Genomic DNA, 72,089 nt, shown 5'->3' on the forward strand with positions numbered 1-72,089 from the left:
ACAAAGGCCAGGCATGCACAGAGTTCGGTCATGCAGAAAGGCCTGACCTTTGGAGAAGAGCTCCTAGGAACGGGCTGTCGCCTCAAGATGACCTGGTGTCAAACTGATCCCAACATCACCAAGAATCCAAATGAAAACATCCCCAAGAACAAAAGAGTTGGAAAGTGTGGAATAAACCCTACTGGGTGTATATCCATACCGGCTTTTGGGAAGCCAGGCCAAGAGATCACAATTCCAAGGATACTCCTACTCTACATCGCCAAATGTGTCCACTGCAATCATGAACCTACATTCGGTTGGATGGAAAGATTGGCCAGCAACAAAGGAGAGGATGGGACCTGATAATTAATGTTAGCACCTTTTGCCCGGCGATGTGTGATCTGCGTGGGCACCTCTCTTGGAACAGACAACATCCACTTCCACCCCAGAGCGAAAACCCCATGGGTATGGAGAAAGGGTGTCATTCTGAGGCGAGTCTGTTACGATGAGGCCCACTGAGCGCTGGAAAAAGGCCAGCCCAATCTCGGAACATGCCCTAAAGAACGGCATGGCTCTATTGATGCAGGATGCACAGGCATGAAGGGTTCCCAACCTCTGGGAGTTGCAACCCTCAGCCCAGAGGCAGAGGTCAACCTACCGCTGGACGTGCAGGACGTGCTGGAGGAATCCATGCTTGGAGGTCCGAGAAGCGAGAAGAAGCGAGCAGCCGGCCGGCAGAATGCTGGCCCAATGTGCTCTCCCTGGAGACAGGGCTCTTGTAGAGGCTGAGGTGGCCACGCCCTGATGTATGGAAATCAGCGGAGCTGCTGGAAATTCCCCACGCCCCAAAACTCAAGGGCACACCTCAAGTACGTGGAGTGCCTGCCCATAGGTTTGTCCATCACCTGCACGGCTGGGCCGTCCCTGGCACCCAAGGGGTCATCTAGGCCAAGGACCCCACGCACCGCACTTCACGCAAGGGCGGAGATCTAACAGTCATTTAGAATTCCGCTCCAGTTTGAGGACCTGGGAGGAAGGAGGACCACCTAAGGCCCTTTCAAGTGGCAGCCCAGCTCCGAGTCTCCCAGGCCTTTGGAGTGCAGGCCATATGGTCTTCACGGCAAACCACGTAAGACTGAGCCTCTGGTTCAGAACTTGCCGCATTCCAGACCGTCTCTGCCCGGCTCTGTCGGATTCATGCATTTCCACAGGCCAACTTGTTCTTTTCCCCGTTTTCCAGATGGGGCGCTAATTGTTTCACCCCTGTCTGCATTCCACACATTCCTCTGCTCTGCTGTACATTCCTTCCAGTGGTGTGGTATTCTCAAGGTTCTTTAACCCTTCTTTGGGCTTGGGTTGCTTTGGGGGGCTTTGGGTGGCTTTGGATTAGACTGCTTTCCTTTGAACCGTTCGAAGACAGCTTCATTTTGGGGGGCAAGACGATTCCTCAGGCTTTCCTTCTCCCTGGGCAATGGGTGCCAAAATACTTTTCCCCATTGTAAACACACGTGCTCGTGTTTCCGATGGGAATAGGAGTATGGATCTAGGAGGACGCCCGGTAAATAAATTAGCCAAAGACCCTGCGCATTCCCTGAGAGAGCACCCCAAGTTGCATTTTCCACGCCGGATAAAACCTCGGTCCTGGATTCATGCTGAGTTTCCAGAAGTCGCAGAAACGTTCCCGATTTTCTTGACCATCCTCCCAAAGAACAACCCTGGAGAGAGAATTATCAATTGATGAGGAGGTAGAGGACATTAATGATAAGAGCCAGAGAGTGAGAAAGCTATACAGATGTGGAGGAGATGCAGGAGGTGAGCAGCAAGGCTCGCCTTGTGGAGGAGGGATTTCTTGGGTGGAAGGTACGGATGGAGAAAGGTGTTCAGGCGAATGGAAGACAGAAGGTGGGAAGGAAGGCAGAGAGGCCAACCAAGGGGTTGAAGCATGGCTCTCTTCACACACCACGTCTGACTTTTCAGGAGGCTACATCGACATCGAGACTCCGGACACCCAGTGATGTCTGCATTTTGAGAAAAGCATTGCATCGTGGCAGAGGTTCCTGCAGCAGTTGGTGCACCCTGACAGGGCACCCCAGGTCAAGGACCACCAGGATTCCCAAGGACCTATGGGGGAGAGCTCAGGGATGTGTCAGCAGGGATGCAGATCCCTGGTGCCCTCGGGGCCCTGCTGGGCTGCTTCAACCATGGAGAAGGTCCCCGATTCAAGGGCTGTCTCTGCTGAAAGGGGGTGCCAAGACATCTATACAATTGGAAGCCCATTGCAATGGGGAACGTGGAGGCACCAAGGATGCTTACCAAAGGGGACGTGAAGTCCACCTCCTGGGGCCCAATTCCCCCCACTTCCCTGGGCCACGCTGGCCAAGAAATGGATGGAAGACCCTAGTGTGAAGGCACATCGGAGTCTTGGGACAAACACGCCTTCCGCCTACCAGTGCTGTCGAGTGTACTTTTGGGTTTATGCATGATGTCTCTGGCAGTGTGGCCTTTCAGACAATCACATCAGCCTCTCTCGCCTACGTCCAGGCCATATCAGCTCAAAGCCTTGGCATATGAGTGGCAAGAACACAAAGACAAATAGAACCATGCAAACCACCACCAAACACTGACTGTGCTTCTTGGGGGTAGAGAAGGAAACCTTCTCGGCGGTGCCCACACCACCGCACCCGTTCGGAAGGCAGCCGTGCCGGGACTCCTCGCAAAATGGCTCACCAGCTCGACACACCATGATTATGCTGCCTTGTGCTGTGGCTGGGCCACAGTGAGTCCCGGGGGACCTACCTGCACAAAAAGGACCCCGGGACAATATGTGTTCCGGCCCTAGTTTTGGTGGACAACAATGGAAGAAAGGGCCGCGGGTTCATACCACGCCAAGGGAAACGTCTGTGAGGGCCAGCAGACGTGATGATCCCAGCACATCGTTGCATCCACGAAATCCATAGCTTCCTGAGTTATGCCACGCTCTATGCCACCAGGAGCCTCTCCTCCCGAAAGGCCCACTAGCAACCTGTGACCTGCTCTCAGCCACTTGCCTCAGTGTGGGCTCTCCTGGTCTAGACCTGACAAAGCACACAGAAGCAGAGGAATCCCCCCTGGATTGGTCTCCCTTCTGTCCGGCTGGCACCCAGGAATGTCCTTGATGATTCGCATGCAACTGACGGCCCCATGGCGGGTCCCCTTGCGAAGCTCTTACCACACAGCCCCCAAAGCAAAGGCCGTCGAAGACCACTTCCTGTGTTCCTGGATGCTGCGTCTCCCAGGCATTTGCTTCCGCATACACGCAAAGCCAACTTCTCTTCAGGTTAGTTTCCAAGGTCCCGGATATTTAGGATACATCGCGACAAAGAGACATCCAGCAGATGCACTCTAAAAACCACCTCAACTGGGCAAGCGTGCATCAGGACGCACCTCAGCACATGCAGCGATCACAACTTCAACACCAACCACAAGTCTGCATATTACACTGTCGAGGCCATAGACTACAATGTCAAGGTCCCATTCATAAGGACATGCGTGGCCAAAGAGGAGAAGAAATTGATACCATAAGGCTGAGTTGGGAGGGAACCAAGGAGTAATAGAAAGTGAGACCCGCAGGGTCCCAGCAGAGAAATGAAGAGAAAGACTGAGAGAGAGATAGAGAGAGAGAGAGAAAGAGAGTCAGAGAGAGAGAGAGAGACAGAGAGAGAGAGAGAGACAGAGAGAGAGAAATGGAGTAGGGATTATGTGTGGGGAAACTCCAAGGGAGCTTGAAACCCTTGAAAGAGAGATATAAGCTGCACATGCTTCCCTCCGTCCTGGCATCAAGATTCCTTGACATCCCTGGGTTATACAAAGGCCAGGCATGCACAGAGTTCGGTCATGCAGAAAGGCCTGACCTTTGGAGAAGAGCTCCTAGGAACGGGCTGTCGCCTCAAGATGACCTGGTGTCAAACTGATCCCAACATCACCAAGAATCCAAATGAAAACATCCCCAAGAACAAAAGAGTTGGAAAGTGTGGAATAAACCCTACTGGGTGTATATCCATACCGGCTTTTGGGAAGCCAGGCCAAGAGATCACAATTCCAAGGATACTCCTACTCTACATCGCCAAATGTGTCCACTGCAATCATGAACCTACATTCGGTTGGATGGAAAGATTGGCCAGCAACAAAGGAGAGGATGGGACCTGATAATTAATGTTAGCACCTTTTGCCCGGCGATGTGTGATCTGCGTGGGCACCTCTCTTGGAACAGACAACATCCACTTCCACCCCAGAGCGAAAATCCCATGGGTATGGAGAAAGGGTGTCATTCTGAGGCGAGTCTGTTACGATGAGGCCCACTGAGCGCTGGAAAAAGGCCAGCCCAATCTCGGAACATGCCCTAAAGAACGGCATGGCTCTATTGATGCAGGATGCACAGGCATGAAGGGCTCCCAACCTCTGGGAGTTGCAACCCTCAGCCCAGAGGCAGAGGTCAACCTAACGCTGGACGTGCAGGACGTGCTGGAGGAATCCATGCTTGGAGGTCCGAGAAGCGAGAAGAAGCGAGCAGCCGGCCGGCAGAATGCTGGCCCACTGTGCTCTCCCTGGAGACAGGGCTCTTGTAGAGGCTGAGGTGGCCACGCCCTGATGTATGGAAATCAGCGGAGCTGCTGGAAATTCCCCACGCCCCAAAACTCAAGGGCACACCTCAAGTACGTGGAGTGCCTGCCCATAGGTTTGTCCATCACCTGCACGGCTGGGCCGTCCCTGGCACCCAAGGGGTCATCTAGGCCAAGGACCCCACGCACCGCACTTCACGCAAGGGCGGAGATCTAACAGTCATTTAGAATTCCGCTCCAGTTTGAGGACCTGGGAGGAAGGAGGACCACCTAAGGCCCTTTCAAGTGGCAGCCCAGCTCCGAGTCTCCCAGGCCTTTGGAGTGCAGGCCATATGGTCTTCACGGCAAACCACGTAAGACTGAGCCTCTGGTTCAGAACTTGCCGCATTCCAGACCGTCTCTGCCCGGCTCTGTCGGATTCATGCATTTCCACAGGCCAACTTGTTCTTTTCCCCGTTTTCCAGATGGGGCGCTAATTGTTTCACCCCTGTCTGCATTCCACACATTCCTCTGCTCTGCTGTACATTCCTTCCAGGGGTGTGGTATTCTCAAGGTTCTTTAACCCTTCTTTGGGCTTGGGTTGCTTTGGGGGGCTTTGGGTGGCTTTGGATTAGACTGCTTTCCTTTGAACCGTTCGAAGACAGCTTCATTTTGGGGGGCAAGACGATTCCTCAGGCTTTCCTTCTCCCTGGGCAATGGGTGCCAAAATACTTTTCCCCATTGTAAACACACGTGCTCGTGTTTCCGATGGGAATAGGAGTATGGATCTAGGAGGACGCCCGGTAAATAAATTAGCCAAAGACCCTGCGCATTCCCTGAGAGAGCACCCCAAGTTGCATTTTCCATGCTGGATAAAACCTCGGTCCTGGATTCATGCTGAGTTTCCAGAAGTCGCAGAAACGTTCCCGATTTTCTTGACCATCCTCCCAAAGAACAACCCTGGAGAGAGAATTATCAATTGATGAGGAGGTAGAGGACATTAATGATAAGAGCCAGAGAGTGAGAAAGCTATACAGATGTGGAGGAGATGCAGGAGGTGAGCAGCAAGGCTCGCCTTGTGGAGGAGGGATTTCTTGGGTGGAAGGTACGGATGGAGAAAGGTGTTCAGGCGAATGGAAGACAGAAGGTGGGAAGGAAGGCAGAGAGGCCAACCAAGGGGTTGAAGCATGGCTCTCTTCACACACCACGTCTGACTTTTCAGGAGGCTACATCGACATCGAGACTCCGGACACCCAGTGATGTCTGCATTTTGAGAAAAGCATTGCATCGTGGCAGAGGTTCCTGCAGCAGTTGGTGCACCCTGACAGGGCACCCCAGGTCAAGGACCACCAGGATTCCCAAGGACCTATGGGGGAGAGCTCAGGGATGTGTCAGCAGGGATGCAGATCCCTGGTGCCCTCGGGGCCCTGCTGGGCTGCTTCAACCATGGAGAAGGTCCCCGATTCAAGGGCTGTCTCTGCTGAAAGGGGGTGCCAAGACATCTATACAATTGGAAGCCCATTGCAATGGGGAACGTGGAGGCACCAAGGATGCTTACCAAAGGGGACGTGAAGTCCACCTCCTGGGGCCCAATTCCCCCCACTTCCCTGGGCCACGCTGGCCAAGAAATGGATGGAAGACCCTAGTGTGAAGGCACATCGGAGTCTTGGGACAAACACGCCTTCCGCCTACCAGTGCTGTCGAGTGTACTTTTGGGTTTATGCATGATGTCTCTGGCAGTGTGGCCTTTCAGACAATCACATCAGCCTCTCTCGCCTACGTCCAGGGCATATCAGCTCAAAGCCTTGGCATATGAGTGGCAAGAACACAAAGACAAATAGAACCATGCAAACCACCACCAAACACTGACTGCGCTTCTGGGGGGTAGAGAAGGAAAGCTTCTCGGCGGTGCCCACACCACCGCACCCGTTCGGAAGGCAGCCGTGCCGGGACTCCTCGCAAAATGGCTCACCAGCTCGACACACCATGATTATGCTGCCTTGTGCTGTGGCTGGGCCACAGTGAGTCCCGGGGGACCTACCTGCACAAAAAGGACCCCGGGACAATATGTGTTCCGGCCCTAGTTTTGGTGGACAACAATGGAAGAAAGGGCCGCGGGTTCATACCACGCCAAGGGAAACGTCTGTGAGGGCCAGCAGACGTGATGATCCCAGCACATCGTTGCATCCGCGAAATCCATAGCTTCCTGAGTTATGCCACGCTCTATGCCACCAGGAGCCTCTCCTCCCGAAAGGCCCACTAGCAACCTGTGACCTGCTCTCAGCCACTTGCCTCAGTGTGGGCTCTCCTGGTCTAGACCTGACAAAGCACACAGAAGCAGAGGAATCCCCCCTGGATTGGTCTCCCTTCTGTCCGGCTGGCACCCAGGAATGTCCTTGGTGATTCGCATGCAACTGACGGCCCCATGGCGGGTCCCCTTGCGAAGCTCTTACCACACAGCCCCCAAAGCAAAGGCCGTCGAAGACCACTTCCTGTGTTCCTGGATGCTGCGTCTCCCAGGCATTTGCTTCCGCATACACGCAAAGCCAACTTCTCTTCAGGTTAGTTTCCAAGGTCCCGGATATTTAGGATACATCGCGACAAAGAGACATCCAGCAGATGCACTCTAAAAACCACCTCAACTGGGCAAGCGTGCATCAGGACGCACCTCAGCACATGCAGCGATCACAACTTCAACACCAACCACAAGTCTGCATATTACACTGTCGAGGCCATAGACTACAATGTCAAGGTCCCATTCATAAGGACATGCGTGGCCAAAGAGGAGAAGAAATTGATACCATAAGGCTGAGTTGGGAGGGAACCAAGGAGTAATAGAAAGTGAGACCCGCAGGGTCCCAGCAGAGAAATGAAGAGAAAGACTGAGAGAGAGAGAGAGATAGAGAGAGAGAGAGAAAGAGAGTCAGAGAGAGAGAGAGAGACAGAGAGAGAGAGAGAGACAGAGAGAGAGAAATGGAGTAGGGATTATGTGTGGGGAAACTCCAAGGGAGCTTGAAACCCTTGAAAGAGAGATATAAGCTGCACATGCTTCCCTCCGTCCTGGCATCAAGATTCCTTGACATCCCTGGGTTATACAAAGGCCAGGCATGCACAGAGTTCGGTCATGCAGAAAGGCCTGACCTTGGGAGAAGAGCTCCTAGGAACGGGCTGTCGCCTCAAGATGACCTGGTGTCAAACTGATCCCAACATCACCAAGAATCCAAATGAAAACATCCCCAAGAACAAAAGAGTTGGAAAGTGTGGAATAAACCCTACTGGGTGTATATCCATACCGGCTTTTGGGAAGCCAGGCCAAGAGATCACAATTCCAAGGATACTCCTACTCTACATCGCTAAATGTGTCCACTGCAATCATGAACCTACATTCGGTTGGATGGAAAGATTGGCCAGCAACAAAGGAGAGGATGGGACCTGATAATTAATGTTAGCACCTTTTGCCCGGCGATGTGTGATCTGCGTGGGCACCTCTCTTGGAACAGACAACATCCACTTCCACCCCAGAGCGAAAATCCCATGGGTATGGAGAAAGGGTGTCATTCTGAGGCGAGTCTGTTACGATGAGGCCCACTGAGCGCTGGAAAAAGGCCAGCCCAATCTCGGAACATGCCCTAAAGAACGGCATGGCTCTATTGATGCAGGATGCACAGGCGGGAAGGGTTCCCAACCTCTGGGAGTTGCAACCCTCAGCCCAGAGGCAGAGGTCAACCTACCGCTGGACGTGCAGGACGTGCTGGAGGAATCCATGCTTGGAGGTCCAAGAAGCGAGAAGAAGCGAGCAGCCGGCCGGCAGAATGCTGGCCCACTGTGCTCTCCCTGGAGACAGGGCTCTTGTAGAGGCTGAGGTGGCCACGCCCTGATGTATGGAAATCAGCGGAGCTGCTGGAAATTCCCCACGCCCCAAAACTCAAGGGCACACCTCAAGTACGTGGAGTGCCTGCCCATAGGTTTGTCCATCACCTGCACGGCTGGGCCGTCCCTGGCACCCAAGGGGTCATCTAGGCCAAGGACCCCACGCACCGCACTTCACGCAAGGGCGGAGATCTAACAGTCATTTAGAATTCCGCTCCAGTTTGAGGACCTGGGAGGAAGGAGGACCACCTAAGGCCCTTTCAAGTGGCAGCCCAGCTCCGAGTCTCCCAGGCCTTTGGAGTGCAGGCCATATGGTCTTCACGGCAAACCACGTAAGACTGAGCCTCTGGTTCAGAACTTGCCGCATTCCAGACCGTCTCTGCCCGGCTCTGTCGGATTCATGCATTTCCACAGGCCAACTTGTTCTTTTCCCCGTTTTCCAGATGGGGCGCTAATTGTTTCACCCCTGTCTGCATTCCACACATTCCTCTGCTCTGCTGTACATTCCTTCCAGGGGTGTGGTATTCTCAAGGTTCTTTAACCCTTCTTTGGGCTTGGGTTGCTTTGGGGGGCTTTGGGTGGCTTTGGATTAGACTGCTTTCCTTTGAACCGTTCGAAGACAGCTTCATTTTGGGGGGCAAGACGATTCCTCAGGCTTTCCTTCTCCCTGGGCAATGGGTGCCAAAATACTTTTCCCCATTGTAAACACACGTGCTCGTGTTTCCGATGGGAATAGGAGTATGGATCTAGGAGGACGCCCGGTAAATAAATTAGCCAAAGACCCTGCGCATTCCCTGAGAGAGCACCCCAAGTTGCATTTTCCACGCCGGATAAAACCTCGGTCCTGGATTCATGCTGAGTTTCCAGAAGTCGCAGAAACGTTCCCGATTTTCTTGACCATCCTCCCAAAGAACAACCCTGGAGAGAGAATTATCAATTGATGAGGAGGTAGAGGACATTAATGATAAGAGCCAGAGAGTGAGAAAGCTATACAGATGTGGAGGAGATGCAGGAGGTGAGCAGCAAGGCTCGCCTTGTGGAGGAGGGATTTCTTGGGTGGAAGGTACGGATGGAGAAAGGTGTTCAGGCGAATGGAAGACAGAAGGTGGGAAGGAAGGCAGAGAGGCCAACCAAGGGGTTGAAGCATGGCTCTCTTCACACACCACGTCTGACTTTTCAGGAGGCTACATCGACATCGAGACTCCGGACACCCAGTGATGTCTGCATTTTGAGAAAAGCATTGCATCGTGGCAGAGGTTCCTGCAGCAGTTGGTGCACCCTGACAGGGCACCCCAGGTCAAGGACCACCAGGATTCCCAAGGACCTATGGGGGAGAGCTCAGGGATGTGTCAGCAGGGATGCAGATCCCTGGTGCCCTCGGGGCCCTGCTGGGCTGCTTCAACCATGGAGAAGGTCCCCGATTCAAGGGCTGTCTCTGCTGAAAGGGGGTGCCAAGACATCTATACAATTGGAAGCCCATTGCAATGGGGAACGTGGAGGCACCAAGGATGCTTACCAAAGGGGACGTGAAGTCCACCTCCTGGGGCCCAATTCCCCCCACTTCCCTGGGCCACGCTGGCCAAGAAATGGATGGAAGACCCTAGTGTGAAGGCACATCGGAGTCTTGGGACAAACACGCCTTCCGCCTACCAGTGCTGTCGAGTGTACTTTTGGGTTTATGCATGATGTCTCTGGCAGTGTGGCCTTTCAGACAATCACATCAGCCTCTCTCGCCTACGTCCAGGGCATATCAGCTCAAAGCCTTGGCATATGAGTGGCAAGAACACAAAGACAAATAGAACCATGCAAACCACCACCAAACACTGACTGCGCTTCTGGGGGGTAGAGAAGGAAAGCTTCTCGGCGGTGCCCACACCACCGCACCCGTTCGGAAGGCAGCCGTGCCGGGACTCCTCGCAAAATGGCTCACCAGCTCGACACACCATGATTATGCTGCCTTGTGCTGTGGCTGGGCCACAGTGAGTCCCGGGGGACCTACCTGCACAAAAAGGACCCCGGGACAATATGTGTTCCGGCCCTAGTTTTGGTGGACAACAATGGAAGAAAGGGCCGCGGGTTCATACCACGCCAAGGGAAACGTCTGTGAGGGCCAGCAGACGTGATGATCCCAGCACATCGTTGCATCCGCGAAATCCATAGCTTCCTGAGTTATGCCACGCTCTATGCCACCAGGAGCCTCTCCTCCCGAAAGGCCCACTAGCAACCTGTGACCTGCTCTCAGCCACTTGCCTCAGTGTGGGCTCTCCTGGTCTAGACCTGACAAAGCACACAGAAGCAGAGGAATCCCCCCTGGATTGGTCTCCCTTCTGTCCGGCTGGCACCCAGGAATGTCCTTGGTGATTCGCATGCAACTGACGGCCCCATGGCGGGTCCCCTTGCGAAGCTCTTACCACACAGCCCCCAAAGCAAAGGCCGTCCAAGACCACTTCCTGTGTTCCTGGATGCTGCGTCTCCCAGGCATTTGCTTCCGCATACACGCAAAGCCAACTTCTCTTCAGGTTAGTTTCCAAGGTCCCGGATATTTAGGATACATCGCGACAAAGAGACATCCAGCAGATGCACTCTAAAAACCACCTAAACTGGGCAAGCGTGCATCAGGACGCACCTCAGCACATGCAGCGATCACAACTTCAACACCAACCACAAGTCTGCATATTACACTGTCGAGGCCATAGACTACAATGTCAAGGTCCCATTCATAAGGACATGCGTGGCCAAAGAGGAGAAGAAATTGATACCATAAGGCTGAGTTGGGAGGGAACCAAGGAGTAATAGAAAGTGAGACCCGCAGGGTCCCAGCAGAGAAATGAAGAGAAAGACTGAGAGAGAGAGAGAGATAGAGAGAGAGAGAGAAAGAGAGTCAGAGAGAGAGAGAGAGACAGAGAGAGAGAGAGAGACAGAGAGAGAGAAATGGAGTAGGGATTATGTGTGGGGAAACTCCAAGGAAGCTTGAAACCCTTGAAAGAGAGATATAAGCTGCACATGCTTCCCTCCGTCCTGGCATCAAGATTCCTTGACATCCCTGGGTTATACAAAGGCCAGGCATGCACAGAGTTCGGTCATGCAGAAAGGCCTGACCTTGGGAGAAGAGCTCCTAGGAACGGGCTGTCGCCTCAAGATGACCTGGTGTCAAACTGATCCCAACATCACCAAGAATCCAAATGAAAACATCCCCAAGAACAAAAGAGTTGGAAAGTGTGGAATAAACCCTACTGGGTGTATATCCATACCGGCTTTTGGGAAGCCAGGCCAAGAGATCACAATTCCAAGGATACTCCTACTCTACATCGCCAAATGTGTCCACTGCAATCATGAACCTACATTCGGTTGGATGGAAAGATTGGCCAGCAACAAAGGAGAGGATGGGACCTGATAATTAATGTTAGCACCTTTTGCCCGGCGATGTGTGATCTGCGTGGGCACCTCTCTTGGAACAGACAACATCCACTTCCACCCCAGAGCGAAAATCCCATGGGTATGGAGAAAGGGTGTCATTCTGAGGCGAGTCTGTTACGATGAGGCCCACTGAGCGCTGGAAAACGGCCAGCCCAATCTCGGAACATGCCCTAAAGAACGGCATGGCTCTATTGATGCAGGATGCACAGGCGGGAAGGGTTCCCAACCTCTGGGAGTTGCAACCCTCAGCCCAGAGGCAGAGGTCAACCTACCGCTGGACGTGCAGGACGTGCTGGAGGAATCCATGCTTGGAGGTCCAAGAAGCGAGAAGAAGCGAGCAGCCGGCCGGCAGAATGCTGGCCCACTGTGCTCTCCCTGGAGACAGGGCTCTTGTAGAGGCTGAGGTGGCCACGCCCTGATGTATGGAAATCAGCGGAGCTGCTGGAAATTCCCCACGCCCCAAAACTCAAGGGCACACCTCAAGTACGTGGAGTGCCTGCCCATAGGTTTGTCCATCACCTGCACGGCTGGGCCGTCCCTGGCACCCAAGGGGTCATCTAGGCCAAGGACCCCACGCACCGCACTTCACGCAAGGGCGGAGATCTAACAGTCATTTAGAATTCCGCTCCAGTTTGAGGACCTGGGAGGAAGGAGGACCACCTAAGGCCCTTTCAAATGGCAGCCCAGCTCCGAGTCTCCCAGGCCTTTGGAGTGCAGGCCATATGGTCTTCACGGCAAACCACGTAAGACTGAGCCTCTGGTTCAGAACTTGCCGCATTCCAGACCGTCTCTGCCCGGCTCTGTCGGATTCATGCATTTCCACAGGCCAACTTGTTCTTTTCCCCGTTTTCCAGATGGGGCGCTAATTGTTTCACCCCTGTCTGCATTCCACACATTCCTCTGCTCTGCTGTACATTCCTTCCAGTGGTGTGGTATTCTCAAGGTTCTTTAACCCTTCTTTGGGCTTGGGTTGCTTTGGGGGGCTTTGGGTGGCTTTGGATTAGACTGCTTTCCTTTGAACCGTTCGAAGACAGCTTCATTTTGGGGGGCAAGACGATTCCTCAGGCTTTCCTTCTCCCTGGGCAATGGGTGCCAAAATACTTTTCCCCATTGTAAACACACGTGCTCGTGTTTCCGATGGGAATAGGAGTATGGATCTAGGAGGACGCCCGGTAAATAAATTAGCCAAAGACCCTGCGCATTCCCTGAGAGAGCACCCCAAGTTGCATTTTCCACGCCGGATAAAACCTCGGTCCTGGATTCATGCTGAGTTTCCAGAAGTCGCAGAAACGTTCCCGATTTTCTTGACCATCCTCCCAAAGAACAACCCTGGAGAGAGAATTATCAATTGATGAGGAGGTAGAGGACATTAATGATAAGAGCCAGAGAGTGAGAAAGCTATACAGATGTGGAGGAGATGCAGGAGGTGAGCAGCAAGGCTCGCCTTGTGGAGGAGGGATTTCTTGGGTGGAAGGTACGGATGGAGAAAGGTGTTCAGGCGAATGGAAGACAGAAGGTGGGAAGGAAGGCAGAGAGGCCAACCAAGGGGTTGAAGCATGGCTCTCTTCACACACCACGTCTGACTTTTCAGGAGGCTACATCGACATCGAGACTCCGGACACCCAGTGATGTCTGCATTTTGAGAAAAGCATTGCATCGTGGCAGAGGTTCCTGCAGCAGTTGGTGCACCCTGACAGGGCACCCCAGGTCAAGGACCACCAGGATTCCCAAGGACCTATGGGGGAGAGCTCAGGGATGTGTCAGCAGGGATGCAGATCCCTGGTGCCCTCGGGGCCCTGCTGGGCTGCTTCAACCATGGAGAAGGTCCCCGATTCAAGGGCTGTCTCTGCTGAAAGGGGGTGCCAAGACATCTATACAATTGGAAGCCCATTGCAATGGGGAACGTGGAGGCACCAAGGATGCTTACCAAAGGGGACGTGAAGTCCACCTCCTGGGGCCCAATTCCCCCCACTTCCCTGGGCCACGCTGGCCAAGAAATGGATGGAAGACCCTAGTGTGAAGGCACATCGGAGTCTTGGGACAAACACGCCTTCCGCCTACCAGTGCTGTCGAGTGTACTTTTGGGTTTATGCATGATGTCTCTGGCAGTGTGGCCTTTCAGACAATCACATCAGCCTCTCTCGCCTACGTCCAGGCCATATCAGCTCAAAGCCTTGGCATATGAGTGGCAAGAACACAAAGACAAATAGAACCATGCAAACCACCACCAAACACTGACTGTGCTTCTTGGGGGTAGAGAAGGAAAGCTTCTCGGCGGTGCCCACACCACCGCACCCGTTCGGAAGGCAGCCGTGCCGGGACTCCTCGCAAAATGGCTCACCAGCTCGACACACCATGATTATGCTGCCTTGTGCTGTGGCTGGGCCACAGTGAGTCCCGGGGGACCTACCTGCACAAAAAGGACCCCGGGACAATATGTGTTCCGGCCCTAGTTTTGGTGGACAACAATGGAAGAAAGGGCCGCGGGTTCATACCACGCCAAGGGAAACGTCTGTGAGGGCCAGCAGACGTGATGATCCCAGCACATCGTTGCATCCGCGAAATCCATAGCTTCCTGAGTTATGCCACGCTCTATGCCACCAGGAGCCTCTCCTCCCGAAAGGCCCACTAGCAACCTGTGACCTGCTCTCAGCCTCATGCCTCAGTGTGGGCTCTCCTGCTCTAGACCTGACAAAGAACACAGAAGCAGAGGAATCCCCCCTGGATTGGTCTCCCTTCTGTCCGGCTGGCACCCAGGAATGTCCTTGGTGATTCGCATGCAACTGACGGCCCCATGGCGGGTCCCCTTGCGAAGCTCTTACCACACAGCCCCCAAAGCAAAGGCCGTCGAAGACCACTTCCTGTGTTCCTGGATGCTGTGTCTCCCAGGCATTTGCTTCCACATACACGCAAAGCCACCTTCTCTTCAGGTTAGTTTCCAAGGTCCCGGATATTTAGGATACATCGCGACAAAGAGACATCCAGCAGATGCACTCTAAAAACCACCTAAACTGGGCAAGCGTGCATCAGGACGCACCTCAGCACATGCAGCGATCACAACTTCAACACCAACCACAAGTCTGCATATTACACTGTCGAGGCCATAGACTACAATGTCAAGGTCCCATTCATAAGGACATGCGTGGCCAAAGAGGAGAAGAAATTGATACCATAAGGCTGAGTTGGGAGGGAACCAAGGAGTAATAGAAAGTGAGACCCGCAGGGTCCCAGCAGAGAAATGAAGAGAAAGACTGAGAGAGAGAGAGAGATAGAGAGAGAGAGAGAAAGAGAGTCAGAGAGAGAGAGAGAGACAGAGAGAGAGAGAGAGACAGAGAGAGAGAAATGGAGTAGGGATTATGTGTGGGGAAACTCCAAGGGAGCTTGAAACCCTTGAAAGAGAGATATAAGCTGCACATGCTTACCTCCGTCCTGGCATCAAGATTCCTTGACATCCCTGGGTTATACAAAGGCCAGGCATGCACAGAGTTCGGTCATGCAGAAAGGCCTGACCTTTGGAGAAGAGCTCCTAGGAACGGGCTGTCGCCTCAAGATGACCTGGTGTCAAACTGATCCCAACATCACCAAGAATCCAAATGAAAACATCCCCAAGAACAAAAGAGTTGGAAAGTGTGGAATAAACCCTACTGGGTGTATATCCATACCGGCTTTTGGGAAGCCAGGCCAAGAGATCACAATTCCAAGGATACTCCTACTCTACATCGCCAAATGTGTCCACTGCAATCATGAACCTACATTCGGTTGGATGGAAAGATTGGCCAGCAACAAAGGAGAGGATGGGACCTGATAATTAATGTTAGCACCTTTTGCCCGGCGATGTGTGATCTGCGTGGGCACCTCTCTTGGAAGAGACAACATCCACTTCCACCCCAGAGCGAAAATCCCATGGGTATGGAGAAAGGGTGTCATTCTGAGGCGAGTCTGTTACGATGAGGCCCACTGAGCGCTGGAAAAAGGCCAGCCCAATCTCGGAACATGCCCTAAAGAACGGCATGGCTCTATTGATGCAGGATGCACAGGCATGAAGGGTCCCAACCTCTGGGAGTTGCAACCCTCAGCCCAGAGGCAGAGGTCAACCTACCGCTGGACGTGCAGGACGTGCTGGAGGAATCCATGCTTGGAGGTCCGAGAAGCGAGAAGAAGCGAGCAGCTGGCCGGCAGAATGCTGGCCCACTGTGCTCTCCCTGGAGACAGGGCTCTTGTAGAGGCTGAGGTGGCCACGCCCTGATGTATGGAAATCAGCGGAGCTGCTGGAAATTCCCCACGCCCCAAAACTCAAGGGCACACCTCAAGTACGTGGAGTGCCTGCCCATAGGTTTGTCCATCACCTGCACGGCTGGGCCGTCCCTGGCACCCAAGGGGTCATCTAGGCCAAGGACCCCACGCACGGCACTTCACGCAAGGGCGGAGATCTAACAGTCATTTAGAATTCCGCTCCAGTTTGAGGACCTGGGAGGAAGGAGGACCACCTAAGGCCCTTTCAAGTGGCAGCCCAGCTCCGAGTCTCCCAGGCCTTTGGAGTGCAGGCCATATGGTCTTCACGGCAAACCACGTAAGACTGAGCCTCTGGTTCAGAACTTGCCGCATTCCAGACCGTCTCTGCCCGGCTCTGTCGGATTCATGCATTTCCACAGGCCAACTTGTTCTTTTCCCCGTTTTCCAGATGGGGCGCTAATTGTTTCACCCCTGTCTGCATTCCACACATTCCTCTGCTCTGCTGTACATTCCTTCCAGGGGTGTGGTATTCTCAAGGTTCTTTAACCCTTCTTTGGGCTTGGGTTGCTTTGGGGGGCTTTGGGTGGCTTTGGATTAGACTGCTTTCCTTTGAACCGTTCGAAGACAGCTTCATTTTGGGGGGCAAGACGATTCCTCAGGCTTTCCTTCTCCCTGGGCAATGGGTGCCAAAATACTTTTCCCCATTGTAAACACACGTGCTCGTGTTTCCGATGGGAATAGGAGTATGGATCTAGGAGGACGCCCGGTAAATAAATTAGCCAAAGACCCTGCGCATTCCCTGAGAGAGCACCCCAAGTTGCATTTTCCATGCCGGATAAAACCTCGGTCCTGGATTCATGCTGAGTTTCCAGAAGTCGCAGAAACGTTCCCGATTTTCTTGACCATCCTCCCAAAGAACAACCCTGGAGAGAGAATTATCAATTGATGAGGAGGTAGAGGACATTAATGATAAGAGCCAGAGAGTGAGAAAGCTATACAGATGTGGAGGAGATGCAGGAGGTGAGCAGCAAGGCTCGCCTTGTGGAGGAGGGATTTCTTGGGTGGAAGGTACGGATGGAGAAAGGTGTTCAGGCGAATGGAAGACAGAAGGTGGGAAGGAAGGCAGAGAGGCCAACCAAGGGGTTGAAGCATGGCTCTCTTCACACACCACGTCTGACTTTTCAGGAGGCTACATCGACATCGAGACTCCGGACACCCAGTGATGTCTGCATTTTGAGAAAAGCATTGCATCGTGGCAGAGGTTCCTGCAGCAGTTGGTGCACCCTGACAGGGCACCCCAGGTCAAGGACCACCAGGATTCCCAAGGACCTATGGGGGAGAGCTCAGGGATGTGTCAGCAGGGATGCAGATCCCTGGTGCCCTCGGGGCCCTGCTGGGCTGCTTCAACCATGGAGAAGGTCCCCGATTCAAGGGCTGTCTCTGCTGAAAGGGGGTGCCAAGACATCTATACAATTGGAAGCCCATTGCAATGGGGAACGTGGAGGCACCAAGGATGCTTACCAAAGGGGACGTGAAGTCCACCTCCTGGGGCCCAATTCCCCCCACTTCCCTGGGCCAAGCTGGCCAAGAAATGGATGGAAGACCCTAGTGTGAAGGCACATCGGAGTCTTGGGACAAACACGCCTTCCGCCTACCAGTGCTGTCGAGTGTACTTTTGGGTTTATGCATGATGTCTCTGGCAGTGTGGCCTTTCAGACAATCACATCAGCCTCTCTCGCCTACGTCCAGGGCATATCAGCTCAAAGCCTTGGCATATGAGTGGCAAGAACACAAAGACAAATAGAACCATGCAAACCACCACCAAACACTGACTGCGCTTCTGGGGGGTAGAGAAGGAAAGCTTCTCGGCGGTGCCCACACCACCGCACCCGTTCGGAAGGCAGCCGTGCCGGGACTCCTCGCAAAATGGCTCACCAGCTCGACACACCATGATTATGCTGCCTTGTGCTGTGGCTGGGCCACAGTGAGTCCCGGGGGACCTACCTGCACAAAAAGGACCCCGGGACAATATGTGTTCCGGCCCTAGTTTTGGTGGACAACAATGGAAGAAAGGGCCGCGGGTTCATACCACGCCAAGGGAAACGTCTGTGAGGGCCAGCAGACGTGATGATCCCAGCACATCGTTGCATCCGCGAAATCCATAGCTTCCTGAGTTATGCCACGCTCTATGCCACCAGGAGCCTCTCCTCCCGAAAGGCCCACTAGCAACCTGTGACCTGCTCTCAGCCACTTGCCTCAGTGTGGGCTCTCCTGGTCTAGACCTGACAAAGCACACAGAAGCAGAGGAATCCCCCCTGGATTGGTCTCCCTTCTGTCCGGCTGGCACCCAGGAATGTCCTTGGTGATTCGCATGCAACTGACGGCCCCATGGCGGGTCCCCTTGCGAAGCTCTTACCACACAGCCCCCAAAGCAAAGGCCGTCCAAGACCACTTCCTGTGTTCCTGGATGCTGCGTCTCCCAGGCATTTGCTTCCGCATACACGCAAAGCCAACTTCTCTTCAGGTTAGTTTCCAAGGTCCCGGATATTTAGGATATATCGCGACAAAGAGACATCCAGCAGATGCACTCTAAAAACCACCTAAACTGGGCAAGAGTGCATCAGGACGCACCTCAGCACATGCAGCGATCACAACTTCAACACCAACCACAAGTCTGCATATTACACTGTCGAGGCCATAGACTACAATGTCAAGGTCCCATTCATAAGGACATGCGTGGCCAAAGAGGAGAAGAAATTGATACCATAAGGCTGAGTTGGGAGGGAACCAAGGAGTAATAGAAAGTGAGACCCGCAGGGTCCCAGCAGAGAAATGAAGAGAAAGACTGAGAGAGAGATAGAGAGAGAGAGAGAAAGAGAGTCAGAGAGAGAGAGAGAGACAGAGAGAGAGAGAGAGACAGAGAGAGAGAAATGGAGTAGGGATTATGTGTGGGGAAACTCCAAGGGAGCTTGAAACCCTTGAAAGAGAGATATAAGCTGCACATGCTTACCTCCGTCCTGGCATCAAGATTCCTTGACATCCCTGGGTTATACAAAGGCCAGGCATGCACAGAGTTCGGTCATGCAGAAAGGCCTGACCTTGGGAGAAGAGCTCCTAGGAACGGGCTGTCGCCTCAAGATGACCTGGTGTCAAACTGATCCCAACATCACCAAGAATCCAAATGAAAACATCCCCAAGAACAAAAGAGTTGGAAAGTGTGGAATAAACCCTACTGGGTGTATATCCATACCGGCTGTTGGGAAGCCAGGCCAAGAGATCACAATTCCAAGGATACTCCTACTCTACATCGCCAAATGTGTCCACTGCAATCATGAACCTACATTCGGTTGGATGGAAAGATTGGCCAGCAACAAAGGAGAGGATGGGACTTGATAATTAATGTTAGCACCTTTTGCCCGGCGATGTGTGATCTGCGTGGGCACCTCTCTTGGAACAGACAACATCCACTTCCACCCCAGAGCGAAAATCCCATGGGTATGGAGAAAGGGTGTCATTCTGAGGCGAGTCTGTTACGATGAGGCCCACTGAGCGCTGGAAAAAGGCCAGCCCAATCTCGGAACATGCCCTAAAGAACGGCATGGCTCTATTGATGCAGGATGCACAGGCGGGAAGGGTTCCCAACCTCTGGGAGTTGCAACCCTCAGCCCAGAGGCAGAGGTCAACCTACCGCTGGACGTGCAGGACGTGCTGGAGGAATCCATGCTTGGAGGTCCAAGAAGCGAGAAGAAGCGAGCAGCCGGCCGGCAGAATGCTGGCCCACTGTGCTCTCCCTGGAGACAGGGCTCTTGTAGAGGCTGAGGTGGCCACGCCCTGATGTATGGAAATCAGCGGAGCTGCTGGAAATTCCCCACGCCCCAAAACTCAAGGGCACACCTCAAGTACGTGGAGTGCCTGCCCATAGGTTTGTCCATCACCTGCACGGCTGGGCCGTCCCTGGCACCCAAGGGGTCATCTAGGCCAAGGACCCCACGCACCGCACTTCACGCAAGGGCGGAGATCTAACAGTCATTTAGAATTCCGCTCCAGTTTGAGGACCTGGGAGGAAGGAGGACCACCTAAGGCCCTTTCAAGTGGCAGCCCAGCTCCGAGTCTCCCAGGCCTTTGGAGTGCAGGCCATATGGTCTTCACGGCAAACCACGTAAGACTGAGCCTCTGGTTCAGAACTTGCCGCATTCCAGACCGTCTCTGCCCGGCTCTGTCGGATTCATGCATTTCCACAGGCCAACTTGTTCTTTTCCCCGTTTTCCAGATGGGGCGCTAATTGTTTCACCCCTGTCTGCATTCCACACATTCCTCTGCTCTGCTGTACATTCCTTCCAGGGGTGTGGTATTCTCAAGGTTCTTTAACCCTTCTTTGGGCTTGGGTTGCTTTGGGGGGCTTTGGGTGGCTTTGGATTAGACTGCTTTCCTTTGAACCGTTCGAAGACAGCTTCATTTTGGGGGGCAAGACGATTCCTCAGGCTTTCCTTCTCCCTGGGCAATGGGTGCCAAAATACTTTTCCCCATTGTAAACACACGTGCTCGTGTTTCCGATGGGAATAGGAGTATGGATCTAGGAGGACGCCCGGTAAATAAATTAGCCAAAGACCCTGCGCATTCCCTGAGAGAGCACCCCAAGTTGCATTTTCCACGCCGGATAAAACCTCGGTCCTGGATTCATGCTGAGTTTCCAGAAGTCGCAGAAACGTTCCCGATTTTCTTGACCATCCTCCCAAAGAACAACCCTGGAGAGAGAATTATCAATTGATGAGGAGGTAGAGGACATTAATGATAAGAGCCAGAGAGTGAGAAAGCTATACAGATGTGGAGGAGATGCAGGAGGTGAGCAGCAAGGCTCGCCTTGTGGAGGAGGGATTTCTTGGGTGGAAGGTACGGATGGAGAAAGGTGTTCAGGCGAATGGAAGACAGAAGGTGGGAAGGAAGGCAGAGAGGCCAACCAAGGGGTTGAAGCATGGCTCTCTTCACACACCACGTCTGACTTTTCAGGAGGCTACATCGACATCGAGACTCCGGACACCCAGTGATGTCTGCATTTTGAGAAAAGCATTGCATCGTGGCAGAGGTTCCTGCAGCAGTTGGTGCACCCTGACAGGGCACCCCAGGTCAAGGACCACCAGGATTCCCAAGGACCTATGGGGGAGAGCTCAGGGATGTGTCAGCAGGGATGCAGATCCCTGGTGCCCTCGGGGCCCTGCTGGGCTGCTTCAACCATGGAGAAGGTCCCCGATTCAAGGGCTGTCTCTGCTGAAAGGGGGTGCCAAGACATCTATACAATTGGAAGCCCATTGCAATGGGGAACGTGGAGGCACCAAGGATGCTTACCAAAGGGGACGTGAAGTCCACCTCCTGGGGCCCAATTCCCCCCACTTCCCTGGGCCACGCTGGCCAAGAAATGGATGGAAGACCCTAGTGTGAAGGCACATCGGAGTCTTTGGACAAAGACGCCTTCCGCCTACCAGTGCTGTCGAGTGTACTTTTGGGTTTATGCATGATGTCTCTGGCAGTGTGGCCTTTCAGACAATCACATCAGCCTCTCTCGCCTACGTCCAGGGCATATCAGCTCAAAGCCTTGGCATATGAGTGGCAAGAACACAAAGACAAATAGAACCATGCAAACCACCACCAAACACTGACTGCGCTTCTGGGGGGTAGAGAAGGAAAGCTTCTCGGCGGTGCCCACACCACCGCACCCGTTCGGAAGGCAGCCGTGCCGGGACTCCTCGCAAAATGGCTCACCAGCTCGACACACCATGATTATGCTGCCTTGTGCTGTGGCTGGGCCACAGTGAGTCCCGGGGGACCTACCTGCACAAAAAGGACCCCGGGACAATATGTGTTCCGGCCCTAGTTTTGGTGGACAACAATGGAAGAAAGGGCCGCGGGTTCATACCACGCCAAGGGAAACGTCTGTGAGGGCCAGCAGACGTGATGATCCCAGCACATCGTTGCATCCGCGAAATCCATAGCTTCCTGAGTTATGCCACGCTCTATGCCACCAGGAGCCTCTCCTCCCGAAAGGCCCACTAGCAACCTGTGACCTGCTCTCAGCCACTTGCCTCAGTGTGGGCTCTCCTGGTCTAGACCTGACAAAGCACACAGAAGCAGAGGAATCCCCCCTGGATTGGTCTCCCTTCTGTCCGGCTGGCACCCAGGAATGTCCTTGGTGATTCGCATGCAACTGACGGCCCCATGGCGGGTCCCCTTGCGAAGCTCTTACCACACAGCCCCCAAAGCAAAGGCCGTCCAAGACCACTTCCTGTGTTCCTGGATGCTGCGTCTCCCAGGCATTTGCTTCCGCATACACGCAAAGCCAACTTCTCTTCAGGTTAGTTTCCAAGGTCCCGGATATTTAGGATATATCGCGACAAAGAGACATCCAGCAGATGCACTCTAAAAACCACCTAAACTGGGCAAGAGTGCATCAGGACGCACCTCAGCACATGCAGCGATCACAACTTCAACACCAACCACAAGTCTGCATATTACACTGTCGAGGCCATAGACTACAATGTCAAGGTCCCATTCATAAGGACATGCGTGGCCAAAGAGGAGAAGAAATTGATACCATAAGGCTGAGTTGGGAGGGAACCAAGGAGTAATAGAAAGTGAGACCCGCAGGGTCCCAGCAGAGAAATGAAGAGAAAGACTGAGAGAGAGATAGAGAGAGAGAGAGAAAGAGAGTCAGAGAGAGAGAGAGAGACAGAGAGAGAGAGAGAGACAGAGAGAGAGAAATGGAGTAGGGATTATGTGTGGGGAAACTCCAAGGGAGCTTGAAACCCTTGAAAGAGAGATATAAGCTGCACATGCTTACCTCCGTCCTGGCATCAAGATTCCTTGACATCCCTGGGTTATACAAAGGCCAGGCATGCACAGAGTTCGGTCATGCAGAAAGGCCTGACCTTTGGAGAAGAGCTCCTAGGAACGGGCTGTCGCCTCAAGATGACCTGGTGTCAAACTGATCCCAACATCACCAAGAATCCAAATGAAAACATCCCCAAGAACAAAAGAGTTGGAAAGTGTGGAATAAACCCTACTGGGTGTATATCCATACCGGCTGTTGGGAAGCCAGGCCAAGAGATCACAATTCCAAGGATACTCCTACTCTACATCGCCAAATGTGTCCACTGCAATCATGAACCTACATTCGGTTGGATGGAAAGATTGGCCAGCAACAAAGGAGAGGATGGGACTTGATAATTAATGTTAGCACCTTTTGCCCGGCGATGTGTGATCTGCGTGGGCACCTCTCTTGGAACAGACAACATCCACTTCCACCCCAGAGCGAAAATCCCATGGGTATGGAGAAAGGGTGTCATTCTGAGGCGAGTCTGTTACGATGAGGCCCACTGAGCGCTGGAAAAAGGCCAGCCCAATCTCGGAACATGCCCTAAAGAACGGCATGGCTCTATTGATGCAGGATGCACAGGCGGGAAGGGTTCCCAACCTCTGGGAGTTGCAACCCTCAGCCCAGAGGCAGAGGTCAACCTACCGCTGGACGTGCAGGACGTGCTGGAGGAATCCATGCTTGGAGGTCCAAGAAGCGAGAAGAAGCGAGCAGCCGGCCGGCAGAATGCTGGCCCACTGTGCTCTCCCTGGAGACAGGGCTCTTGTAGAGGCTGAGGTGGCCACGCCCTGATGTATGGAAATCAGCGGAGCTGCTGGAAATTCCCCACGCCCCAAAACTCAAGGGCACACCTCAAGTACGTGGAGTGCCTGCCCATAGGTTTGTCCATCACCTGCACGGCTGGGCCGTCCCTGGCACCCAAGGGGTCATCTAGGCCAAGGACCCCACGCACCGCACTTCACGCAAGGGCGGAGATCTAACAGTCATTTAGAATTCCGCTCCAGTTTGAGGACCTGGGAGGAAGGAGGACCACCTAAGGCCCTTTCAAGTGGCAGCCCAGCTCCGAGTCTCCCAGGCCTTTGGAGTGCAGGCCATATGGTCTTCACGGCAAACCACGTAAGACTGAGCCTCTGGTTCAGAACTTGCCGCATTCCAGACCGTCTCTGCCCGGCTCTGTCGGATTCATGCATTTCCACAGGCCAACTTGTTCTTTTCCCCGTTTTCCAGATGGGGCGCTAATTGTTTCACCCCTGTCTGCATTCCACACATTCCTCTGCTCTGCTGTACATTCCTTCCAGGGGTGTGGTATTCTCAAGGTTCTTTAACCCTTCTTTGGGCTTGGGTTGCTTTGGGGGGCTTTGGGTGGCTTTGGATTAGACTGCTTTCCTTTGAACCGTTCGAAGACAGCTTCATTTTGGGGGGCAAGACGATTCCTCAGGCTTTCCTTCTCCCTGGGCAATGGGTGCCAAAATACTTTTCCCCATTGTAAACACACGTGCTCGTGTTTCCGATGGGAATAGGAGTATGGATCTAGGAGGACGCCCGGTAAATAAATTAGCCAAAGACCCTGCGCATTCCCTGAGAGAGCACCCCAAGTTGCATTTTCCACGCCGGATAAAACCTCGGTCCTGGATTCATGCTGAGTTTCCAGAAGTCGCAGAAACGTTCCCGATTTTCTTGACCATCCTCCCAAAGAACAACCCTGGAGAGAGAATTATCAATTGATGAGGAGGTAGAGGACATTAATGATAAGAGCCAGAGAGTGAGAAAGCTATACAGATGTGGAGGAGATGCAGGAGGTGAGCAGCAAGGCTCGCCTTGTGGAGGAGGGATTTCTTGGGTGGAAGGTACGGATGGAGAAAGGTGTTCAGGCGAATGGAAGACAGAAGGTGGGAAGGAAGGCAGAGAGGCCAACCAAGGGGTTGAAGCATGGCTCTCTTCACACACCACGTCTGACTTTTCAGGAGGCTACATCGACATCGAGACTCCGGACACCCAGTGATGTCTGCATTTTGAGAAAAGCATTGCATCGTGGCAGAGGTTCCTGCAGCAGTTGGTGCACCCTGACAGGGCACCCCAGGTCAAGGACCACCAGGATTCCCAAGGACCTATGGGGGAGAGCTCAGGGATGTGTCAGCAGGGATGCAGATCCCTGGTGCCCTCGGGGCCCTGCTGGGCTGCTTCAACCATGGAGAAGGTCCCCGTTTCAAGGGCTGTCTCTGCTGAAAGGGGGTGCCAAGACATCTATACAATTGGAAGCCCATTGCAATGGGGAACGTGGAGGCACCAAGGATGCTTACCAAAGGGGACGTGAAGTCCACCTCCTGGGGCCCAATTCCCCCCACTTCCCTGGGCCACGCTGGCCAAGAAATGGATGGAAGACCCTAGTGTGAAGGCACATCGGAGTCTTGGGACAAACACGCCTTCCGCCTACCAGTGCTGTCGAGTGTACTTTTGGGTTTATGCATGATGTCTCTGGCAGTGTGGCCTTTCAGACAATCACATCAGCCTCTCTCGCCTACGTCCAGGGCATATCAGCTCAAAGCCTTGGCATATGAGTGGCAAGAACACAAAGACAAATAGAACCATGCAAACCACCACCAAACACTGACTGCGCTTCTGGGGGGTAGAGAAGGAAAGCTTCTCGGCGGTGCCCACACCACCGCACCCGTTCGGAAGGCAGCCGTGCCGGGACTCCTCGCAAAATGGCTCACCAGCTCGACACACCATGATTATGCTGCCTTGTGCTGTGGCTGGGCCACAGTGAGTCCCGGGGGACCTACCTGCACAAAAAGGACCCCGGGACAATATGTGTTCCGGCCCTAGTTTTGGTGGACAACAATGGAAGAAAGGGCCGCGGGTTCATACCACGCCAAGGGAAACGTCTGTGAGGGCCAGCAGACGTGATGATCCCAGCACATCGTTGCATCCGCGAAATCCATAGCTTCCTGAGTTATGCCACGCTCTATGCCACCAGGAGCCTCTCCTCCCGAAAGGCCCACTAGCAACCTGTGACCTGCTCTCAGCCACTTGCCTCAGTGTGGGCTCTCCTGGTCTAGACCTGACAAAGCACACAGAAGCAGAGGAATCCCCCCTGGATTGGTCTCCCTTCTGTCCGGCTGGCACCCAGGAATGTCCTTGGTGATTCGCATGCAACTGACGGCCCCATGGCGGGTCCCCTTGCGAAGCTCTTACCACACAGCCCCCAAAGCAAAGGCCGTCCAAGACCACTTCCTGTGTTCCTGGATGCTGCGTCTCCCAGGCATTTGCTTCCGCATACACGCAAAGCCAACTTCTCTTCAGGTTAGTTTCCAAGGTCCCGGATATTTAGGATATATCGCGACAAAGAGACATCCAGCAGATGCACTCTAAAAACCACCTAAACTGGGCAAGAGTGCATCAGGACGCACCTCAGCACATGCAGCGATCACAACTTCAACACCAACCACAAGTCTGCATATTACACTGTCGAGGCCATAGACTACAATGTCAAGGTCCCATTCATAAGGACATGCGTGGCCAAAGAGGAGAAGAAATTGATACCATAAGGCTGAGTTGGGAGGGAACCAAGGAGTAATAGAAAGTGAGACCCGCAGGGTCCCAGCAGAGAAATGAAGAGAAAGACTGAGAGAGAGATAGAGAGAGAGAGAGAAAGAGAGTCAGAGAGAGAGAGAGAGACAGAGAGAGAGAGAGAGACAGAGAGAGAGAAATGGAGTAGGGATTATGTGTGGGGAAACTCCAAGGGAGCTTGAAACCCTTGAAAGAGAGATATAAGCTGCACATGCTTACCTCCGTCCTGGCATCAAGATTCCTTGACATCCCTGGGTTATACAAAGGCCAGGCATGCACAGAGTTCGGTCATGCAGAAAGGCCTGACCTTTGGAGAAGAGCTCCTAGGAACGGGCTGTCGCCTCAAGATGACCTGGTGTCAAACTGATCCCAACATCACCAAGAATCCAAATGAAAACATCCCCAAGAACAAAAGAGTTGGAAAGTGTGGAATAAACCCTACTGGGTGTATATCCATACCGGCTGTTGGGAAGCCAGGCCAAGAGATCACAATTCCAAGGATACTCCTACTCTACATCGCCAAATGTGTCCACTGCAATCATGAACCTACATTCGGTTGGATGGAAAGATTGGCCAGCAACAAAGGAGAGGATGGGACTTGATAATTAATGTTAGCACCTTTTGCCCGGCGATGTGTGATCTGCGTGGGCACCTCTCTTGGAACAGACAACATCCACTTCCACCCCAGAGCGAAAATCCCATGGGTATGGAGAAAGGGTGTCATTCTGAGGCGAGTCTGTTACGATGAGGCCCACTGAGCGCTGGAAAAAGGCCAGCCCAATCTCGGAACATGCCCTAAAGAACGGCATGGCTCTATTGATGCAGGATGCACAGGCGGGAAGGGTTCCCAACCTCTGGGAGTTGCAACCCTCAGCCCAGAGGCAGAGGTCAACCTACCGCTGGACGTGCAGGACGTGCTGGAGGAATCCATGCTTGGAGGTCCAAGAAGCGAGAAGAAGCGAGCAGCCGGCCGGCAGAATGCTGGCCCACTGTGCTCTCCCTGGAGACAGGGCTCTTGTAGAGGCTGAGGTGGCCACGCCCTGATGTATGGAAATCAGCGGAGCTGCTGGAAATTCCCCACGCCCCAAAACTCAAGGGCACACCTCAAGTACGTGGAGTGCCTGCCCATAGGTTTGTCCATCACCTGCACGGCTGGGCCGTCCCTGGCACCCAAGGGGTCATCTAGGCCAAGGACCCCACGCACCGCACTTCACGCAAGGGCGGAGATCTAACAGTCATTTAGAATTCCGCTCCAGTTTGAGGACCTGGGAGGAAGGAGGACCACCTAAGGCCCTTTCAAGTGGCAGCCCAGCTCCGAGTCTCCCAGGCCTTTGGAGTGCAGGCCATATGGTCTTCACGGCAAACCACGTAAGACTGAGCCTCTGGTTCAGAACTTGCCGCATTCCAGACCGTCTCTGCCCGGCTCTGTCGGATTCATGCATTTCCACAGGCCAACTTGTTCTTTTCCCCGTTTTCCAGATGGGGCGCTAATTGTTTCACCCCTGTCTGCATTCCACACATTCCTCTGCTCTGCTGTACATTCCTTCCAGTGGTGTGGTATTCTCAAGGTTCTTTAACCCTTCTTTGGGCTTGGGTTGCTTTGGGGGGCTTTGGGTGGCTTTGGATTAGACTGCTTTCCTTTGAACCGTTCGAAGACAGCTTCATTTTGGGGGGCAAGACGATTCCTCAGGCTTTCCTTCTCCCTGGGCAATGGGTGCCAAAATACTTTTCCCCATTGTAAACACACGTGCTCGTGTTTCCGATGGGAATAGGAGTATGGATCTAGGAGGACGCCCGGTAAATAAATTAGCCAAAGACCCTGCGCATTCCCTGAGAGAGCACCCCAAGTTGCATTTTCCACGCCGGATAAAACCTCGGTCCTGGATTCATGCTGAGTTTCCAGAAGTCGCAGAAACGTTCCCGATTTTCTTGACCATCCTCCCAAAGAACAACCCTGGAGAGAGAATTATCAATTGATGAGGAGGTAGAGGACATTAATGATAAGAGCCAGAGAGTGAGAAAGCTATACAGATGTGGAGGAGATGCAGGAGGTGAGCAGCAAGGCTCGCCTTGTGGAGGAGGGATTTCTTGGGTGGAAGGTACGGATGGAGAAAGGTGTTCAGGCGAATGGAAGACAGAAGGTGGGAAGGAAGGCAGAGAGGCCAACCAAGGGGTTGAAGCATGGCTCTCTTCACACACCACGTCTGACTTTTCAGGAGGCTACATCGACATCGAGACTCCGGACACCCAGTGATGTCTGCATTTTGAGAAAAGCATTGCATCGTGGCAGAGGTTCCTGCAGCAGTTGGTGCACCCTGACAGGGCACCCCAGGTCAAGGACCACCAGGATTCCCAAGGACCTATGGGGGAGAGCTCAGGGATGTGTCAGCAGGGATGCAGATCCCTGGTGCCCTCGGGGCCCTGCTGGGCTGCTTCAACCATGGAGAAGGTCCCCGATTCAAGGGCTGTCTCTGCTGAAAGGGGGTGCCAAGACATCTATACAATTGGAAGCCCATTGCAATGGGGAACGTGGAGGCACCAAGGATGCTTACCAAAGGGGACGTGAAGTCCACCTCCTGGGGCCCAATTCCCCCCACTTCCCTGGGCCACGCTGGCCAAGAAATGGATGGAAGACCCTAGTGTGAAGGCACATCGGAGTCTTTGGACAAAGACGCCTTCCGCCTACCAGTGCTGTCGAGTGTACTTTTGGGTTTATGCATGATGTCTCTGGCAGTGTGGCCTTTCAGACAATCACATCAGCCTCTCTCGCCTACGTCCAGGGCATATCAGCTCAAAGCCTTGGCATATGAGTGGCAAGAACACAAAGACAAATAGAACCATGCAAACCACCACCAAACACTGACTGCGCTTCTGGGGGGTAGAGAAGGAAAGCTTCTCGGCGGTGCCCACACCACCGCACCCGTTCGGAAGGCAGCCGTGCCGGGACTCCTCGCAAAATGGCTCACCAGCTCGACACACCATGATTATGCTGCCTTGTGCTGTGGCTGGGCCACAGTGAGTCCCGGGGGACCTACCTGCACAAAAAGGACCCCGGGACAATATGTGTTCCGGCCCTAGTTTTGGTGGACAACAATGGAAGAAAGGGCCGCGGGTTCATACCACGCCAAGGGAAACGTCTGTGAGGGCCAGCAGACGTGATGATCCCAGCACATCGTTGCATCCGCGAAATCCATAGCTTCCTGAGTTATGCCACGCTCTATGCCACCAGGAGCCTCTCCTCCCGAAAGGCCCACTAGCAACCTGTGACCTGCTCTCAGCCACTTGCCTCAGTGTGGGCTCTCCTGGTCTAGACCTGACAAAGCACACAGAAGCAGAGGAATCCCCCCTGGATTGGTCTCCCTTCTGTCCGGCTGGCACCCAGGAATGTCCTTGGTGATTCGCATGCAACTGACGGCCCCATGGCGGGTCCCCTTGCGAAGCTCTTACCACACAGCCCCCAAAGCAAAGGCCGTCCAAGACCACTTCCTGTGTTCCTGGATGCTGCGTCTCCCAGGCATTTGCTTCCGCATACACGCAAAGCCAACTTCTCTTCAGGTTAGTTTCCAAGGTCCCGGATATTTAGGATATATCGCGACAAAGAGACATCCAGCAGATGCACTCTAAAAACCACCTAAACTGGGCAAGAGTGCATCAGGACGCACCTCAGCACATGCAGCGATCACAACTTCAACACCAACCACAAGTCTGCATATTACACTGTCGAGGCCATAGACTACAATGTCAAGGTCCCATTCATAAGGACATGCGTGGCCAAAGAGGAGAAGAAATTGATACCATAAGGCTGAGTTGGGAGGGAACCAAGGAGTAATAGAAAGTGAGACCCGCAGGGTCCCAGCAGAGAAATGAAGAGAAAGACTGAGAGAGAGATAGAGAGAGAGAGAGAAAGAGAGTCAGAGAGAGAGAGAGAGACAGAGAGAGAGAGAGAGACAGAGAGAGAGAAATGGAGTAGGGATTATGTGTGGGGAAACTCCAAGGGAGCTTGAAACCCTTGAAAGAGAGATATAAGCTGCACATGCTTACCTCCGTCCTGGCATCAAGATTCCTTGACATCCCTGGGTTATACAAAGGCCAGGCATGCACAGAGTTCGGTCATGCAGAAAGGCCTGACCTTTGGAGAAGAGCTCCTAGGAACGGGCTGTCGCCTCAAGATGACCTGGTGTCAAACTGATCCCAACATCACCAAGAATCCAAATGAAAACATCCCCAAGAACAAAAGAGTTGGAAAGTGTGGAATAAACCCTACTGGGTGTATATCCATACCGGCTGTTGGGAAGCCAGGCCAAGAGATCACAATTCCAAGGATACTCCTACTCTACATCGCCAAATGTGTCCACTGCAATCATGAACCTACATTCGGTTGGATGGAAAGATTGGCCAGCAACAAAGGAGAGGATGGGACTTGATAATTAATGTTAGCACCTTTTGCCCGGCGATGTGTGATCTGCGTGGGCACCTCTCTTGGAACAGACAACATCCACTTCCACCCCAGAGCGAAAATCCCATGGGTATGGAGAAAGGGTGTCATTCTGAGGCGAGTCTGTTACGATGAGGCCCACTGAGCGCTGGAAAAAGGCCAGCCCAATCTCGGAACATGCCCTAAAGAACGGCATGGCTCTATTGATGCAGGATGCACAGGCGGGAAGGGTTCCCAACCTCTGGGAGTTGCAACCCTCAGCCCAGAGGCAGAGGTCAACCTACCGCTGGACGTGCAGGACGTGCTGGAGGAATCCATGCTTGGAGGTCCAAGAAGCGAGAAGAAGCGAGCAGCCGGCCGGCAGAATGCTGGCCCACTGTGCTCTCCCTGGAGACAGGGCTCTTGTAGAGGCTGAGGTGGCCACGCCCTGATGTATGGAAATCAGCGGAGCTGCTGGAAATTCCCCACGCCCCAAAACTCAAGGGCACACCTCAAGTACGTGGAGTGCCTGCCCATAGGTTTGTCCATCACCTGCACGGCTGGGCCGTCCCTGGCACCCAAGGGGTCATCTAGGCCAAGGACCCCACGCACCGCACTTCACGCAAGGGCGGAGATCTAACAGTCATTTAGAATTCCGCTCCAGTTTGAGGACCTGGGAGGAAGGAGGACCACCTAAGGCCCTTTCAAGTGGCAGCCCAGCTCCGAGTCTCCCAGGCCTTTGGAGTGCAGGCCATATGGTCTTCACGGCAAACCACGTAAGACTGAGCCTCTGGTTCAGAACTTGCCGCATTCCAGACCGTCTCTGCCCGGCTCTGTCAGATTCATGCATTTCCACAGGCCAACTTGTTCTTTTCCCCGTTTTCCAGATGGGGCGCTAATTGTTTCACCCCTGTCTGCATTCCACACATTCCTCTGCTCTGCTGTACATTCCTTCCAGTGGTGTGGTATTCTCAAGGTTCTTTAACCCTTCTTTGGGCTTGGGTTGCTTTGGGGGGCTTTGGGTGGCTTTGGATTAGACTGCTTTCCTTTGAACCGTTCGAAGACAGCTTCATTTTGGGGGGCAAGACGATTCCTCAGGCTTTCCTTCTCCCTGGGCAATGGGTGCCAAAATACTTTTCCCCATTGTAAACACACGTGCTCGTGTTTCCGATGGGAATAGGAGTATGGATCTAGGAGGACGCCCGGTAAATAAATTAGCCAAAGACCCTGCGCCTTCCCTGAGAGAGCACCCCAAGTTGCATTTTCCACGCCGGATAAAACCTCGGTCCTGGATTCATGCTGAGTTTCCAGAAGTCGCAGAAACGTTCCCGATTTTCTTGACCATCCTCCCAAAGAACAACCCTGGAGAGAGAATTATCAATTGATGAGGAGGTAGAGGACATTAATGATAAGAGCCAGAGAGTGAGAAAGCTATACAGATGTGGAGGAGATGCAGGAGGTGAGCAGCAAGGCTCGCCTTGTGGAGGAGTGATTTCTTGGGTGGAAGGTACGGATGGAGAAAGGTGTTCAGGCGAATGGAAGACAGAAGGTGGGAAGGAAGGCAGAGAGGCCAACCAAGGGGTTGAAGCATGGCTCTCTTCACACACCACGTCTGACTTTTCAGGAGGCTACATCGACATCGAGACTCCGGACACCCAGTGATGTCTGCATTTTGAGAAAAGCATTGCATCGTGGCAGAGGTTCCTGCAGCAGTTGGTGCACCCTGACAGGGCACCCCAGGTCAAGGACCACCAGGATTCCCAAGGACCTATGGGGGAGAGCTCAGGGATGTGTCAGCAGGGATGCAGATCCCTGGTGCCCTCGGGGCCCTGCTGGGCTGCTTCAACCATGGAGAAGGTCCCCGTTTCAAGGGCTGTCTCTGCTGAAAGGGGGTGCCAAGACATCTATACAATTGGAAGCCCATTGCAATGGGGAACGTGGAGGCACCAAGGATGCTTACCAAAGGGGACGTGAAGTCCACCTCCTGGGGCCCAATTCCCCCCACTTCCCTGGGCCACGCTGGCCAAGAAATGGATGGAAGACCCTAGTGTGAAGGCACATCGGAGTCTTGGGACAAACACGCCTTCCGCCTACCAGTGCTGTCGAGTGTACTTTTGGGTTTATGCATGATGTCTCTGGCAGTGTGGCCTTTCAGACAATCACATCAGCCTCTCTCGCCTACGTCCAGGGCATATCAGCTCAAAGCCTTGGCATATGAGTGGCAAGAACACAAAGACAAATAGAACCATGCAAACCACCACCAAACACTGACTGCGCTTCTGGGGGGTAGAGAAGGAAAGCTTCTCGGCGGTGCCCACACCACCGCACCCGTTCGGAAGGCAGCCGTGCCGGGACTCCTCGCAAAATGGCTCACCAGTTCGACACACCATGATTATGCTGCCTTGTGCTGTGGCTGGGCCACAGTGAGTCCCGGGGGACCTACCTGCACAAAAAGGACCCCGGGACAATATGTGTTCCGGCCCTAGTTTTGGTGGACAACAATGGAAGAAAGGGCCGCGGGTTCATAACACGCCAAGGGAAACGTCTGTGAGGGCCAGCAGACGTGATGATCCCAGCACATCGTTGCATCCGCGAAATCCATAGCTTCCTGAGTTATGCCACGCTCTATGCCACCAGGAGCCTCTCCTCCCGAAAGGCCCACTAGCAACCTGTGACCTGCTCTCAGCCTCATGCCTCAGTGTGGGCTCTCCTGCTCTAGACCTGACAAAGCACACAGAAGCAGAGGAATCCCCCCTGGATTGGTCTCCCTTCTGTCCGGCTGGCACCCAGGAATACGTCCTTGGTGATTCGCATGCAACTGACGGCCCCATGGCGGGTCCCCTTGCGAAGCTCTTACCACACAGCCCCCAAAGCAAAGGCCGTCCAAGACCACTTCCTGTGTTCCTGGATGCTGTGTCTCCCAGGCATTTGCTTCCACATACACGCAAAGCCACCTTCTCTTCAGGTTAGTTTCCAAGGTCCCGGATATTTAGGATACATCGCGACAAAGAGACATCCAGCAGATGCACTCTAAAAACCACCTCAACTGGGCAAGCGTGCATCAGGACGCACCTCAGCACATGCAGCGATCACAACTTCAACACCAACCACAAGTCTGCATATTACACTGTCGAGGCCATAGACTACAATGTCAAGGTCCCATTCATAAGGACATGCGTGGCCAAAGAGGAGAAGAAATTGATACCATAAGGCTGAGTTGGGAGGGAACCAAGGAGTAATAGAAAGTGAGACCCGCAGGGTCCCAGCAGAGAAATGAAGAGAAAGACTGAGAGAGAGAGAGAGATAGAGAGAGAGAGAGAAAGAGAGTCAGAGAGAGAGAGAGAGACAGAGAGAGAGAGAGAGACAGAGAGAGAGAAATGGAGTAGGGATTATGTGTGGGGAAACTCCAAGGGAGCTTGAAACCCTTGAAAGAGAGATATAAGCTGCACATGCTTACCTCCGTCCTGGCATCAAGATTCCTTGACATCCCTGGGTTATACAAAGGCCAGGCATGCACAGAGTTCGGTCATGCAGAAAGGCCTGACCTTTGGAGAAGAGCTCCTAGGAACGGGCTGTCGCCTCAAGATGACCTGGTGTCAAACTGATCCCAACATCACCAAGAATCCAAATGAAAACATCCCCAAGAACAAAAGAGTTGGAAAGTGTGGAATAAACCCTACTGGGTGTATATCCATACCGGCTTTTGGGAAGCCAGGCCAAGAGATCACAATTCCAAGGATACTCCTACTCTACATCGCCAAATGTGTCCACTGCAATCATGAACCTACATTCGGTTGGATGGAAAGATTGGCCAGCAACAACGGAGAGGATGGGACCTGCTAATTAATGTTAGCACCTTTCGCCCAGTGATGCGCGATTTGCGTGGGCACCTCTCTTGGAACAGACAACATCCACTTCCACCCCAGAGCGAAAATCCCATGGGTATGGAGAAAGGGTGTCATTCTGAGGCGAGTCTGTTACGATGAGGCCCACTGAGCGCTGGAAAAAGGCCAGCCCAATCTCGGAACATGCCCTAAAGAACGGCATGGCTCTATTGATGCAGGATGCACAGGCGGGAAGGGTTCCCAACCTCTGGGAGTTGCAACCCTCAGCCCAGAGGCAGAGGTCAACCTACCGCTGGACGTGCAGGACGTGCTGGAGGAATCCATGCTTGGAGGTCCGAGAAGCGAGAAGAAGCGAGCAGCCGGCCGGCAGAATGCTGGCCCACTGTGCTCTCCCTGGAGACAGGGCTCTTGTAGAGGCTGAGGTGGCCACGCCCTGATGTATGGAAATCAGCGGAGCTGCTGGAAATTCCCCACGCCCCAAAACTCAAGGGCACACCTCAAGTACGTGGAGTGCCTGCCCATAGGTTTGTCCATCACCTGCACGGCTGGGCCGTCCCTGGCACCCAAGGGGTCATCTAGGCCAAGGACCCCACGCACCGCACTTCACGCAAGGGCGGAGATCTAACAGTCATTTAGAATTCCCCTCCAGTTTGAGGACCTGGGAGGAAGGAGGACCACCTAAGGCCCTTTCAAATGGCAGCCCAGCTCCGAGTCTCCCAGGCCTTTGGAGTGCAGGCCATATGGTCTTCACGGCAAACCACGTAAGACTGAGCCTCTGGTTCAGAACTTGCCGCATTCCAGACCGTCTCTGCCCGGCTCTGTCGGATTCATGCATTTCCACAGGCCAACTTGTTCTTTTCCCCGTTTTCCAGATGGGGCGCTAATTGTTTCACCCCTGTCTGCATTCCACACATTCCTCTGCTCTGCTGTACATTCCTTCCAGGGGTGTGGTATTCTCAAGGTTCTTTAACCCTTCTTTGGGCTTGGGTTGCTTTGGGGGGCTTTGGGTGGCTTTGGATTAGACTGCTTTCCTTTGAACCGTTCGAAGACAGCTTCATTTTGGGGGGCAAGACGATTCCTCAGGCTTTCCTTCTCCCTGGGCAATGGGTGCCAAAATACTTTTCCCCATTGTAAACACACGTGCTCGTGTTTCCGATGGGAATAGGAGTATGGATCTAGGAGGACGCCCGGTAAATAAATTAGCCAAAGACCCTGCGCATTCCCTGAGAGAGCACCCCAAGTTGCATTTTCCATGCCGGATAAAACCTCGGTCCTGGATTCATGCTGAGTTTCCAGAAGTCGCAGAAACGTTCCCGATTTTCTTGACCATCCTCCCAAAGAACAACCCTGGAGAGAGAATTATCAATTGATGAGGAGGTAGAGGACATTAATGATAAGAGCCAGAGAGTGAGAAAGCTATACAGATGTGGAGGAGATGCAGGAGGTGAGCAGCAAGGCTCGCCTTGTGGAGGAGGGATTTCTTGGGTGGAAGGTACGGATGGAGAAAGGTGTTCAGGCGAATGGAAGACAGAAGGTGGGAAGGAAGGCAGAGAGGCCAACCAAGGGGTTGAAGCATGGCTCTCTTCACACACCACGTCTGACTTTTCAGGAGGCTACATCGACATCGAGACTCCGGACACCCAGTGATGTCTGCATTTTGAGAAAAGCATTGCATCGTGGCAGAGGTTCCTGCAGCATTTGGTGCACCCTGACAGGGCACCCCAGGTCAAGGACCACCAGGATTCCCAAGGACCTATGGGGGAGAGCTCAGGGATGTGTCAGCAGGGATGCAGATCCCTGGTGCCCTCGGGGCCCTGCTGGGCTGCTTCAACCATGGAGAAGGTCCCCGTTTCAAGGGCTGTCTCTGCTGAAAGGGGGTGCCAAGACATCTATACAATTGGAAGCCCATTGCAATGGGGAACGTGGAGGCACCAAGGATGCTTACCAAAGGGGACGTGAAGTCCACCTCCTGGGGCCCTATTCCCCCCACTTCCCTAGGCCACGCTGGCCAAGAAATGGATGGAAGACCCTAGTGTGAAGGCATATCGGAGTCTTTGGACAAACACGCCTTCCGCCTACCAGTGCTGTCGAGTGTACTTTTGGGTTTATGCATGATGTCTCTGGCAGTGTGGCCTTTCAGACAATCACATCAGCCTCTCTCGCCTACGTCCAGGGCATATCAGCTCAAAGCCTTGGCATATGAGTGGCAGGAACACAAAGACAAATAGAACCATGCAAACCACCACCAAACACTGACTGTGCTTCTGGGGGTAGAGAAGGAAACCTTCTCGGCGGTGCCCACACCACCGCACCCGTTCGGAAGGCAGCCCTGCCGGGACTCCTCGCAAAATGGCTCACCAGCTCGACACAACCTGATTATGCCGCCTTGTGCTGTGGCTGGGCCACAGTGAGTCCCACGGGGACCTGCCTGCACAAAAAGGACCCCGGGACAATCTGTGTTCCGGCCCTAGTTTTGGTGGACAAGAATGGAAGAAAGGGCCGCGAGTTCACACCACCCCAAGGGAAACGTCTCTGAGGGCCCGCGGACGTGTGGATCCCAGCACATCGTTGCATCCACGAATTCCATAGCTTCCTGAGTTATGCCACGCTCTAGGCCACCAGGAGCCTCTCCTCCCGAAATGCCCACTAGCAACCTGTGACCTGCTCTCAGCCTCATGCCTCAGTGTGGGCTCTCCTGCTCTAGACCTGTCAAAGCACAAAGAAGCAGAGGAATCCCCCCTGGATTGGTCTCCCTTCTGTCCGGCTGGCACCCAGGAATACGTCCTCGGTGATTCGCATGCAACTGATGGCCCCATGGCGGGTCCGCTTGCGAAGCTCTTACCACACAGCCCCCAAAGCAAAGGCCGTCAAACACCACTTCCTGTGTTCCTGGATGCTGTGTCTCTCAGGCATTTGCTTCCACATACACGCAAAGCCAACTTCTCTTCAGGTTAGTTTCCAAGGTCCCGGATATTTAAGATACATCACGAGAAAGAGACATACAGCAGATGCACTCTAAAAACCACCTCAACTGGGCAAGCGTGCATCAGGACGCACCTCAGCACATGCAGTGATGACAACTTCAACACCAACCACAAGTCTGCATATTACACTGTCGACGCCATAGACTACAATGTCAAGGTCCCATTCATAAGGACATAAGTGGCCAAAGAGGAGAAGTAATTGATACCATAAGGCTGAGTTGGGAGGGAACCAAGGAGTAAAAGAAAGTGAGACCCGAAGGGTCCCAGCAGAGAAATGAAGAGTGAGAGAGAGAGAGAGAGAGAGAGAGAGAGAGAGAGAGACAGAGAGGGAGACAGAGAGAGAGAGAGGCAGAGGGAGACAGAGAGAGACAGATAGAGAGAAATGGAGTAGGGATTATGTGTGGGGAATCTCCAAGGGAGCTTGAAACCCTTGAAAGAGAGATATAAGCTGCACATGCTTCCCTCCGTCCTGGCATCAAGATTCCTTGACATCCCTGGGTTATACAAAGGCCAGGCATGCACAGAGTTCGGTCATACAGAAAGGCCTGACCTTGGGAGAAGAGCTCCTAGGAACGGGCTGTCGCCTCAAGATGACCTGGTGTCAAATTGATCCCAACATCACCAAGAATCCAAAGGAAACCATCCCCAAGAACAAAAGAGATGGAACGTGTGGAATAAACCCTACTGGGTGTATATCCATACCGGCTGTTGGGAAGCCAGGCCAAGAGACCACAATTCCAAGGCTACTACGACTCTAAATCGCCAAATGTGTCCACTGCAATCATGAACCTACATTCGGTTGGATGGAAAGATTGGCCAGCAACAAAGGGGAGGATTGGACCTGCTAATTAATGTTAGCCCCTTTTGCCCGGTGATGTGTGATCTGCTTTGACACCTCTCTTGGAAGAGACAACATCCACTTCCACCCCAGAGCGAAAATCCCATGGGTATGGAGAAAGGGTGTCATTCTGAAGCGAGTCTTTTACGATGAGGCCCACTGAGCGCTGGCAAAAGGTCAGCCCTATCTCTGAACATGCCCTAAAGAACGGCTTGGCTATATTGGTGCAGGATGCACAGGCATGAAGGGCTCCCAGCCTCTGGGAGTTGCAACCCTCAGCCCAGAGGCAGAGGTCAACCTACCGCTGGATGTGCAGGACGTGCTGGAGGAATCCATGCTTGGAGGTCCGAGAAGCGAGAAGAGAAGCGAGAAGAAGCGAGCAGCAGGCCGGAAGAATCCTGGCGCACTGTGCTCTCCCTGGAGAAAGGGGTCTTGTAGAGGCTGAGGTGGCCACGCCCTGATGTATGGAAATCAGCGGAGCTGCTGGAAATTCCCCACGCCCCAAAACTCAAGGGCACACCTCAAGTACGTGGAGTGCCTGCCCATAGGTTTGTCCATCACCTGCACGGCTGGGCCGTCCCTGGCACCCAAGGGGTCATCTAGGCCAAGGACCCCACGCACCGCACTTCACGCAAGGGCGGAGATCTAACAGTCATTTAGAATTCCCCTCCAGTTTGAGGACCTGGGAGGAAGGAGGACCACCTAAGGCCCTTTCAAATGGCAGCCCAGCTCCGAGTCTCCCAGGCCTTTGGAGTGCAGGCCATATGGTCTTCACGGCAAACCACATAAGACTGAGCCTCTGGTTCAGACCTTGCCGCATTCCAGACCGTCTCTGCCCGGCTCTGTCGGATTCATGCATTTCCACAGGCCAACTTGTTCTTTTCCCCGTTTTCCAGATGGGGTGCTAATTGCTTCACCCCTGTCTGCATTCCACACATTCCTCTGCTCTGCTGTACATTCCTTCCAGGGGTGTGGTATTCTCAAGGTTCTTTAACCCTTCTTTGGGCTTGGGTTGCTTTGGGTGGCTTTGGGTGGCATTGGATTAGCCTGCTTTCTTTGGAACCGTTCGAAGACAGCTTCATTTTGGGGGGCAAGACGATTCCTCAGGCTTTCCTTCTCCCTGGGCAATGGGTGCCTAAAGACTTTTCCCCATTGTAAACACACGTGCTCGTGTTTCCGATGGGAATAGGAGTATGGATCTAGGAGGACGCCCGGAAAATAAAATAGCCAAAGACCCTGCGCATTTTCTGAGAGAGGACCCCAAATCGCATTTTCCATGCCCGATATAACCACAGTCCAGGATTCCTGCTGAGTTTCCAGAAATCGCAGAAACGTTCCCGATTTTCTTGACCATCCTCCGAAAGAACAACCCTGGAGAGAGAATTATCAATTGATGAGGAGGTAGAGGACATTGATGATAAGAGCGAGAGAGTGAGAAAGCTATACTGATGTGGAGGAGATGCAGGAGGTGAGCAGCAAGGCTCGCCTTGTGGAGGAGGGATTTCTTGGGTGGAAGGTACGGATGGAGAAAGGTGTTCAGGCGAATGGAAGACAGAAGATGGGAAGGAAGGCAGAGAGGCCAACCAAGGGGTTGAAGCATGGCTCTCTTCACACACCACGTCTGACTTTTCAGGAGGCTACATCGACATCGAGACTCCGGACACCCAGTGATGTCTGCATTTTGAGAAAAGCATTGCATCGTGGCAGAGGTTCCTGCAGCAGTTGGTGCACCCTGACAGGGCACCCCAGGTCAAGGACCACCAGGATTCCCAAGGACCTATGGGGGAGAGCTCAGGGATGTGTCAGCAGGGATGCAGATCCCTGGTGCCCTCGGGGCCCTGCTGGGCTGCTTCAACCATGGAGAAGGTCCCCGATTCAAGGGCTGTCTCTGCTGAAAGGGGGTGCCAAGACATCTATACAATTGGAAGCCCATTGCAATGGGGAACGTGGAGGCACCAAGGATGCTTACCAAAGGGGACGTGAAGTCCACCTCCTGGGGCCCTATTCCCCCCACTTCCCTAGGCCACGCTGGCCAAGAAATGGATGGAAGACCCTAGTGTGAAGGCACATCGGAGTCTTGGGACAAACACGCCTTCCGCCTACCAGTGCTGTCGAGTGTACTTTTGGGTTTATGCATGATGTCTCTGGCAGTGTGGCCTTTCAGACAATCACATCAGCCTCTCTCGCCTACGTCCAGGGCATATCAGCTCAAAGCCTTGGCATATGAGTGGCAGGAACACAAAGACAAATAGAACCATGCAAACCACCACCAAACACTGATTGTGCTTCTGGGGGTAGAGAAGGAAACCTTCTCGGCGGTGCCCACACCACCGCACCCGTTCGGAAGGCAGCCCTGCCGGGACTCCTCGCAAAATGGCTCACCAGCTCGACACAACCTGATTATGCCGCCTTGTGCTGTGGCTGGGCCACAGTGAGTCCCACGGGGACCTGCCTGCACAAAAAGGACCCCGGGACAATCTGTGTTCCGGCCCTAGTTTTGGTGGACAAGAATGGAAGAAAGGGCCGCGAGTTCACACCACCCCAAGGGAAACGTCTCTGAGGGCCCGCGGACGTGTGGATCCCAGCACATCGTTGCATCCACGAATTCCATAGCTTCCTGAGTTATGCCACGCTCTAGGCCACCAGGAGCCTCTCCTCCCGAAATGCCCACTAGCAACCTGTGACCTGCTCTCAGCCTCATGCCTCAGTGTGGGCTCTCCTGCTCTAGACCTGTCAAAGCACAAAGAAGCAGAGGAATCCCCCCTGGATTGGTCTCCCTTCTGTCCGGCTGGCACCCAGGAATACGTCCTCGGTGATTCGCATGCAACTGATGGCCCCATGGCGGGTCCGCTTGCGAAGCTCTTACCACACAGCCCCCAAAGCAAAGGCCGTCAAACACCACTTCCTGTGTTCCTGGATGCTGTGTCTCTCAGGCATTTGCTTCCACATACACGCAAAGCCAACTTCTCTTCAGGTTAGTTTCCAAGGTCCCGGATATTTAAGATACATCACGAGAAAGAGACATACAGCAGATGCACTCTAAAAACCACCTCAACTGGGCAAGCGTGCATCAGGACGCACCTCAGCACATGCAGTGATGACAACTTCAACACCAACCACAAGTCTGCATATTACACTGTCGACACCATAGACTACAATGTCAAGGTCCCATTCATAAGGACATAAGTGGCCAAAGAGGAGAAGTAATTGATACCATAAGGCTGAGTTGGGAGGGAACCAAGGAGTAAAAGAAAGTGAGACCCGAAGGGTCCCAGCAGAGAAATGAAGAGTGAGAGAGAGAGAGAGAGAGAGAGAGAGAGAGAGAGAGACAGAGAGGGAGACAGAGAGAGAGAGAGGCAGAGGGAGACAGAGAGAGACAGATAGAGAGAAATGGAGTAGGGATTATGTGTGGGGAATCTCCAAGGGAGCTTGAAACCCTTGAAAGAGAGATATAAGCTGCACATGCTTCCCTCCGTCCTGGCATCAAGATTCCTTGACATCCCTGGGTTATACAAAGGCCAGGCATGCACAGAGTTCGGTCATACAGAAAGGCCTGACCTTGGGAGAAGAGCTCCTAGGAACGGGCTGTCGCCTCAAGATGACCTGGTGTCAAATTGATCCCAACATCACCAAGAATCCAAAGGAAACCATCCCCAAGAACAAAAGAGATGGAACGTGTGGAATAAACCCTACTGGGTGTATATCCATACCGGCTGTTGGGAAGCCAGGCCAAGAGACCACAATTCCAAGGCTACTACGACTCTAAATCGCCAAATGTGTCCACTGCAATCATGAACCTACATTCGGTTGGATGGAAAGATTGGCCAGCAACAAAGGGGAGGATTGGACCTGCTAATTAATGTTAGCCCCTTTTGCCCGGTGATGTGTGATCTGCTTTGACACCTCTCTTGGAAGAGACAACATCCACTTCCACCCCAGAGCGAAAATCCCATGGGTATGGAGAAAGGGTGTCATTCTGAAGCGAGTCTTTTACGATGAGGCACACTGAGCGCTGGCAAAAGGTCAGCCCTATCTCTGAACATGCCCTAAAGAACGGCTTGGCTATATTGGTGCAGGATGCACAGGCATGAAGGGCTCCCAGCCTCTGGGAGTTGCAACCCTCAGCCCAGAGGCAGAGGTCAACCTACCGCTGGATGTGCAGGACGTGCTGGAGGAATCCATGCTTGGAGGTCCGAGAAGCGAGAAGAGAAGCGAGAAGAAGCGAGCAGCAGGCCGGAAGAATCCTGGCGCACTGTGCTCTCCCTGGAGAAAGGGGTCTTGTAGAGGCTGAGGTGGCCACGCCCTGATGTATGGAAATCAGCGGAGCTGCTGGAAATTCCCCACGCCCCAAAACTCAAGGGCACACCTCAAGTACGTGGAGTGCCTGCCCATAGGTTTGTCCATCACCTGCACGGCTGGGCCGTCCCTGGCACCCAAGGGGTCATCTAGGCCAAGGACCCCACGCACCGCACTTCACGCAAGGGCGGAGATCTAACAGTCATTTAGAATTCCCCTCCAGTTTGAGGACCTGGGAGGAAGGAGGACCACCTAAGGCCCTTTCAAATGGCAGCCCAGCTCCGAGTCTCCCAGGCCTTTGGAGTGCCGGCCATATGGTCTTCACGGCAAACCACATAAGACTGAGCCTCTGGTTCAGACCTTGCCGCATTCCAGACCGTCTCTGCCCGGCTCTGTCGGATTCATGCATTTCCACAGGCCAACTTGTTCTTTTCCCCGTTTTCCAGATGGGGTGCTAATTGCTTCACCCCTGTCTGCATTCCACACATTCCTCTGCTCTGATGTACATTCCTTCCAGGGGTGTGGTATTCTCAAGGTTCTTTAACCCTTCTTTGGGCTTGGGTTGCTTTGGGTGGCTTTGGGTGGCATTGGATTAGCCTGCTTTCTTTGGAACCGTTCGAAGACAGCTTCATTTTGGGGGGCAAGACGATTCCTCAGGCTTTCCTTCTCCCTGGGCAATGGGTGCCTAAAGACTTTTCCCCATTGTAAACACACGTGCTCGTGTTTCCGATGGGAATAGGAGTATGGATCTAGGAGGACGCCCGGAAAATAAAATAGCCAAAGACCCTGCGCATTTTCTGAGAGAGGACCCCAAATCGCATTTTCCATGCCCGATATAACCACAGTCCAGGATTCCTGCTGAGTTTCCAGAAATCGCAGAAACGTTCCCGATTTTCTTGACCATCCTCCGAAAGAACAACCCTGGAGAGAGAATTATCAATTGATGAGGAGGTAGAGGACATTGATGATAAGAGCGAGAGAGTGAGAAAGCTATACTGATGTGGAGGAGATGCAGGAGGTGAGCAGCAAGGCTCGCCTTGTGGAGGAGGGATTTCTTGGGTGGAAGGTACGGATGGAGAAAGGTGTTCAGGCGAATGGAAGACAGAAGGTGGGAAGGAAGGCAGAGAGGCCAACCAAGGGGTTGAAGCATGGCTCTCTTCACACACCACGTCTGACTTTTCAGGAGGCTACATCGACATCGAGACTCCGGACACCCAGTGATGTCTGCATTTTGAGAAAAGCATTGCATCGTGGCAGAGGTTCCTGCAGCAGTTGGTGCACCCTGACAGGGCACCCCAGGTCAAGGACCACCAGGATTCCCAAGGACCTATGGGGGAGAGCTCAGGGATGTGTCAGCAGGGATGCAGATCCCTGGTGCCCTCGGGGCCCTGCTGGGCTGCTTCAACCATGGAGAAGGTCCCCGATTCAAGGGCTGTCTCTGCTGAAAGGGGGTGCCAAGACATCTATACAATTGGAAGCCCATTGCAATGGGGAACGTGGAGGCACCAAGGATGCTTACCAAAGGGGACGTGAAGTCCACCTCCTGGGGCCCTATTCCCCCCACTTCCCTAGGCCACGCTGGCCAAGAAATGGATGGAAGACCCTAGTGTGAAGGCACATCGGAGTCTTGGGACAAACCCGCCTTCCGCCTACCAGTGCTGTCGAGTGTACTTTTGGGTTTATGCATGATGTCTCTGGCAGTGTGGCCTTTCAGACAATCACATCAGCCTCTCTCGCCTACGTCCAGGGCATATCAGCTCAAAGCCTTGGCATATGAGTGGCAGGAACACAAAGACAAATAGAACCATGCAAACCACCACCAAACACTGATTGTGCTTCTGGGGGTAGAGAAGGAAACCTTCTCGGCGGTGCCCACACCACCGCACCCGTTCGGAAGGCAGCCCTGCCGGGACTCCTCGCAAAATGGCTCACCAGCTCGACACAACCTGATTATGCCGCCTTGTGCTGTGGCTGGGCCACAGTGAGTCCCACGGGGACCTGCCTGCACAAAAAGGACCCCGGGACAATCTGTGTTCCGGCCCTAGTTTTGGTGGACAAGAATGGAAGAAAGGGCCGCGAGTTCACACCACCCCAAGGGAAACGTCTCTGAGGGCCCGCGGACGTGTGGATCCCAGCACATCGTTGCATCCACGAATTCCATAGCTTCCTGAGTTATGCCACGCTCTAGGCCACCAGGAGCCTCTCCTCCCGAAATGCCCACTAGCAACCTGTGACCTGCTCTCAGCCTCATGCCTCAGTGTGGGCTCTCCTGCTCTAGACCTGTCAAAGCACAAAGAAGCAGAGGAATCCCCCCTGGATTGGTCTCCCTTCTGTCCGGCTGGCACCCAGGAATACGTCCTCGGTGATTCGCATGCAACTGATGGCCCCATGGCGGGTCCGCTTGCGAAGCTCTTACCACACAGCCCCCAAAGCAAAGGCCGTCAAACACCACTTCCTGTGTTCCTGGATGCTGTGTCTCTCAGGCATTTGCTTCCACATACACGCAAAGCCAACTTCTCTTCAGGTTAGTTTCCAAGGTCCCGGATATTTAAGATACATCACGAGAAAGAGACATACAGCAGATGCACTCTAAAAACCACCTCAACTGGGCAAGCGTGCATCAGGACGCACCTCAGCACATGCAGTGATGACAACTTCAACACCAACCACAAGTCTGCATATTACACTGTCGACACCATAGACTACAATGTCAAGGTCCCATTCATAAGGACATAAGTGGCCAAAGAGGAGAAGTAATTGATACCATAAGGCTGAGTTGGGAGGGAACCAAGGAGAAAAAGAAAGTGAGACCCGAAGGGTCCCAGCAGAGAAATGAAGAGTGAGTGAGAGAGAGAGAGAGAGAGAGAGAGAGAGAGAGAGAGACAGAGAGGGAGACAGAGAGAGAGAGAGGCAGAGGGAGACAGAGAGAGACAGATAGAGAGAAATGGAGTAGGGATTATGTGTGGGGAATCTCCAAGGGAGCTTGAAACCCTTGAAAGAGAGATATAAGCTGCACATGCTTCCCTCCGTCCTGGCATCAAGATTCCTTGACATCCCTGGGTTATACAAAGGCCAGGCATGCACAGAGTTCGGTCATACAGAAAGGCCTGACCTTGGGAGAAGAGCTCCTAGGAACGGGCTGTCGCCTCAAGATGACCTGGTGTCAAATTGATCCCAACATCACCAAGAATCCAAAGGAAACCATCCCCAAGAACAAAAGAGATGGAACGTGTGGAATAAACCCTACTGGGTGTATATCCATACCGGCTGTTGGGAAGCCAGGCCAAGAGACCACAATTCCAAGGCTACTACGACTCTAAATCGCCAAATGTGTCCACTGCAATCATGAACCTACATTCGGTTGGATGGAAAGATTGGCCAGCAACAAAGGGGAGGATTGGACCTGCTAATTAATGTTAGCCCCTTTTGCCCGGTGATGTGTGATCTGCTTTGACACCTCTCTTGGAAGAGACAACATCCACTTCCACCCCAGAGCGAAAATCCCATGGGTATGGAGAAAGGGTGTCATTCTGAAGCGAGTCTTTTACGATGAGGCCCACTGAGCGCTGGCAAAAGGTCAGCCCTATCTCTGAACATGCCCTAAAGAACGGCTTGGCTATATTGGTGCAGGATGCACAGGCATGAAGGGCTCCCAGCCTCTGGGAGTTGCAACCCTCAGCCCAGAGGCAGAGGTCAACCTACCGCTGGATGTGCAGGACGTGCTGGAGGAATCCATGCTTGGAGGTCCGAGAAGCGAGAAGAGAAGCGAGAAGAAGCGAGCAGCAGGCCGGAAGAATCCTGGCGCACTGTGCTCTCCCTGGAGAAAGGGGTCTTGTAGAGGCTGAGGTGGCCACGCCCTGATGTATGGAAATCAGCGGAGCTGCTGGAAATTCCCCACGCCCCAAAACTCAAGGGCACACCTCAAGTACGTGGAGTGCCTGCCCATAGGTTTGTCCATCACCTGCACGGCTGGGCCGTCCCTGGCACCCAAGGGGTCATCTAGGCCAAGGACCCCACGCACCGCACTTCACGCAAGGGCGGAGATCTAACAGTCATTTAGAATTCCCCTCCAGTTTGAGGACCTGGGAGGAAGGAGGACCACCTAAGGCCCTTTCAAATGGCAGCCCAGCTCCGAGTCTCCCAGGCCTTTGGAGTGCCGGCCATATGGTCTTCACGGCAAACCACATAAGACTGAGCCTCTGGTTCAGACCTTGCCGCATTCCAGACCGTCTCTGCCCGGCTCTGTCAGATTCATGCATTTCCACAGGCCAACTTGTTCTTTTCCCCGTTTTCCAGATGGGGTGCTAATTGCTTCACCCCTGTCTGCATTCCACACATTCCTCTGCTCTGATGTACATTCCTTCCAGGGGTGTGGTATTCTCAAGGTTCTTTAACCCTTCTTTGGGCTTGGGTTGCTTTGGGTGGCTTTGGGTGGCATTGGATTAGCCTGCTTTCTTTGGAACCGTTCGAAGACAGCTTCATTTTGGGGGGCAAGACGATTCCTCAGGCTTTCCTTCTCCCTGGGCAATGGGTGCCTAAAGACTTTTCCCCATTGTAAACACACGTGCTCGTGTTTCCGATGGGAATAGGAGTATGGATCTAGGAGGACGCCCGGAAAATAAAATAGCCAAAGACCCTGCGCATTTTCTGAGAGAGGACCCCAAATCGCATTTTCCATGCCCGATATAACCACAGTCCAGGATTCCTGCTGAGTTTCCAGAAATCGCAGAAACGTTCCCGATTTTCTTGACCATCCTCCGAAAGAACAACCCTGGAGAGAGAATTATCAATTGATGAGGAGGTAGAGGACATTGATGATAAGAGCGAGAGAGTGAGAAAGCTATACTGATGTGGAGGAGATGCAGGAGGTGAGCAGCAAGGCTCGCCTTGTGGAGGAGGGATTTCTTGGGTGGAAGGTACGGATGGAGAAAGGTGTTCAGGCGAATGGAAGACAGAAGGTGGGAAGGAAGGCAGAGAGGCCAACCAAGGGGTTGAAGCATGGCTCTCTTCACACACCACGTCTGACTTTTCAGGAGGCTACATCGACATCGAGACTCCGGACACCCAGTGATGTCTGCATTTTGAGAAAAGCATTGCATCGTGGCAGAGGTTCCTGCAGCAGTTGGTGCACCCTGACAGGGCACCCCAGGTCAAGGACCACCAGGATTCCCAAGGACCTATGGGGGAGAGCTCAGGGATGTGTCAGCAGGGATGCAGATCCCTGGTGCCCTCGGGGCCCTGCTGGGCTGCTTCAACCATGGAGAAGGTCCCCGATTCAAGGGCTGTCTCTGCTGAAAGGGGGTGCCAAGACATCTATACAATTGGAAGCCCATTGCAATGGGGAACGTGGAGGCACCAAGGATGCTTACCAAAGGGGACGTGAAGTCCACCTCCTGGGGCCCTATTCCCCCCACTTCCCTAGGCCACGCTGGCCAAGAAATGGATGGAAGACCCTAGTGTGAAGGCACATCGGAGTCTTGGGACAAACCCGCCTTCCGCCTACCAGTGCTGTCGAGTGTACTTTTGGGTTTATGCATGATGTCTCTGGCAGTGTGGCCTTTCAGACAATCACATCAGCCTCTCTCGCCTACGTCCAGGGCATATCAGCTCAAAGCCTTGGCATATGAGTGGCAGGAACACAAAGACAAATAGAACCATGCAAACCACCACCAAACACTGATTGTGCTTCTGGGGGTAGAGAAGGAAACCTTCTCGGCGGTGCCCACACCACCGCACCCGTTCGGAAGGCAGCCCTGCCGGGACTCCTCGCAAAATGGCTCACCAGCTCGACACAACCTGATTATGCCGCCTTGTGCTGTGGCTGGGCCACAGTGAGTCCCACGGGGACCTGCCTGCACAAAAAGGACCCCGGGACAATCTGTGTTCCGGCCCTAGTTTTGGTGGACAAGAATGGAAGAAAGGGCCGCGAGTTCACACCACCCCAAGGGAAACGTCTGTGAGGGCCAGCGGACGTGAGGATCCCAGCACATCGTTGCATCCACGAAATCCATAGCTTCCTGAGTTATGCCACGCTCTAGGCCACCAGGAGCCTCTCCTCCCGAAATGCCCACTAGCAACCTGTGACCTGCTCTCAGCCTCATGCCTCAGTGTGGGCTCTCCTGCTCTAGACCTGTCAAAGCACAAAGAAGCAGAGGAATCCCCCCTGGATTGGTCTCCCTTCTGTCCGGCTGGCACCCAGGAATACGTCCTCGGTGATTCGCATGCAACTGATGGCCCCATGGCGGGTCCGCTTGGGAAGCTCTTACCACACAGCCCCCAAAGCAAAGGCCGGCAAACACCACTTCCTGTGTTCCTGGATGCTGTGTCTCTCAGGCATTTGCTTCCACATACACGCAAAGCCAACTTCTCTTCAGGTTAGTTTCCAAGGTCCCTGATATTTAGGATACATCGCGACAAAGAGACATCCAGCAGATCCACTCTAAAAACCACCTCAACTGGGCAAGCATGCATCACGAAGCACCTCAGCACATGCAGTGATGACAACTTCAACACCAACCACAAGTCTGCATATTACACTGTCGACGCCATAGACTACAATGTCAAGGTCCCATTCATAAGGACATAAGTGGCCAAAGAGGAGAAGTAATTGATACCATAAGGCTGAGTTGGGAGGGAACCAAGGAGTAAAAGAAAGTGAGACCCGAAGGGTCCCAGCAGAGAAATGAAGAGTGAGTGAGAGAGAGAGAGAGAGAGAGAGAGAGAGAGAGAGAGACAGAGAGGGAGACAGAGAGAGAGAGAGGCAGAGGGAGACAGAGAGAGACAGATAGAGAGAAATGGAGTAGGGATTATGTGTGGGGAATCTCCAAGGGAGCTTGAAACCCTTGAAAGAGAGATATAAGCTGCACATGCTTCCCTCCGTCCTGGCATCAAGATTCCTTGACATCCCTGGGTTATACAAAGGCCAGGCATGCACAGAGTTCGGTCATGCAGAAAGGCCTGACCTTGGGAGAAGAGCTCCTAGGAACGGGCTGTCGCCTCAAGATGACCTGGTGTCAAATTGATCCCAACATCACCAAGAATCCAAAGGAAACCATCCCCAAGAACAAAAGAGATGGAACGTGTGGAATAAACCCTACTGGGTGTATATCCATACCGGCTGTTGGGAAGCCAGGCCAAGAGACCACAATTCCAAGGCTACTACGACTCTAAATCGCCAAATGTGTCCACTGCAATCATGAACCTACATTCGGTTGGATGGAAAGATTGGCCAGCAACAAAGGGGAGGATTGGACCTGCTAATTAATGTTAGCCCCTTTTGCCCGGTGATGTGTGATCTGCTTTGACACCTCTCTTGGAAGAGACAACATCCACTTCCACCCCAGAGCGAAAATCCCATGGGTATGGAGAAAGGGTGTCATTCTGAAGCGAGTCTTTTACGATGAGGCCCACTGAGCGCTGGCAAAAGGTCAGCCCTATCTCTGAACATGCCCTAAAGAACGGCTTGGCTATATTGGTGCAGGATGCACAGGCATGAAGGGCTCCCAGCCTCTGGGAGTTGCAACCCTCAGCCCAGAGGCAGAGGTCAACCTACCGCTGGATGTGCAGGACGTGCTGGAGGAATCCATGCTTGGAGGTCCGAGAAGCGAGAAGAGAAGCGAGAAGAAGCGAGCAGCAGGCCGGAAGAATCCTGGCGCACTGTGCTCTCCCTGGAGAAAGGGGTCTTGTAGAGGCTGAGGTGGCCACGCCCTGATGTATGGAAATCAGCGGAGCTGCTGGAAATTCCCCACGCCCCAAAACTCAAGGGCACACCTCAAGTACGTGGAGTGCCTGCCCATAGGTTTGTCCATCACCTGCACGGCTGGGCCGTCCCTGGCACCCAAGGGGTCATCTAGGCCAAGGACCCCACGCACCGCACTTCACGCAAGGGCGGAGATCTAACAGTCATTTAGAATTCCGCTCCAGTTTGAGGACCTGGGAGGAAGGAGGACCACCTAAGGCCCTTTCAAATGGCAGCCCAGCTCCGAGTCTCCCAGGCCTTTGGAGTGCCGGCCATATGGTCTTCACGGCAAACCACATAAGACTGAGCCTCTGGTTCAGACCTTGCCGCATTCCAGACCGTCTCTGCCCGGCTCTGTCGGATTCATGCATTTCCACAGGCCAACTTGTTCTTTTCCCCGTTTTCCAGATGGGGTGCTAATTGCTTCACCCCTGTCTGCATTCCACACATTCCTCTGCTCTGATGTACATTCCTTCCAGGGGTGTGGTATTCTCAAGGTTCTTTAACCCTTCTTTGGGCTTGGGTTGCTTTGGGTGGCTTTGGGTGGCATTGGATTAGCCTGCTTTCTTTGGAACCGTTCGAAGACAGCTTCATTTTGGGGGGCAAGACGATTCCTCAGGCTTTCCTTCTCCCTGGGCAATGGGTGCCTAAAGACTTTTCCCCATTGTAAACACACGTGCTCGTGTTTCCGATGGGAATAGGAGTATGGATCTAGGAGGACGCCCGGAAAATAAAATAGCCAAAGACCCTGCGCATTTTCTGAGAGAGGACCCCAAATCGCATTTTCCATGCCCGATATAACCACAGTCCAGGATTCCTGCTGAGTTTCCAGAAATCGCAGAAACGTTCCCGATTTTCTTGACCATCCTCCGAAAGAACAACCCTGGAGAGAGAATTATCAATTGATGAGGAGGTAGAGGACATTGATGATAAGAGCGAGAGAGTGAGAAAGCTATACTGATGTGGAGGAGATGCAGGAGGTGAGCAGCAAGGCTCGCCTTGTGGAGGAGGGATTTCTTGGGTGGAAGGTCCGGATGGAGAAAGGTGTTAAGGCGAATGGAAGACAGAAGGTGGGAAGGAAGGCAGAGAGGCCAACCAAGGGGTTGAAGCATGGCTCTCTTCACAGACCACGTCTGACTCTTCAGGAGGCTACATCGACATCGAGACTCCGGACACCCAGTGATGTCTGCATTTTGAGAAAAACATTGCATCGTGGCCGAGGTTCCTGCAGCAGTTGGTGCACCCTGACAGGGCACCCCAGGTCAAGGACCACCAGGATTCCCAAGGACCTATGGGGGAGAGCTCAGGGATGTGTCAGCAGGGATGCAGATCCCTGGTGCCCTCGGGGCCCTGCTGGGCTGCTTCAACCATGGAGAAGGTCCCCGATTCAAGGGCTGTCTCTGCTCAAATTTGGAGACAAGACATCTGTACAGTTGGAAGCCCAGCGGAATGGGGAACGTGGAGGCACCAAGGATGCTTACCAAAGGGGACGTGAAGTCCATCTCCTGGGGCCCTATTCCCCCCACTTCCCTAGGCCACGCTGGCCAAGAAATGGATGGAAGACCCTAGTGTGAAGGCACATCGGAGTCTTGGGACAAACCCGCCTTCCGCCTACCAGTGCTGTCGAGTGTACTGATGGGTTTATGCATGATGTCTCTGGCAGTGTGGCCTTTCAGACAATCACATCAGCCTCTCTCGCCTACGTCCAGGGCATATCAGCTCAAAGCCTTGGCATATGAGTGGCAGGAACACAAAGACAAATAGAACCATGCAAACCACCACCAAACACTGACTGCGCTTCTGGGGGGTAGAGAAGGAAAGCTTCTCGGCGGTGCCCACACCACCGCACCCGTTCGGAAGGCAGCCCTGCCGGGACTCCTCGCAAAATGGCTCACCAGCTCGACACAACCTGATTATGCCGCCTTGTGCTGTGGCTGGGCCACAGTGAGTCCCACGGGGACCTGCCTGCACAAAAAGGACCCCGGGACAATCTGTGTTCCGGCCCTAGTTTTGGTGGACAAGAATGGAAGAAAGGGCCGCGGGTTCACACCACCCCAAGGGAAACGTCTGTGAGGGCCAGCGGACGTGTGGATTCCAGCACATCGTTGCATCCACGAAATCCATAGCTTCCTGAGTTATGCCACGCTCTATGCCACCAGGAGCCTCTCCTCCCGAAAGGCCCACTAGCAACCTGTGACCTGCTCTCAGCCTCATGCCTCAGTGTGGGCTCTCCTGCTCTAGACCTGTCAAAGCACAAAGAAGCAGAGGAATCCCCCCTGGACTGGTCTCCCTTCTGTCCGGCCGGCACCCAGAAATACGTCCTTGGTGATTCGCATGCAACTGACGGCCCCATGGCGGGTCCCCTTGCGAAGCTCTTACCACACAGCCCCCAAAGCAAAGGCCGTCCAAGACCACTTCCTGTGTTCCTGGATGCTGCGTCTCCCAGGCATTTGCTTCCACATACACGCAAAGCCAACTTCTCTTCAGGTTAGTTTCCAAGGTCCCGGATATTTAGGATACATCGCGACAAAGAGACATCCAGCAGATCCACTCTAAAAACCACCTCAACTGGGCAAGCATGCATCACGAAGCAACTCAGCACATGCAGTGATGACAACTTCAACACCAACCACAAGTCTGCATATTACACTGTCGACGCCATAGACTACAATGTCAAGGTCCCATTCATAAGGACATGCGTGGCCAAAGAGGAGAAGTAATTGATACCATAAGGCTGAGTTGGGAGGGAACCAAGGAGTAATAGAAAGTGAGACCCGCAGGGTCCCAGCAGAGAAATGAAGAGAAAGACTGAGAGAGAGAGAGATAGAGAGAGAGAGAGAAAGAGAGTCAGAGAGAGAGAGAGAGACAGAGAGAGAGAAATGTAGTAGGGATTATGTGTGGGGAAACTCCAAGGGAGCTTGAAACCCTTGAAAGAGAGATATAAGCTGCACATGCTTCCCTCCGTCCTGGCATCAAGATTCCTTGACATCCCTGGGTTATACAAAGGCCAGGCATGCACAGAGTTCGGTCATACAGAAAGGCCTGACCTTGGAAGAAGAGCTCCTAGGAACGGGCTGTCGCCTCAAGATGATCTGGTGTCAAATTGATCCCAACATCACCAAGAATCCAAAGGAAACCATCCCCAAGAACAAAAGAGATGGAACGTGTGGAATAAACCCTACTGGGTGTATATCCATACCGGCTGTTTGGAAGCCAGGCCAAGAGACCACAATTCCAAGGCTACTCCGACTCTAAATCGTCAAATGTGTCCACTGCAATCATGAACCTACATTCGGTTGGATGGAAAGATTGGCCAGCAACAAAGGAGAGGATGGGACCTGATAATTAATGTTAGCACATTTCGCCTGGTGATGTGTGATCTGCGTGGGCACCTCTCTTGGAAGAGACAACATCCACTTCCACCCCAGAGCGAAAATCCCATGGGTATGGAGAAAGGGTGTCATTCTGAGGCGAGTCTGTTTCGATGAGGACCACTGAGCGCTGGCAAAAGGCCAGCCCTATCTCTGAACATGCCCTAAATAAGGGCATGGCTCTATTGATGCAGGATGCACAGGCATGAAGGGCTCCCAGCCTCTGGGAGTTGCAACCCTCAGCCCAGGGGCAGAGGTCAACCTACCGTTGGATGTGCAGGACGTGCTGGAGGAATCCATGCTTGGAGGTCCGAGAAGCGAGAAGAGAAGCGAGAAGAAGCGAGCAGCAGGCCGGAAGAATCCTGGCGCACTGTGCTCTCCCTGGAGAAAGGGGTCTTGTAGAGGCTGAGGTGGCCACGCCCTGATGTATGGAAATCAGCGGAGCTGCTGGAAATTCCCCACGCCCCAAAACTCAAGGGCACACCTCAAGTACGTGGAGTGCCTGCCCATAGGTTTGTCCATCACCTGCACGGCTGGGCCGTCCCTGGCACCCAAGGGGTCATCTAGGCCAAGGACCCCACGCACCGCACTTCACGCAAGGGCGGAGATCTAACAGTCATTTAGAATTCCCCTCCAGTTTGAGGACCTGGGAGGAAGGAGGACCACCTAAGGCCCTTTCAAATGGCAGCCCAGCTCCGAGTCTCCCAGGCCTTTGGAGTGCCGGCCATATGGTCTTCACGGCAAACCACGTAAGACTGAGCCTCTGGTTCAGACCTTGCCGCATTCCAGACCGTCTTTGCCCGGCTCTGTCGGATTCATGCATTTCCACAGGCCAACTTGTTCTTTTCCCCGTTTTCCAGATGGGGCGCTAATTGCTTCACCCCTGTCTGCATTCCACACATTCCTCTGCTCTGATGTACATTCCTTCCAGGGGTGTGGTATTCTCAAGGTTCTTTAACCCTTCTTTGGGCTTGGGTTGCTTTGGGGGGCTTTGGGTGGCTTTGGATTAGACTGCTTTCCTTTGAACCGTTCGAAGACAGCTTCATTTTGGGGGGCAAGACGATTCCTCAGGCTTTCCTTCTCCCTGGGCAATGGGTGCCAAAATACTTTTCCCCATTGTAAACACACGTGCTCGTGTTTCCGATGGGAATAGGAGTATGGATCTAGGAGGACGCCCGGTAAATAAATTAGCCAAAGACCCTGCGCATTCCCTGAGAGAGCACCCCAAGTTGCATTTTCCATGCCGGATAAAACCTCGGTCCTGGATTCATGCTGAGTTTCCAGAAGTCGCAGAAACGTTCCCGATTTTCTTGACCATCCTCCCAAAGAACAACCCTGGAGAGAGAATTATCAATTGATGAGGAGGTAGAGGACATTAATGATAAGAGCCAGAGAGTGAGAAAGCTATACAGATGTGGAGGAGATGCAGGAGGTGAGCAGCAAGGCTCGCCTTGTGGAGGAGGGATTTCTTGGGTGGAAGGTACGGATGGAGAAAGGTGTTCAGGCGAATGGAAGACAGAAGGTGGGAAGGAAGGCAGAGAGGCCAACCAAGGGGTTGAAGCATGGCTCTCTTCACACACCACGTCTGACTTTTCAGGAGGCTACATCGACATCGAGACTCCGGACACCCAGTGATGTCTGCATTTTGAGAAAAGCATTGCATCGTGGCAGAGGTTCCTGCAGCAGTTGGTGCACCCTGACAGGGCACCTCAGGTCAAGGACCACCAGGATTCCCAAGGACCTATGGGGGAGAGCTCAGGGATGTGTCAGCAGGGATGCAGATCCCTGGTGCCCTCGGGGCCCTGCTGGGCTGCTTCAACCATGGAGAAGGTCCCCGATTCAAGGGCTGTCTCTGCTCAAAGGGGGTGCCAAGACATCTGTACAAGCGGAAGCCCATTGCAATGGGGAACGTGGAGGCACCAAGGATGCTTACCAAAGGGGACGTGAAGTCCACCTCCTGGGGCCCTATTCCCCCCACTTCCCTAGGCCACGCTGGCCAAGAAATGGATGGAAGACCCTAGTGTGAAGGCACATCGGAGTCTTGGGACAAACCCGCCTTCCGCCTACCAGTGCTGTCGAGTGTACTTTTGGGTTTATGCATGATGTCTCTGGCAGTGTGGCCTTTCAGACAATCACATCAGCCTCTCTCGCCTACGTCCAGGGCATATCAGCTCAAAGCCTTGGCATATGAGTGGCAGGAACACAAAGACAAATAGAACCATGCAAACCACCACCAAACACTGACTGTGCTTCTGGGGGTAGAGAAGGAAACCTTCTCGGCGGTGCCCACACCACCGCACCCGTTCGGAAGGCAGCCCTGCCGGGACTCCTCGCAAAATGGCTCACCAGCTCGACACAACCTGATTATGCCGCCTTGTGCTGTGGCTGGGCCACAGTGAGTCCCACGGGGACCTGCCTGCACAAAAAGGACCCCGGGACAATCTGTGTTCCGGCCCTAGTTTTGGTGGACAAGAATGGAAGAAAGGGCCGCGAGTTCACACCACCCCAAGGGAAACGTCTCTGAGGGCCCGCGGACGTGTGGATCCCAGCACATCGTTGCATCCACGAATTCCATAGCTTCCTGAGTTATGCCACGCTCTAGGCCACCAGGAGCCTCTCCTCCCGAAATGCCCACTAGCAACCTGTGACCTGCTCTCAGCCTCATGCCTCAGTGTGGGCTCTCCTGCTCTAGACCTGTCAAAGCACAAAGAAGCAGAGGAATCCCCCCTGGATTGGTCTCCCTTCTGTCCGGCTGGCACCCAGGAATACGTCCTCGGTGATTCGCATGCAACTGATGGCCCCATGGCGGGTCCGCTTGGGAAGCTCTTACCACACAGCCCCCAAAGCAAAGGCCGTCAAACACCACTTCCTGTGTTCCTGGATGCTGTGTCTCTCAGGCATTTGCTTCCACATACACGCAAAGCCAACTTCTCTTCAGGTTAGTTTCCAAGGTCCCGGATATTTAAGATACATCACGAGAAAGAGACATACAGCAGATGCACTCTAAAAACCACCTCAACTGGGCAAGCGTGCATCAGGACGCACCTCAGCACATGCAGTGATGACAACTTCAACACCAACCACAAGTCTGCATATTACACTGTCGACGCCATAGACTACAATGTCAAGGTCCCATTCATAAGGACATAAGTGGCCAAAGAGGAGAAGTAATTGATACCATAAGGCTGAGTTGGGAGGGAACCAAGGAGTAAAAGAAAGTGAGACCCGAAGGGTCCCAGCAGAGAAATGAAGAGTGAGAGAGAGAGAGAGAGAGAGAGAGAGAGAGAGAGAGAGAGAGAGAGAGGGAGACAGAGAGAGAGAGAGGCAGAGGGAGACAGAGAGAGACAGATAGAGAGAAATGGAGTAGGGATTATGTGTGGGGAATCTCCAAGGGAGCTTGAAACCCTTGAAAGAGAGATATAAGCTGCACATGCTTCCCTCCGTCCTGGCATCAAGATTCCTTGACATCCCTGGGTTATACAAAGGCCAGGCATGCACAGAGTTCGGTCATACAGAAAGGCCTGACCTTGGGAGAAGAGCTCCTAGGAACGGGCTGTCGCCTCAAGATGACCTGGTGTCAAATTGATCCCAACATCACCAAGAATCCAAAGGAAACCATCCCCAAGAACAAAAGAGATGGAACGTGTGGAATAAACCCTACTGGGTGTATATCCATACCGGCTGTTGGGAAGCCAGGCCAAGAGACCACAATTCCAAGGCTACTACGACTCTAAATCGCCAAATGTGTCCACTGCAATCATGAACCTACATTCGGTTGGATGGAAAGATTGGCCAGCAACAAAGGGGAGGATTGGACCTGCTAATTAATGTTAGCCCCTTTTGCCCGGTGATGTGTGATCTGCTTTGACACCTCTCTTGGAAGAGACAACATCCACTTCCACCCCAGAGCGAAAATCCCATGGGTATGGAGAAAGGGTGTCATTCTGAAGCGAGTCTTTTACGATGAGGCCCACTGAGCGCTGGCAAAAGGTCAGCCCTATCTCTGAACATGCCCTAAAGAACGGCTTGGCTATATTGGTGCAGGATGCACAGGCATGAAGGGCTCCCAGCCTCTGGGAGTTGCAACCCTCAGCCCAGAGGCAGAGGTCAACCTACCGCTGGATGTGCAGGACGTGCTGGAGGAATCCATGCTTGGAGGTCCGAGAAGCGAGAAGAGAAGCGAGAAGAAGCGAGCAGCAGGCCGGAAGAATCCTGGCGCACTGTGCTCTCCCTGGAGAAAGGGGTCTTGTAGAGGCTGAGGTGGCCACGCCCTGATGTATGGAAATCAGCGGAGCTGCTGGAAATTCCCCACGCCCCAAAACTCAAGGGCACACCTCAAGTACGTGGAGTGCCTGCCCATAGGTTTGTCCATCACCTGCACGGCTGGGCCGTCCCTGGCACCCAAGGGGTCATCTAGGCCAAGGACCCCACGCACCGCACTTCACGCAAGGGCGGAGATCTAACAGTCATTTAGAATTCCCCTCCAGTTTGAGGACCTGGGAGGAAGGAGGACCACCTAAGGCCCTTTCAAATGGCAGCCCAGCTCCGAGTCTCCCAGGCCTTTGGAGTGCCGGCCATATGGTCTTCACGGCAAACCACATAAGACTGAGCCTCTGGTTCAGACCTTGCCGCATTCCAGACCGTCTCTGCCCGGCTCTGTCGGATTCATGCATTTCCACAGGCCAACTTGTTCTTTTCCCCGTTTTCCAGATGGGGTGCTAATTGCTTCACCCCTGTCTGCATTCCACACATTCCTCTGCTCTGATGTACATTCCTTCCAGGGGTGTGGTATTCTCAAGGTTCTTTAACCCTTCTTTGGGCTTGGGTTGCTTTGGGTGGCTTTGGGAGGCTTTGGATTAGCCTGCTTTCTTTGGAACCGTTCGAAGACAGCTTCATTTTGGGGGGCAAGACGATTCCTCAGGCTTTCCTTCTCCCTGGGCAATGGGTGCCTAAAGACTTTTCCCCATTGTAAACACACGTGCTCGTGTTTCCGATGGGAATAGGAGTATGGATCTAGGAGGACGCCCGGAAAATAAAATAGCCAAAGACCCTGCGCATTTTCTGAGAGAGGACCCCAAATCGCATTTTCCATGCCCGATATAACCACAGTCCAGGATTCCTGCTGAGTTTCCAGAAATCGCAGAAACGTTCCCGATTTTCTTGACCATCCTCCGAAAGAACAACCCTGGAGAGAGAATTATCAATTGATGAGGAGGTAGAGGACATTGATGATAAGAGCGAGAGAGTGAGAAAGCTATACTGATGTGGAGGAGATGCAGGAGGTGAGCAGCAAGGCTCGCCTTGTGGAGGAGGGATTTCTTGGGTGGAAGGTCCGGATGGAGAAAGGTGTTAAGGCGAATGGAAGACAGAAGGTGGGAAGGAAGGCAGAGAGGCCAACCAAGGGGTTGAAGCATGGCTCTCTTCACAGACCACGTCTGACTCTTCAGGAGGCTACATCGACATCGAGACTCCGGACACCCAGTGATGTCTGCATTTTGAGAAAAGCATTGCATCGTGGCAGAGGTTCCTGCAGCAGTTGGTGCACCCTGACAGGGCACCCCAGGTCAAGGACCACCAGGATTCCCAAGGACCTATGGGGGAGAGCTCAGGGATGTGTCAGCAGGGATGCAGATCCCTGGTGCCCTCGGGGCCCTGCTGGGCTGCTTCAACCATGGAGAAGGTCCCCGATTCAAGGGCTGTCTCTGCTCAAATTTGGAGCCAAGACATCTGTACAATTGGAAGCCCAGCGGAATGGGGAACGTGGAGGCACCAAGGATGCTTACCAAAGGGGACGTGAAGTCCATCTCCTGGGGCCCTATTCCCCCCACTTCCCTAGGCCACGCTGGCCAAGAAATGGATGGAAGACCCTAGTGTGAAGGCACATCGGAGTCTTGGGACAAACCCGCCTTCCGCCTACCAGTGCTGTCGAGTGTACTGATGGGTTTATGCATGATGTCTCTGGCAGTGTGGCCTTTCAGACAATCACATCAGCCTCTCTCGCCTACGTCCAGGGCATATCAGCTCAAAGCCTTGGCATATGAGTGGCAGGAACACAAAGACAAATAGAACCATGCAAACAACCACCAAACACTGACTGCGCTTCTGGAGGGTAGAGAAGGAAAGCTTCTCGGCGGTGCCCACACCACCGCACCCGTTCGGAAGGCAGCCCTGCCGGGACTCCTCGCAAAATGGCTCACCAGCTCGACACAACCTGATTATGCCGCCTTGTGCTGTGGCTGGGCCACAGTGAGTCCCACGGGGACCTGCCTGCACAAAAAGGACCCCGGGACAATCTGTGTTCCGGCCCTAGTTTTGGTGGACAAGAATGGAAGAAAGGGCCGCGGGTTCACACCACCCCAAGGGAAACGTCTGTGAGGGCCAGCGGACGTGTGGATTCCAGCACATCGTTGCATCCACGAAATCCATAGCTTCCTGAGTTATGCCACGCTCTATGCCACCAGGAGCCTCTCCTCCCGAAATGCCCACTAGCAACCTGTGACCTGCTCTCAGCCTCATGCCTCAGTGTGGGCTCTCCTGCTCTAGACCTGTCAAAGCACAAAGAAGCAGAGGAATCCCCCCTGGACTGGTCTCCCTTCTGTCCGGCCGGCACCCAGAAATACGTCCTTGGTGATTCGCATGCAACTGACGGCCCCATGGCGGGTCCCCTTGCGAAGCTCTTACCACACAGCCCCCAAAGCAAAGGCCGTCCAAGACCACTTCCTGTGTTCCTGGATGCTGCGTCTCCCAGGCATTTGCTTCCACATACACGCAAAGCCAACTTCTCTTCAGGTTAGTTTCCAAGGTCCCGGATATTTAGGATACATCGCGACAAAGAGACATCCAGCAGATCCACTCTAAAAACCACCTCAACTGGGCAAGCATGCATCACGAAGCACCTCAGCACATGCAGTGATGACAACTTCAACACCAAGCACAAGTCTGCATATTACACTGTCGACGCCATAGACTACAATGTCAAGGTCCCATTCATAAGGACATGCGTGGCCAAAGAGGAGAAGTAATTGATACCATAAGGCTGAGTTGGGAGGGAACCAAGGAGTAATAGAAAGTGAGACCCGCAGGGTCCCAGCAGAGAAATGAAGAGAAAGACTGAGAGAGAGAGAGATAGAGAGAGAGAGAGAAAGAGAGTCAGAGAGAGAGAGAGAGACAGATAGAGAGAAATGTAGTAGGGATTATGTGTGGGGAAACTCCAAGGGAGCTTGAAACCCTTGAAAGAGAGATATAATCTGCACATGCTTACCTCCGTCCTGGCATCAAGATTCCTTGACACCCCTGGGTTATACAAGGCCAGGCATGCACAGAGTTCGGTCATACAGAAAGGCCTGACCTTGGAAGAAGAGCTCCTAGGAACGGGCTGTCGCCTCAAGATGATCTGGTGTCAAATTGATCCCAACATCACCAAGAATCCAAAGGAAACCATCCCCAAGAACAAAAGAGATGGAACGTGTGGAATAAACCCTACTGGGTGTATATCCATACCGGCTGTTTGGAAGCCAGGCCAAGAGACCACAATTCCAAGGCTACTCCGACTCTAAATCGTCAAATGTGTCCACTGCAATCATGAACCTACATTCGGTTGGATGGAAAGATTGGCCAGCAACAAAGGAGAGGATGGGACCTGATAATTAATGTTAGCACCTTTCGCCTGGTGATGTGTGATCTGCGTGGGCACCTTTCTTGGAAGAGACAACATCCACTTCCACCCCAGAGCGAAAATCCCATGGGTATGGAGAAAGGGTGTCATTCTGAGGCGAGTCTGTTTCGATGAGGACCACTGAGCGCTGGCAAAAGGCCAGCCCAATCTCTGAACATGCCCTAAATAAGGGCATGGCTCTATTGATGCAGGATGCACAGGCATGAAGGGCTCCCAGCCTCTGGGAGTTGCAACCCTCAGCCCAGGGGCAGAGGTCAACCTACCGTTGGATGTGCAGGACGTGCTGGAGGAATCCATGCTTGGAGGTCCGAGAAGCGAGAAGAGAAGCGAGAAGAAGCGAGCAGCAGGCCGGAAGAATCCTGGCGCACTGTGCTCTCCCTGGAGAAAGGGGTCTTGTAGAGGCTGAGGTGGCCACGCCCTGATGTATGGAAATCAGCGGAGCTGCTGGAAATTCCCCACGCCCCAAAACTCAAGGGCACACCTCAAGTACGTGGAGTGCCTGCCCATAGGTTTGTCCATCACCTGCACGGCTGGGCCGTCCCTGGCACCCAAGGGGTCATCTAGGCCAAGGACCCCACGCACCGCACTACACGCAAGGGCGGAGATCTAACAGTCATTTAGAATTCCCCTCCAGTTTGAGGACCTGGGAGGAAGGAGGACCACCTAAGGCCCTTTCAAATGGCAGCCCAGCTCCGAGTCTCCCAGGCCTTTGGAATGCCGGCCATATGGTCTTCACGGCAAACCACGTAAGACTGAGCCTCTGGTTCAGACCTTGCCGCATTCCAGACCGTCTCTGCCCGGCTCTGTCGGATTCATGCATTTCCACAGGCCAACTTGTTCTTTTCCCCGTTTTCCAGATGGGGCGCTAATTGCTTCACCCCTGTCTCCATTCCACACATTCCTCTGCTCTGATGTACATTCCTTCCAGGGGTGTGGTATTCTCAAGGTTCTTTAACCCTTCTTTGGGCTTGGGTTGCTTTGGGTGGCTTTGGGTGGCATTGGATTAGCCTGCTTTCTTTGGAACCGTTCGAAGACAGCTTCATTTTGGGGGGCAAGACGATTCCTCAGGCTTTCCTTCTCCCTGGGCAATGGGTGCCTAAAGAATTTACCCCATTGTAAACACACGTGCTCGTGTTTCCGATGGGAATAGGAGTATGGATCTAGGTGGACGCCCGGAAAATAAAATAGCCAAAGACCCTGCGCATTTTCTGAGAGAGGACCCCAAATCGCATTTTCCATGCCGGATAAAACCACAGTCCAGGATTCCTGCTGAGTTTCCAGAAGTCGCAGAAACGTTCCCGATTTTCTTGACCATCCTCCGAAAGAACAACCCTGGAGAGAGAATTATCAATTGATGAGGAGGAAAAGCACATTGATGATAAGAGCTAGAGAGTGAGAAAGCTATACTGATGTGGAGGAGATGCAGGAGGTGAGCAGCAAGGCTCGCCTTGTGGAGGAGGGATTTCTTGGGTGGAAGGTCTGGATGGAGAAAGGTGTTAAGGCGAATGGAAGACAGAAGGTGGGAAGGAAGGCAGAGAGGCCAACCAAGGGGTTGAAGCATGGCTCTCTTCACAGACCACGTCTGACTCTTCAGGATGCTACATCGACATCGAGACTCCGGACACCCAGTGATGTCTGCATTTTGAGAAAAGCATTGCATCGTGGCAGAGGTTCCTGCAGCAGTTGGTGCACCCTGACAGGGCACCCCAGGTCAAGGACCACCAGGATTCCCAAGGACCTATGGGGGAGAGCTCAGGGATGTGTCAGCAGGGATGCAGATCCCTGGTGCCCTCGGGGCCCTGCTGGGCTGCTTCAACCATGGAGAAGGTCCCCGATTCAAGGGCTGTCTCTGCTCAAATTTGGAGCCAAGACATCTGTACAATTGGAAGCCCAGCGGAATGGGGAACGTGGAGGCACCAAGGATGCTTACCAAAGGGGACGTGAAGTCCATCTCCTGGGGCCCTATTCCCCCCACTTCCCTAGGCCACGCTGGCCAAGAAATGGATGGAAGACCCTAGTGTGAAGGCACATCGGAGTCTTGGGACAAACCCGCCTTCCGCCTACCAGTGCTGTCGAGTGTACTGATGGGTTTATGCATGATGTCTCTGGCGGTGTGGCCTTTCAGACAATCACATCAGCCTCTCTCGCCTACGTCCAGGGCATATCAGCTCAAAGCCTTGGCATATGAGTGGCAGGAACACAAAGACAAATAGAACCATGCAAACCACCACCAAACACTGACTGCGCTTCTGGGGGGTAGAGAAGGAAAGCTTCTCGGCGGTGCCCACACCACCGCACCCGTTCGGAAGGCAGCCCTGCCGGGACTCCTCGCAAAATGGCTCACCAGCTCGACACAACCTGATTATGCCGCCTTGTGCTGTGGCTGGGCCACAGTGAGTCCCACGGGGACCTGCCTGCACAAAAAGGACCCCGGGACAATCTGTGTTCCGGCCCTAGTTTTGGTGGACAAGAATGGAAGAAAGGGCCGCGGGTTCACACCACCCCAAGGGAAACGTCTGTGAGGGCCAGCGGACGTGATGATCCCAGCACATCGTTGCATCCACGAAATCCATAGCTTCCTGAGTTATGCCACGCTCTATGCCACCAGGAGCCTCTCCTCCCGAAATGCCCACTAGCAACCTGTGACCTGCTCTCAGCCTCATGCCTCAGTGTGGGCTCTCCTGCTCTAGACCTGTCAAAGCACACAGAAGCAGAGGAATCCCCCCTGGACTGGTCTCCCTTCTGTCCGGCCGGCACCCAGAAATACGTCCTTGGTGATTCGCATGCAACTGACGGCCCCATGGCGGGTCCCCTTGCGAAGCTCTTACCACACAGCCCCCAAAGCAAAGGCCGTCCAAGACCACTTCCTGTGTTCCTGGATGCTGCGTCTCCCAGGCATTTGCTTCCACATACACGCAAAGCCAACTTCTCTTCAGGTTAGTTTCCAAGGTCCCTGATATTTAGGATACATCGCGACAAAGAGACATCCAGCAGATCCACTCTAAAAACCACCTCAACTGGGCAAGCATGCATCACGAAGCACCTCAGCACATGCAGTGATGACAACTTCAACACCAACAACAAGTCTGCATATTACACTGTCGACGCCATAGACTACAATGTCAAGGTCCCATTCATAAGGACATGCGTGGCCAAAGAGGAGAAGTAATTGATACCATAAGGCTGAGTTGGGAGGGAACCAAGGAGTAATAGAAAGTGAGACCCGCAGGGTCCCAGCAGAGAAAAGAAGAGTGAGAGAGAGAGAGAGAGAGACAGAGAGAGAGAGAGAGAGCGAGCGAGAGAGAGACAGAGAGAGAGAAATGTAGTAGGGATTATGTGTGGGGAAACTCCAAGGGAGCTTGAAACCCTTGAAAGAGAGATATAAGCTGCACATGCTTCCCTCCGTCCTGGCATCAAGATTCCTTGACACCCCTGGGTTATACAAAGGCCAGGCATGCACAGAGTTCGGTCATGCAGAAAGGCCTGACCTTGCAAGAAGAGCTCCTAGGAACGGGCTGTCGCCTCAAGATGACCTGGTGTCAAATTGATCCCAAAATCACCAAGAATCCAAAGGAAACCATCCCCAAGAACAAAAGAGATGGAACGTGTGGAATAAACCCTACTTGGTGTATATCCATACCGGCTGTTGGGAAGCCAGGCCAAGAGACCACAATTCCAAGGCTACTACGACTCTAAATCGCCAAATGTGTCCACTGCAATCATGAACCTACATTCGGTTGGATGGAAAGATTGGCCAGCAACAAAGGAGAGGATGGGACCTGATAATTAATGTTAGCACCTTTCGCCTGGTGATGTGTGATCTGCGTGGGCACCTCTCTTGGAAGAGACAACATCCACTTCCACCCCAGAGCGAAAATCCCATGGGTATGGAGAAAGGGTGTCATTCTGAGGCGAGTCTGTTTCGATGAGGACCACTGAGCGCTGGCAAAAGGCCAGCCCAATCTCTGAACATGCCCTAAATAAGGGCATGGCTCTATTGATGCAGGATGCACAGGCATGAAGGGCTCCCAGCCTCTGGGAGTTGCAACCCTCAGCCCAGGGGCAGAGGTCAACCTACCGTTGGATGTGCAGGACGTGCTGGAGGAATCCATGCTTGGAGGTCCGAGAAGCGAGAAGAGAAGCGAGAAGAAGCGAGCAGCAGGCCGGAAGAATCCTGGCGCACTGTGCTCTCCCTGGAGAAAGGGGTCTTGTAGAGGCTGAGGTGGCCACGCCCTGATGTATGGAAATCAGCGGAGCTGCTGGAAATTCCCCACGCCCCAAAACTCAAGGGCACACCTCAAGTACGTGGAGTGCCTGCCCATAGGTTTGTCCATCACCTGCACGGCTGGGCCGTCCCTGGCACCCAAGGGGTCATCTAGGCCAAGGACCCCACGCACCGCACTTCACGCAAGGGCGGAGATCTAACAGTCATTTAGAATTCCGCTCCAGTTTGAGGACCTGGGAGGAAGGAGGACCACCTAAGGCCCTTTCAAATGGCAGCCCAGCTCCGAGTCTCCCAGGCCTTTGGAGTGCCGGCCATATGGTCTTCACGGCAAACCATGTAAGACTGTGCCTCTGGTTCATACCTTGCCGCATTCCAGACCGTCTCTGCCCGGCTCTGTCGGATTCATGCATTTCCACAGGCCAACTTGTTCTTTTCCCCGTTTTCCAGATGGGGCGCTAATTGTTTCACACTTGTCTGCATTCCACACATTCCTCTGCTCTGCTGTACCTTCCTTCCAGGGGTGTGGTATTCTCAAGGTTCTTTAACCCTTCTTTGGGCTTGGGATGCTTTAGGCGGCTTTAGGTGGTTTTGGATTAGCCTGCTTTCTTTGGAACCGTTCGAAGACAGCTTCCTTTTGGGGGGCAAGACGATTCCTCAGGCTTTCCTTCTCCCTGGGCAATGGGTGCCTAAAGATTTTACCCCATTGTAAACACACGTGCTCGTGTTTCCGATGGGAATAGGAGTATGGATCTAGGAGGACGCCCAGAAAATAAAATAGCCAAAAACACTGCGCATTTTCTGAGAGAGGACCCCAAATCGCATTTTCCATGCCGGATATAACCACAGTCCAGGATTCCTGCTGAGTTTCCAGAAGTCGCAGAAACGTTCCCGATTTTCTTGACCATCCTCCGAAAGATAAACACTGGAGAGAGAATTATCAATTGATGAGGAGGAAAAGCACATTGATGATAAGAGCTAGAGAGTGAGAAAGCTATACTGATGTGGAGGAGATGCAGGAGGTGAGCAGCAAGGCTCGCCTTGTGGAGGAGGGATTTCTTGGGTGGAAGGTACGGATGGAGAAAGGTGTTCAGGCGAATGGAAGACAGAAGGTGGGAAGGAAGGCAGAGAGGCCAACCAAGGGGTTGAAGCATGGCTCTCTTCACACACCACGTCTGACTTTTCAGGAGGCTACATCAACATCGAGACTCCGGACACCCAGTGATGTCTGCATTTTGAGAAAAGCATTGCAACTTGGCCGAGGTTCCTAGTGGCCTGCAGCAGTTGGTGCACTCTGACAGGGCACCCCAGGTCAAGGACCACCAGGAATCCCAAGGACCTATGGGGGAGAGCTCAGGGATGTGTCAGCAGGGATGCAGATCCCTGGTGCCCTTGGGGCCCCGCTGGGCTGCTTCACCATGGAGAAGGTCCCTGATTCAAGAGCTGTCTCTTCTCAAAGCGGGTGCCAAGACATCTGTACAATTTGAAGCCCAGCGGAATTGGGAACGTTGAGGCACCAAGGATGCTTACCAAAGGGGACCTGAAGTCCATCTGCTGGGGCCCTATTCCCCCCACTTCCCTAGGCCACGCTGGCCAAGAAATGGATGGAAGACCCTAGTGTGAAGGCACATCCGAGTCTTGGGACAAACCCGCCTTCCGCCTACCAGTGCCGTCGAGTGTACTTTTGAGTTTATGCATGATGTCTCTGGCGGTGTGGCCTTTCAGAAAATCATTTCAGCCTCTCTCGCCTACGTCCAGGGCATATCAGCTCAAAGCCTTGGCATATGAGTGGCAGGAACACAAAGACAAATAGAACCATGCAAACCACCACCAAACACTGACTGCGCTTCTGGGGGGTAGAGAAGGAAAGCTTCTCGGCGGTGCCCACACCACCGCACCCGTTCGGAAGGCAGCCGTGCCGGGACTCCTCGCAAAATGGCTCACCAGCTCGACACAACCTGATTATGCTGCCTCGTGCTGTGGCTGGGCCACAGTGAGTCCCACGGGGACCTGCCTGCACAAAAAGGACCCCGGGACAATCTGTGTTCCGGCCCTAGTTTTGGTGGACAAGAATGGAAGAAAGAGCCGCGGGTTCACACCACCACAAGGGAAAAGTCTGTGAGGGCCAGCAGACATGTGGATTCCAGCACTTCGTTGCATCCACGAAATCCATAGCTTCCTGAGTTATGCCACGCTCTATGCCACCAGGAGCCTCTCCTCCAGAAATGCGCACTAGCAACACCTTGCCTGTTCTCAGCCACATGGCTTCAGTGTGGACTCTCCTGGTCTTGACCTGTCAAAGCACACAGAAGCAGAGGAATGCCCCCCGGGACTGGTCTCCCTTCTGTCCAGCCGGCACTCAGGAATACGTCCTTGGTGATTCGCATGCAACTGATGGCCCCATGGCGGGTCCTCTTGAGAAGCTCTTACCCCACAGCCCCCAAAGCAAAGGCCGTCAAAGACCACTTCCTGTGTTCCTGGATTCTGTGTCTTCCAGCATTTGCTTCCGGATAAAAGCAGTGCCAACCTCTCTTCACGTGAGCTTCCAACGTCCCGGATATTTATGATACATCAGGAGAAAGAGACATCCAGCTTATAGACGTGTATATCCATCTTAACCGGGCAAGTGTCCATCAGGACGCACCTCAGCACATGCAGTGATGACGACTTCAACACCAACCACAAGTCTGCATATTACACTGTCAAGGCCAGAGTGTACAAAGTCAAGGGTGCCATTCATGTAGACATAAGTGGCCAAAGAGGAGAAGAAATTGAGACCATAAAGCTGAGTTGGGAGAGAACCAAGGAGTAATAGAAAGTTAGACCAACAGGGACCCAGAAGAGAAATGGAGAGAGACAGAGAGACTTAGAGAGAGAGAGAGACAGTGAGAGAGAGAGACTGAGAGAGAGACGGAGAGACTGAGAGACGGAGATAGGGAAATGGAGTCGGGATTATGTGTGGGGAAACTCCAAGGGAGCTTGAAACCCTTGAAAGAGAGATATAAGCTCCACATGTTTCCCTCCGTCCTGGCATCAAGATTCCTTGACGTCCCTGGGTTATACAAAGGCCAGGCGTGCACAGACTGCGGTCATGCGGAAAGGCCTGATCTTTGGAGAAGAGCTCCCTGGAACGTGCTGTCGACTCCAGATGACATGGGGTCAAAATGCTCCCAACATCCCCAAGAATCCAAAGGAAACCTTACCAAGAACCAAAGAGAAAGAAAGAAGGGAGTAAACCCGCCGGGGTGTATCTCCATACCTGTTGTTGGCAAGCCAGGCCAAGAGACCACAATTCCAAGGCTACTCCGACTCCAAATCCCCAAATGTGTCCACTGCAATCATGAACATAGATTCCGTTGGATGGAAAGGTTGGCCAGCAGCAAAGGAGAGGATGGGCCCTGAGAAATCCTGTTAGGACTTTTCGCCGGGTGATGCGTGATCTGCGTGGGGACCTCTCTAGGAAGAGGCAACATCCACTTCCATCCCAGAGCGACAATCCCATGGGTATGGAGCATGGTGTCATTCTGAGGAGAGTCTACTTCGCTGAGGCCCACTGAGCGCTGACCAAAGGCCAGCCCAATCTCGGAACATGCCCTAATGAACGGCATGGCCCTATCGATGCAGGATGCACAGGCGGGAAGGGCTCCCGGCCTCTGGGATTTGCAACCCCCAGCTCAGAGGCAGAGGTCAACCTTCCGCTGGATGTGCAGGACGTGCTGGAGGAATCCATGCTTGGAGGTCTGAGAAGCGAGAAGAAGCGACCGGCTGGCCGGGAGAATGCTGGCCCACTGTGCTCTCCCTGGAGACGGGGGTCTGGTAGAGGCTGAGGTCGCCACGCCCTGATGTATGGAAATCAGCGGAGCTGCTGGAAATTCTCCGCCCCCCAAAACTCCAGGCCACTCCTCAGGTACGTATAGAGCCTGCCCACAGGGTTGCCCATCACCTGGACGGCTGGGCCGAACCACAGACCTCACTTCACGCAAGGTCGGAGATCTAACAGTCATTGAGAATTCCCCTCCAGTTTGAGGACCTGGGAGGAAGGAGGACAACCTAAGGCCCTTTCAAGTGGCAGCCCAACTCAGAGTCTCCCAGGCCTTTGGAGTGCAGGCCATATGGTCTTCACGGCTAGCCACGTAAGACTCACCCTCTGGTTCAGACCTGGCCGCATTCCAGACCGTCTCTGCCCGGCTCTGTCGGATTCATGCATTTCCACAGGCCAACATGTTGTTTTCCCCGTTTTCCATATGGGAGCCTAATTGTTTCACCCCTGTCTGCATTCCACACATTCCTCTGCTCTGCTTTACATTCCTTCCAGGGGTGTGGTGTTCTCAAGGTTCTTTAACCCTTCTTTGGGCTTGGGTTGCTTTGGGTGGCTTTGGGGGGCTATGGATTAGCCTGCTTTCCTTTGAACCGTTCCAAGACAGCTTCAGGATGGGGGGCACGACGATTACTCAGGCTCTCCTGCGCCACTGGACCACGGGTGCCTAAAGACTTTTCCCCATTGTAAACACACGTGCTAGTGTTTCCGATGGGAGGAGGACGATGGATCTAGGAAGACACCCGGTTAAAAAAAGAGCCAAAACCCCTGCGCATTTCCTGCGAGAGGACCCAAAATCGCATTTTCCACCCCGGATAAGAGCACGGTCCAGGATTCCTGCTGAGTCTTCAGAAGTCGCACAAACGTCCCCGATTTGCTTGGCTCTCATCCCAACGATAAAGCCTGGAGAGAGAATTATCCATTGATGAGGAGATAGAGTACATTCATGATAAGAGCTAGAGAGTGAGAATGCTATACTGATGTGGAGGAGATGTAGGAGGTGAGCAGCAAAGCTTGCATTGTGGAGGAGGGATTTCTTGGGAGGAAGGTCCGGATGGAGAAAGGGATTAAGGCTAATGGAAGACAGAAGGTGGGAAGGAAGGCAGAGAGGCCAACCAAGGGGTTGAAGCATGGCTCTCTTCACACACCACGTCTGACTTTTCAGGAGGCTACATCGACATCAAGACTCCGGACACACAGTGATGTCTGCATTTTGACAAAGCATTGCAACTTGGCAGAGGAACCTCGTGGAATGCAGCCGATGGTCAAGGACCTATGGGGGAGAGCTCAGGGATGTGTCAGCAGGGATGCAGATCCCTGGTGCCCTCAGGGCCCTGCTGGGCTGCTTCAACCATGGAGAAGTTCCCCGAGGCAAGGGCTGTCTCTGCGCAAAGGGGGTGCCAAGACATCTGTACCATCAGAAGCCCAGCGGCATGGGGAACGTGGGCACCAAGGATGCCTATGAGAGGGGACATGGAGTCCAACCCCGGGGGCCCAAATCCCCGCACTTCCCAAGGCCATGCTGGCAAAGGAAATGGATGGAAGACCCTAGTGTGAAGGGACATCAGAGTCTTGGGACAAACACGCCTTCCGCCTACCAGTGCCGTCCAGTGTACTGATGGGTTTGTGCACGATGTCTCTGGTAGTGTGGCCTTTCGGCAAATCACACCAGCCTCTCTCCCTACGTCCAGGGCATATCAGCTCAAAGCCTTGGCATATGAGTGGCAGGAACCCGAAGACAAATAGAACCATGCAGACCACCACCAAACACTGACTGCGCGTCTGGGGGGTAGAGAAGGAAAGCTTCTCTGTGGTGTCGACACCACAGCACCCGTTTGGAAGGAAGCCCTTCCGGGACTCCTCGCAAAATGGCTCACCAGCTCGAGACACCCTGATTATGCTGCCTCGTGCTGTGGCTGGGCCACAGTGAATCCCAGGGGGGCCTGCCTGCACATAAAGGACCCCGGGCCGATCTGGGTTCAGGCCCTAGTGTTGTTGCACAAGAATGGAAGAAAGGGCCGCGGGTTCACACCATCCCAAAGGAAAAGTCTGTGAGGGCCAGCGGACGTGTGGATTCCAGCACATCGTTGCATCTACGAAATCCATAGCTTCTTGAGTTATGCCACGCTCTAGGCCACCAGGAGCCTCTCCTCTCGAAATGCCCACTAGCAACACGTTGCCTGTTCTCAGCCACATGGCCTCAGTGTGTGCTCTCCTAGTCAAGACCTCGCAAAGCACACAGAAGCAGAGGAATCCCCCCAGAGTGGACTCCGTTCAGTCCGGCCAGCACACAGGAACACTTCCTTGGTGATTCGCATGCAAGTGATTGCCCCATGGCGGGTCATCTTTCGAAGTTCTTACCCCAGAGCACCCAAAGC

The sequence above is a fragment of the Sus scrofa genome, chromosome 10 (assembly GCF_054392235.1).
Source record: "Sus scrofa isolate SSC_HxYL_T2T_F1_AM1 chromosome 10, Sscrofa_HxYL_maternal_Yorkshire_Landrace_v2.0, whole genome shotgun sequence".
NCBI lineage: Eukaryota > Metazoa > Chordata > Mammalia > Artiodactyla > Suidae > Sus > Sus scrofa.